Source organism: Crocodylus siamensis, chromosome 3 (assembly GCF_052110815.1).
Source record: "Crocodylus siamensis isolate JL-2025a chromosome 3, ASM5211081v1, whole genome shotgun sequence".
In the NCBI taxonomy this organism is placed as follows: Eukaryota; Metazoa; Chordata; order Crocodylia; family Crocodylidae; genus Crocodylus; species Crocodylus siamensis.
In genome coordinates, this window is record NC_143397.1 from 2,947,486 (window position 1) to 3,015,942 (window position 68,457).

The 68,457-nt window shown below is 59.4% G+C and overlaps 2 protein-coding genes across 3 annotated transcripts; one reads left to right on the plus strand and one right to left on the minus strand.

Moving 5' to 3' along the window:
* Positions 1 to 20,596: 20,596 nt before the first annotated feature.
* On the minus strand, positions 20,597 to 37,013 carry GALT (galactose-1-phosphate uridylyltransferase). Of its 2 annotated transcripts, XM_090037555.1 has the most exons (11): positions 36,722 to 36,834; positions 35,635 to 35,804; positions 30,737 to 30,812; positions 30,386 to 30,434; positions 29,742 to 29,871; positions 25,040 to 25,096; positions 24,115 to 24,237; positions 23,737 to 23,869; positions 23,123 to 23,206; positions 22,510 to 22,664; positions 20,597 to 22,292 (listed from the first exon to the last, which is right to left on the minus strand). In XM_090037555.1, exons 1-11 carry the CDS (start codon positions 36,735 to 36,737, stop codon positions 22,227 to 22,229), a joined length of 1,059 nt encoding a protein of 352 aa, XP_089893681.1. In that variant the 5' UTR covers positions 36,738 to 36,834; the 3' UTR covers positions 20,597 to 22,226. The 2 variants fall into 2 exon arrangements, with proteins under 2 accessions (XP_089893681.1, XP_089893682.1); XM_090037556.1 differs by lacking the exons at positions 20,597 to 22,292; positions 22,510 to 22,664; positions 23,123 to 23,206; ... (1 more) ...; positions 24,115 to 24,237; positions 25,040 to 25,096 and adding an exon at positions 25,109 to 28,330 and having other exon boundaries at positions 36,722 to 37,013.
* On the plus strand, positions 37,012 to 41,455 carry SIGMAR1 (sigma receptor chaperone 1). The gene is made up of 4 exons (XM_090037557.1): positions 37,012 to 37,159; positions 37,461 to 37,661; positions 39,129 to 39,221; positions 39,751 to 41,455. The coding sequence occupies exons 1-4, from the start codon at positions 37,012 to 37,014 to the stop codon at positions 39,975 to 39,977; spliced, it is 669 nt and encodes a 222-aa protein (XP_089893683.1). The 3' UTR covers positions 39,978 to 41,455.
* Positions 41,456 to 68,457: the final 27,002 nt, after the last annotated feature.

Sequence of the window (68,457 nt, forward strand, 5' to 3'; positions counted from 1 at the left end):
AAAGTGCACTGATTTGCTATATCAGATATTATGCATTAAAAAACACAAGAAACTAGGCAAAAAAAAAAAAAGATAAAGGATGTTGTTGCTTTAGCCCTGTGGTTATTAGAATTGAAGGTGCATCTCTTTCAGAGTCATAAAACAAAATCAAGCCCTTGAGCATCTTGACAGTGCACCCAGGGCTTCATGGAAAGTTATTTTTGCATCTGAGTTAATGTTCGCCTCAGTTCTTGTTGCCACACCTGCATTTCCGTTTTCAGGTAGAGTTAAAGGCCATCGGGGACATAGAAACAGGGCTGAACAATGCACGACACACGTTCCACACCGTCTTCTGCTTCTGAACATAAAGCCAGGGATCCAAGGCAGCATTTCCAGGGTCTTGGACCCGCCACGCAGGGCTCCATAGACATGCCATGAGTAGTGGCTGGATGGGTTTGGACGCCTCTACACATGCTGGGCAGAAACTTCAAGCCGAGAGTACCTAGGAGCAAGTGTGACAAGAGACACAGCCCCAGGATGTGTCACTACAAGGAAGATCACCGGGCTGGCACCAGAGGACATTAACCAGGGGGAGAATTTAGGGGGAAGGGGCTTGCTGTGAAGCGAGGCCACCAGGAGAGGACTTGGATGGCAGGTGCAACGTGTTGAGGCTGGAAAAGCACACGGGCCGCTGGGTGAAAGTGCATCTAGACACTCCAGATCAACAGGGATGGGAAGAGGCCACGCCACTGCAAAGAGAGTTCAGCTTGCTGCTTTGGAGTTGGCTTTGCCTTCCCCTTGAAGCATGTTATGCTCAAGGCAGCCCTTGTGAGACTCAGGGCACCCCTCCTTAGACACCTGGCACTCGTCCTTAGACTCACCTCCCTCAGAAAATGCCAGCCTTTCATTTTCACTCATTTTTTGACCATGCAAAAATAATAGAGCAGGGGGTTTTTCTGCTGCAAAGAATCAGAAAGACCACAGCAGAGCAGCATCTTTAACACCATAATAGACTCTTTTTTGAAATCATTGGGTTTATCATGTGGATGGCGTTTGCACACCTAACAACGCTAACATTGCATGGCACCTGCAGCACCTGGAAAGCGTCTCAAAGCACCCCAGGGTGCCAGGGCACTAGGGTTGAGAATCACTGCGCTGAAGGGAGCTCTTGCAAGCAATGGAGGGATGCTGCCTGCTCCGATCTTTCAAACTCAAATCCAGGCTGGGCACAGACGGTCTCACTGGCACAGGTGCTGGGCTGAGATCCCTAGACGGACTATCAGCCTGCTGTTTGTGGCCACCTCTGTTGCAGGACTTGTGGATAGCATGCAACAGAAACAATTAACACTCAGAAAAACACCCAGGCTCTGTGTTACTAATTTCCCTTCCAGTGAGAAACCAGCCTGCAAGGCCCCATTTCTGCTGCTTCTCCTCAGAGGGCAATGACATTTCGTGAGGTTAGGAAAAGAATTATTGCCCATCCTTTACAGGCCCTGGGGCCCAGATGGAGGAGGGATTTGCATTCATCTCTGTGGCAGAGCTGAGAAGGAGTCTCAGCCATGAAGTCCATGTCTCTGCGTAAATGATAAGACCCTGGAGTCAAGTCAAAGCTTTCCACCTCGGCTAGGTAAAGCCGGGCACCCTGGACCCAGCACCCCGGGGTGCTGTGCATGGCAGGGGAATCCCGCTGCTGGTCCCACGGCTGTGTTGGCCATCTGTTGGCAGGGGTCAGTCCTGGGGAGCTGGGAACGAAGCAGAGATCGCTGGAGGAAGGGAGCGTGCAGGAGGGGAAGAACAAGATGGCTGGGGGCTCAGGGAAGAAGTACAAGGGAAGGTTTCCATGGCAATGTTCGTTGTTCAACAGATGTGAGAAATCTGGTGGGGGGGGGCGGCTGCAAAGAGCTATTTCAGTTGCAAAAGCTGCTGCCTCCGGGGAGCTGTGGTTCAGGGGACATCGGCCATGTGAGAGGAACTCACTGCCACGAGATGTCCCCGAGGCTGGCAGCTCCACGCCGCGCCAGGAAGGGGCTGGACGAGCTCCCGGGAGAAAGGTGCATCCCTGGGTATTGGGCAGGGGCAAGAGTGGGGTGGCCTCTGAGTCAGACCCTCCTCAACCGCTAAGGGCTGCAAGCTGCAGTGGGAAAGGGGAGTGCAGGTTGGAGGTTAATGACCGCCGGTCTCTGCCCCTTGAAGGCTTCTGAGCAGCCTGCGGATGCCGTCCAGTGAAACTCTGTCCAGAGATGTGCACAGACAAGGGACAAGGAAACAGTCCTACCATCACCCAGGTCATAGAAACTGAGGTTGGAAGGGAGCTCAGGAGGTCACATCCAGTCCAACCCCTGCTTCAAGCAGGACCAGCCCCAACCACATCATCCCAGCCAGGGCTTTGTCTACCCACGGCTTCAAAACCTCCAAGGATGGAGACTGCACCACTGCTCTGGGGAGCCTGGTCCAGTGCTTCACCACCCTCCTAGTGAGAAAGCTTTTCCTAATATCTAACCTAAATCTCTCTTCCTACCACTTGAGCCCATTGCTCCTTGTTCTGTCATCTGCCCGCACTGAGAACAGTTTAGGTCCCCGCCAGCGCCCAGGTCCTGGGCTGGGAGATAGAGATGGGGTCCCAGGATCTCATGCAGCTATGGCTGGGGTGCACCTAAAATAAAAGATGAGGGGGGAAGAGCAGCTGGACCCTCAAAAAGAGGCTTCTGAGGAGGTGGAAGAGCTGCTGCAGGCTGGCACACTCCAGGTACGCGTGCAGATGCTGAGCATCCTTGTGTACCATGAGCCAGGTTTCTCCTGCAACCCATGGATGAGCAGCTCTAAATTAAAGCACTTGGGGAAGGGGACTTGGTGAAAACCCCATGCTTTTCTGCAACAAGCCGGCACCTTTCATAGACAACTTTGTTCCATCACAAACCCTGTTTTCCACCAAGCAGCAGGTTGGATGGAACGAGTCATGTACCCCGAACTCGGGGCAAGGCAATAAAGGGAGCGGTGAGGAGGAGAGCAGACCGTAGGGTCCTAGGAGGGGGGTTGTGGGGGAAAGAAGAGGGGCAGTGAATGCAAACCCAGTTCAGGAGGGGCTATCGGCAGGGGATGAGAGTGCCAGGGGCAGTGCTTTACAGGCGGGAGAGGGGCAGGAATAGCCCTGACTGGAGCCAGAGACGGGCACTGGGCTCACAGTGATCAGTATAGACCTGGAGGGCCAGGATCAGGGGACCAAAGCCAAGCACCAGGCAAGAGAGCGATGCAGAGTCATCACTGGCCCAGAGCACCGGGCCAGCAGCCAGGAGCCAGGCCCCGCTCAGGGGCAGCGACGCTGAGCACATCGCCTCTGCTTGACTGCCGGGTGGCAGAGCAGAGGGAAGGGGACCCGTTGCTAGCACGCCTCGGCCCATATCCCTCTCCTGAGACGGTGCCTCTCCCAGCTCTGCCCCACGCCAGGGCTGGATGCCAGCCCACACCCTGGCATTTCGCCTCTCCCTGAGGTTTCCACCAGCAAATTGCTTCATGCCGTGCCTTCTCCCCAGCCCTCCCTCTGTGCTTGTGCGCGACCGGATTAGCGCGAAGACACTAAGAAGCTTTAGACAGTCCTAAAATTGATTTATTTCCTTCCTCTCCTCCCGCCCATCCCATTCACATTCCTCATCACCGGGTTTCTCCGGCGCCGGCGAATGCCGCCGGAAGAACACGGCTGCGTCCTCCAGCAGGCGTGGACCCTTGCAAGACGGGACCCGGGGCCCGGCAGCCTGCCAGTGCCGGGGGGCACGAGACAGGTGGCACTGCCGAAGTGGCTTCTCGTGCCAGGGCTGTGGGGAGTGGGAGGGGAGCTGGCGTGCAGCTCACAGAGGCCGCGGGTGCTAATCCCGGCCCAGGCAGTGCATTGGGGGCCAAGCCAGGGGCTCTCGAGCCAGCCCCTGGCTCTTCCCTCACTCTGCTTCCAGCCAGCTGCTTCCTTATCTCCTGCTGGGGCTGGGCAGACCTCTGTCATGCCCTTACTGCCAGCCTTGGGGGCTGCGGCCAGTGCACAAGGGGGCTGGTTTGCAGGGCAGCCTGGAGCGTCGTAATTACGGCACCTCACTGCACCGCTGGGCAGCACCGGGCTACCATGGCTGGGGATGATACGGAGCCCCCTCACGCCCCGAAGCACCGGCGGCTGCAGAAAGCAACATGCCGCAGGCGCAGTAACCGCGGGGCTGGTTTAGCCACGTCTCAGACAGGGGCCGAGCTGCAGTCCCTGGCTCTGGGGCAGGTGGCATGGAGCAGACAGCCCTTGCCCTGCATGCCAGGGAGGGGCTAGGAGTCCAGGGCAGCATCCAGGGCACTGTCCTGTGACCCGGCACAGCACCTGGGGTCTGGCAGGAGCCTGCAGGAGGGTCCTCAGGACAGGGTTTTGGGACACGCACCAGCCGCTGTCCCTCTGAGCTTGCCCCTCTCTCTCCAGACCCCAGCCCAGACTTAATGCTCGTCCAGAAGAGTGGGAGAGGCGGGGGGTTCCCTCACTTCCCTGCCCCCTGTGAGAGCCATAGGGTCTCGTGCCGCCCGGCTGGGTCCATGCAGACCCCGTGCAGCCCCAACCCCGGAGGCCGCAGGACCCAGCCGAGGTGCTGAGCCATCAGCTGTGTGATGGGCACCCTGTGCCGTGGGGACCTCCGTGGGCTGATGATACCCCTCTCTCTAGCCTGAAATCAGGGGGTAAATTGTGCCTGGCTGTGCCCAGCAGGGAAGGCAGGGGAGAAAGGACACAGCCCCCGGGCCTGCAGAGCTGCTGGCGGTAGCACGCCGCAGCCCCCCTTCCCTCGACACAGGCGAGGCACGGACACGTCTTTACGAGCAGCTGGGGGCCAGCTTTGTGTTATTCCCCCGTTCCCCCAGGTGCTTTCCTTTCTTTTCTTCTGTGCACTGCCCCTCTTGATTTACTTCACTTCCAGCCCATTTTAATTGCCATTGTGTGAGCAGGGAATGGGGCCAGGGTGTGCTTGGCTGCAGGGATCGGCGGTGTGGGGGGGGAAGGGGACAGCAAGGCAGGGGTGGGGGGGAGCCATCAACTAAACTAAAACAAAAATACAAGCAAATTTATCCAAATTTAGCCCTTTCCTTCCTGCGCCAAGGGCTTCACTTTATCTGCCGAGATGTCGATTGACGGCGGCGGTGGCTGGCTGTATTCTCAAGCAATTTCTCTCAAGGTCAGAGGGGAAATTACAGCCAGTTTGGGAGCCTGAGAATCGCCGGCCAAATTAAGATTAAAGCCGCCACAGCAGCATTTTAGCCATGATGGACAGGCGCCAGCTGGAGCCGCGTAGAATGAGGTTCAGCTCCAGAGACCCCCTTCAATCAAGGCGTTCATTTATTCTTTGCAAAACAATCAGGGCTCGGCGCTCTTCGCAGCGCCCCCCGGCTCCATCACTGCCATACTGAGTGGCTGCCGGCCATGCTGGGACTTGTAGGTGCCGCCAGAAACTTCAAGGCCCTGTGACCCCGTTGGAAAGCGCCAGGCCCACGGCCAGCCGGGGCCTCCGCCTTGCAGCGGTGCAGGTCCTGGGAGGCACTGAGCAAGGCCCTGGCCAGGACTGGGGAGTTTCCACGTCCGAACTGTTCCCAGGTACGGCGCAGCTGTAGCCTGTGCTTAACCACAAGCGAGCAAACAAGACGGTAAATTGGCCTGAAACGTTGCCGGCATGAAACGCCTGATAACAACTGAGTAACAATCGCTGGGTAATTACGCAGAGGAGGCTGCGGAGGACGGTCGGCTGCCAGCCGCGCCACGCGGAGCCCGCAGGCCGCTGATTCCCAGCCCGGGGGTCCCTGCCTCCGGGGGTGCCTTGAGAGCCTTGCAAGCGTGCCACCGCGTGGGACTCGCAGTGTGGTCACGTGGGCGTGCAAACCTGATTCCCAAGCAGAACTCAGCTATTCCAGGTAGGTGTTAAAAGCATTCAGAACTCTTGCGGGCTGGCCGAGCTTTTTGCCACCGAAGAATTGCTCTAGGTCTAGGATGTTTCCGGAGGGGGAAAAAAACAAGTGGAAACAAAGAGCTGGTGTTTTCCGAGAGGGGCTTGAGTCTAACGAGGGGTCTAACAAAAGGCTGAGAGCCACAGCTGTAGGCACTGCCTGGCACTGGGGTTTTCTCTCTCAGGACACACAAACCTCTGGGATCACAATCCACGAAGCCTTGGTTCCCTGAGCATGTGGGGGTGTGTGCATCTCCACGTGCAAGCTCCTCTGTGGTCGGACGTGTACACAACACCAGCGTGTTCATATAAAGGCCTCGGTTCAGCACTGGTGAGGCCACATCTGGGGCTGGGGCTGGGGCTGGGGCTGGTCCTGCCTGGAGCAGATGTGCTCCCTGCCGCCCTCGCTGTCTGTGAGTCTACGTGAGCAGCTGGGGTTGATGCTGGATGCTGACTCTGGATGAAAGTGTATCAGCGATGAGATGAGGAATAGCTGCGCTACAGATGGAAAAGAGCCTCGGTGCGATCGCTCATCCTTGCTTGACTCCGGCTGGGGTCTGTTGCTGAGCCGTTGCTGTCGTGTCCTTGTGAAGAAGGCTGGTAATGGCAGCAAATTTTGGCAGGCATCCAGAGCTCATCAGGATCTTTCATGGGGCCTCTCTGCTAATTGAATGGAAGGCCCCGGGTCAGAGAAGACCGTGTAAAGATCTCGGTGTTGCTTGCGGCACTTCTCCGGCAGCAACAAAGACGGGAGCTATTGCACCGGAGCGGTCTGAAACCACGTGGGGACTCTCCAGGGCCGGGAATCAGTGGCCTGCAGGCTCAGCATGGCGCGGCTGAGTCTCCCCAGCAAGGAAAGTGAGTCTATGGAGGAGGGTGCAAAAAACCACTGTGCAGCTGGATAAATCCTGCTGTCCGAAGAGAGCATGTTATCAGCCACTCACGCCAACCCCAGATGCAATGCTCTGTGGGCAAACGTGTGGCCCATTTATGCCTAGGACATGCCTGTACACGCTCCAAGATGCAGACCCCCCCTAAATCCTTTGCCCCTTTAAGAGGCACGTGCCCAAAGCGGCATGATCGGATGGCCGTATGATGCCGAGGTGAGCCGGCGTCCAGCACGGTGGCTATTCCGGGGTAAGTGCCCATGTGCACACTCTCACCGGGTGTGTCATGTGAGGTGACCGAGGCCTTTGTTTGGGGATGTGCCTCCCTTTCCCTCCTCAGGAAAAGCATTTGTACGGGCAGTTCCCACCTGAGCTGGCTCCCGGATGAGGCACCGTTGGTTCAAATCCCACTCCCGGGTGGTGATGTCTCTGTGTGGCCCTGGCACCCCTGCCACCGAACACGCGCCGCCTGGAAAGCTCCCATGCCACGCCAATAACCACATTCATGGCTAAACACGCATGCGAGGCACACGGCAGGCATGGCCAGTAGCTACTGGTGGATGCAGCTGCTGGTCACCATATACCGCTAGCAACTAGCCGGCATATAGCTGCTGGTGACCATATAACTGCTCGTGACCACAAATACTGTCAACTATATACTGGTAGCTACGGGAGGCCACGGTTACTGGTAACCATATGCTGGAAGCAAACGGTGGCCATATAGCTACTGGTGGCCATAGCTACTGGTGACCACATACTGGTAGTCACTGGTGGCCATCTAGCTACTGGTGACCACATACTGGTAGCTAATGGTGCCCACAGCTACTGGTGGCCATATAGCTACTGGTGATGATGGCTACCAGTAACCATATACTGGTAGCTACTGTTGGCCACAGCTACTGGTAATCGTATACTGGTGCCCACAGCTACTGGCAGCCTCAGCTACTGATTTCCAGAGCCCAGCGACTACCCAGCCCTGTCCTGTCCCTGCTCTCTCGCCCCCATCCCACCCCGTGACCTCTCCCCTCTCCAGGTGAACCAGGCTCCTCTCCTACCACTGACATTTCAGCACGCGACGCAGAGCTTCGTTTTCCTTTCTCTTTTTTTTTTTTTGTCCCTTTGAACAAAATTAAGTTAAATCCCATTGCAAAGCCCCCGGCACAGTGGAGCGGCGGCACTTCAAGGCAGGCATTCATTAAATAAAAAAAAGATTACCTCGCCGAATTAATCAGGCTTCAGTGTAATGGCCAGCCTCAGATTTTATTTCCTGTAATAAGCCCATTAATACGGCTGTCTATAGCAGGGGGCTTTTAGTGACGGGCACCATTAGTGTAATGGGGGAGGGCTAATAGAGTTTTATTGGGAGTCTTGCTCCGCCATTGCCGCCTTTTAGAGTGGCTGTCTCAATAGGGACGATGGCTCTGATTAACACTGAGACGGCACACATCGTCCTGGCGCCCTCCGCCCCTGAGGATTTCAGCATAATCGTGCCGTGGCCCCGGTACCGTGCCTCTCCCTGCTGTGTGGGGGTGTTTTTTGCTCACTTGCAAGTGTTGCTGCGTGTCAGTTGGGCACGGCGCGAGCAGGGCCCTGCCGTTCGCAGCGCTGCATCGAGACGTTTGTTTAGCTCCGGGTTCGCGCTGCGCACGCCTGCGAGCCTGGGGCGAAGGACTAACCAGGCACAGCACTGGCACAGACGGGCTCTGGCCTGCTAATGAACAGCAAAGGGCGTGCAGGGCCGGTGGGCACAGGATCAGGCCTCCGTGCGCCTGGGTCTACTTGAGGAGCGGGGAAACTGAGGCAGTACCCAGCCCCAGGCGACAGGGAGCCCCGTGGCAAATTCGTGGCCTGGAAGGCATGCCCGAAAAGGCTAACACACCTGCAAGCGTGCTAGGGCCTTTATGTGCCCAGCACCACTGAGTGGCTGGTATTTATGACGCCTTCCTTTGGGGATGGATGGCCAGGCCCGCTGCAGGAAACCCTGGAAAGGAGACAACTGAAAGCAGCCCGGAGCATGCACCCATCCGCCAGTCCGAGGCGGGGACAGACCCCGTGGGCCCTTGCATCCCTCTGATGCTGCAAGCGACTCTTCCCAGGCTGGCAGCTGAGAGCGAGGGGCTCGGCATGGGACACGGCATCCAGGAGCCTGGCACAGAGAGACTCTGTCGCCCGTCTTGGGAGGGTGCATGCCCTGCTGTCCCAGGGCCCAAGTGGCAGGGACCTTTTCTAGCCCCTGGGTGCCATGGCACTGCCAGGCAGGAGGTCCTGAGCTCAGGACATGGGGTCTGGATTCAAGTGACTGGGATGCTTCTCCTCCCATGGGAGGGGAGACCCATGCAGCATCCCTGCCGCTCTTAGGGGTGCCTGCCACCCCCACCCTCCCATGGGTCCCCCAGCTTTGGCTGGGCCCGGCATTCGGACACCGCTGCCTCTTTATTCTCCTGGAAGCCAGTCTCCCGCAGCAGGTCTGAGCCACCTGGGCTCCGGCGTGAGCCTCTTCGATTGTGGACCTGTGGCTGCGGCTGCGGCTGCTTCATTCTCCTGCCACATCTGGAACCGCTGGCTCTGCACTGGTGTCGGACATCGTTAGCATCAATGTGACACTCAGCTGAACAGTCCTGCCCTGAAGCAGCCGGAGCAGGGAGGGGTGTCCCCCACGGGTGGGGCTGCAGCGGGGCCCGGTGGCGGGTATGAAAGAGATGAGGAGGCCCCCAGTTGCCCCTGCCCAGACCCAGCTGCAGGATGTCCCCTTCTGCCGGCAGAGCCACCTGGGCAGAGACTCCCTAGTGTAGACAAGCCCCGCCGCGCGGCCAGATGAGCCCTTCACATGAGGCCTTATAGCGGGACATCAGCAGCGCCTCTGCCTCGGGCTGCTGACAAGCTCAGACCCAACGAGCCTCGAGGGCCCAAGAAGTGCTTGGAAAGAGCCAGGCGCAAGTGGGAAGATGTGGGATTTTGGTGGGATGTCCCCGGGCGCTGGCAGGGATGTGGGGGTCCAGCAGAGAGGAGAGCGCTCCTCGTCCAGGGGATCTCTGGAGCGCGGTGTGTCACAGAAAGCCGTGCCAGCCCCGCGGCCCATCCATCACCCCGGCTGACGGGAGCCGTGCCTGCCTGGCCGAATCAGCGCTGAACATATGGCGCTGGAGCTGGGATTGTTCCCGCCACAGATCATTACCCGCTCCCTTTTCCCCCTCCTCCTTCCCTCTTCTGTGGGAAGGCGGCACAGATGGGGCCTCTGAGCCCATGGGTGTCAGAGTAAATGCCCCCAAATCAGCACCAGACCTTCTTGGCCGCCCAAGGGAAGCCGGCGGATCAAGGAGAATTGGTTTGTTGCCCCTTCCCCCCAGTTCCTGCTTGGGGTCGCCAACCCCATGGGGCTCTGCTATGCCCCCCCTCCCCAGGATTTGAATCCGGGCATCCAAATGAGCTCCAGGGGTCCCAGCAGCGTCATCCCAGCACCGCCTGCAAGAGGCCGGACCCTGGCCTGGTCCATGCGGGTGTAAATGAGGGCACGAAGCAATGCCCTGGAGCGACACTCCCCGCACAAGCACCGTCCCCCCTTCTCCAGGTTGGGCGCCGGGAGCAGGTGCCCCAGCTGCGGTGGGACCTGCCCCGCAGGCTCTGGGGGCCCGTGCACCACTGCCTCCTGCTGGCCGAATTGGGAACTGCCCGGGATGAGTCACGGCCCTGCCAGCTGCTGTGCCAGGACTCCTGCTCCAGATGTGGCTGTGCAGCTGTCAGGCATCGCTCGCCTTTGCTCCAGCCGGCCTCAGTTTCCCCCTCTGCTCCGCGTTCGCGTCCTCACACAGGCCTCCGCTCCCCCCGTTCTCCTGGCTGGAGCCGCCGAGCTGCACGGCAGAGTCCCAGGGGCGCAGCGGCCACCGGGCAGAGGCCCTGAGGGCCGCCCGACCTGCTTCCAGCACCCGCTTCCAACCCGGCTCTGCTATTTCAGGAGCCAGCTGGGGGCCCCTGGGGGCTGCCACAAGATGCCCCGTGCTTAACTTGGCCATCCAGCCGGGCAGGTGGAGCCCATGTGCAGCCCAGAGCCGTGTCCCGTGTTCCTGCCAAGCTCTCAAGCTGTTTTTCTCCTGCTGAAATAACAGACCTGTCATAAGTGCAGCACCCCTGACACGGCGCCGCCGGCTGCAAGGCCCCGCGGCGTGCGGCAGCTGCTTTTCATTCCCAGCTGCTCTTCTTGCTCCGAGCGGGGTGGAAGCAATCCCGGCTGAGACCGAGCCGCTTGGGCAGCTGGAAACGGACTCACGCACATGCACATGCACATACGTGTGCACCCACGTGGGCACTCTCCCTAGTGCCTTCAGCATGCTTTTCTCCGCAGCGCGCCGTGTCACCGAGCACGTGCACCGAGCACCCTCTGCCACGCAGAGACCCATGCGAATGCACGCGCAGACACCCCAGGCGCTTTGGCCTGGCACCGCCGATCGTATGGCATCAGCACCCGCCATCTGCCGACAATCGCTTCCACGCCAGAGACACGCTCCCCCCCTTTGTCCTGCGCCCTAGGTACCATGTACACAAAGTCACCTCTGCCATCATCCCCTTCATCTCTGGGGCTCTTCTGTGCACAGTGCGTGGGCCAATGAAAACCGGGCCGAAATGAGTTTCCTGGGTAACCATCACAAAGGCACCGTTTTAAATGAGGCTGGTGGGGCTGGATGGGGTGAATGAGCGTGCAATTTTCTCCAGACATCAGAGGCTGGAAATTCAGACTGATATGCACGCAGGGAAAGGGGGATCTCTGCTCAAATCAGGATCACAGAGCATGTTGCAGGTGTTGGCCTAGCCGGGTCCTGGGGCAGCTGTTGGCCCACTGGGTTTCCAACCGGGGGTGCTGACAGACCCTTGCTGGAGCATGCCGAGTCTTTCCTGGGTGCAAGGAGCAGCTTCAGCAAGAGGAGGGTTGCACTGGCTTGCAGAGGGCTCTGCTAGGGGAGGCCAAGGCAAGGGGCAGGGCCTGTGCCCTCATTGTAGGGAGACGGAGGAACAGAGAGCCATCACATAGCGAAGTTAGAGACCCTGTGGTTGGAAGGAGTGATGGGCAAAGCCAGGAAACGTGGCAGGGGAAAAAGAGCTGCTTGCTTCTAATCAGGCAAGGTATTAGCATATGCAAAATGTCTGTTTGCATGTGCTGATATATATGCAGGCATGTGAGCTCCTGCCTGTGTCTACGCAAGTGATTTCACCGAGGTGAAAGGTTGCAAAATGCAGAAGACTCAGCTTCCTCCTGCAGATTTACAGACACGTACCCCACGTCCCCCCCAGCCAGGTGTTGAGAGGGGGCTCAGATGGGATGGGGAAAGGTTGTTTCTTTGCATTGCTCTTGCACCCAGAAGCCTGTGTTATTGGTGCCATGGCGCTCGGTGCTGTACATACCCAGAGCAAGCAGACAGCCCCTGCCCTATAGCGCTCCTGGTCTAAACACAAGGCAGGAGAGAAAAGAGGGGTACTGTAACAGCTGGGCTGAGGCTGTGCTTCACCACATGCCTCACAGCCATGCCTTGGAGGAGGATGCTGGGGTGCCTGCATGTGTGTTTGCAAAGGCTGCTGCCATGGGGGCCGAGAAGAGGGCACCCAGGGGCTGGCTCATGAGGATAGCAAGAGGGTGCCAGTGCTGGCACGGGGGGTGCTCAGAGCAGGAGCTTGTGTCTTGGCAGCGACGGAGGGACACTTGTGCAACAAGCCACAAGGCTGAAGGCAAGACCGTGGCTGCTCCGTGGAGGAGGCAGGCAGCCATGAGCCTGGGGCCTAGGAGCATTCACTCGGGGCCCTGGGAGACGAGACTGAGGAGGAACGGCTAAAAGACCTGGGATTAACCAGTCTGCAGAAGAGGAGACTGAGGGGGGGATGTGATCACAGCCTTCAAATCCTTGAAGGGCGATGACAGGGAGGGTGGAGATGTGCCTGCAGGGCACAGGACTAGGAGCAACAACCTCAAGCTGCAGCAGAGGACATGTAGGCTGGAGATGAGAAGACATTTCTGATCCTGAGGCTGAACGAGACGCTGTGCAATCTCCATCCTCAGCAGCTCAAGGCAGGTTGCACAGACCCGGGGCTGGGATGGTTGAGCCAGGGCTGATCCTGCCTCGAGCAGGGGCCGGACCAGGTGGGACTTCCAGCCCGACTTCCGTAGGATCCTAGGGGCTCAGCAGCAGTGTCCTGCCCCCAGGGAGCAGCCTGGGGGGGCATTTGGATGGTGGGGGTCATCAGGGGCTCACATTCGCACCCCAAGGCCCAGGCCTGGCTCGGAGGGCCTGACTGCCCTGTGCCAGGAGAGGGAAACCAGCTTTCAGCACCATGGAAAGCAAGGGCCTCCCCGCTCCTGCTCCTGCTCCTGCTCCCGCTCCCCTCCCTCCTGCTCCCTCCCGCCGGGCTGGGAGACGGGCCGGAAACCGGAGCAGGGATGAGGCACCACGAGAGATGCCCCTCTCCCGCAGGCCCTGCTGCAGGAGCGAGATGCCCCCGTCATTGCAGCTGGGTACTAATGTGCCATGCATCCTGACCTCCGCCTGGCCGGCGCCTCCAAGAGCTTCCTAGAGCTGGGGGAGGCCAGGGAGGCACGCTGCAGGGGGCATGGACCGGGACATCCCAGTCTGCACTGGAAGGGAAACCCCTTTTCATGCCCACGCCCTGCAGCAGGAGCCTTTGCTGTCACCTTCGGACTTCCCTTCTGCCTGCCTTTCACCTGGGTCACGCGACGGACTGGCAGGAGCTGCCGGGGCCTCAACTTACCCCCAGCTCATGTCCTCTGGAGCAGCAATGGATCATCTCTGGCTTAGATTCGGCAGGGATTTGGCCCCCCTCATCCCTCTGGGGAGGGGCATGGGGGCAAAGCAGCTCTAGTACTTTGCTGCATCTTGGTCCTTCACGCTGGAGACCTCGCCCTGGGGTGCTGCTGGCTGCAGAAGCCAGCCTGCTTTAGCTGCGCTGGTCCAGGTGGCTTCTGGGCCTGGCAGGAGCATTGCGCTTGAGCTGGGCTCCTGCTGGGAAGGCTCTTCCTGAAGCCAGCTCCTCTGTACCCACCCTGCCCCTGAGACCCTCGCTGGGCTGGGAGAAAACCAGGCGTGGAAGCAGCCCTAGCTGCCAGGCCAGCCCCAGCTGCAAGCTCTTTCCCATGCTCTATGCTGCATGCAAAGACACAGGCCCTGCCGCAGGCAGCAGCATTGCGCCTGGAAAGCAAAAGCTTCCCACAGTAAGTGATGCCCTGCGGGGTTTCTCTTGCCAGGTCCAGCCCAGCAGGACCTCTGTCACCAGAGCCATCTGGGCCCACACCTGCTGCCAGCTTTCCTTGTTTCTTTACAAGCTGTCGCACCATTTAAGCACGATTCCCAGCCACCAGCCAAGCCCAGAGTCAGGGGGCATGACAGCAATCTTCAGACCAGAGAAATCCTAGTTCAGAGGGGCCGGAGGGGACCAGAGGTCACATCTAGTCCAAGCCCTGCCCGAGGCAGGGTCCGCCCTGTCCAAACCAGCCGACACAATCCACAATCTCTGCAGACGACTGCCATCATCCCGGGCACAACACAGACGTGGCACTTGAAGGGCTGCCATAAAGAAGAGGGAAAGCACCTTTCTCCCTTGCTGCAGAGAGGAGGACGTGGACCGAGGGCTTGAAATTGCAGCAAAGTCAGTTCCGACTGGAGACCAGGAGACCCGTCTTCATTGTCGGGGCAGGGAGGCAGGGGAAGAGCTGCCAGGGTCAGCACGGACGCTCCAGCGCTGGAGGTGTCAAGGAGAGGGTGGGCAGCCACTGGGCAGAGATGGGCTAGGTGTAGCAATGCCCATGCTCCACAATGGGGATCTCCCATGCTTCTGGGCTGTGCTGGACGATGCATGGGAGGGAAGTCTGCACCTCCCCCTTGCTGCTCCACATGTAGGGGGTTAAAGCCTCCCCCAGAGGCGCTGGTCCTGCTGCAGCCCAGGCTGGGGATGGGGCTGGGCTGGGCCAATGCTCCTGCTGCACCGACCCTGCAGGGTCCTGCCTGGAGCGGCTTGCCCCTGCACTTAGGGTCAGACCAATGCTGCACTGGGGCAGGAAGGGATTTTCCCCCTTGCTCGGAGGGATTTTGCTTTCGTCTGTAGCAGCGGGGCACAGCCTCTACCTGGGATCTCTGGAGCGTCTATTAACAACCTTTTACAGGAGCAGGACATTGGCCCCCGCAGCCCCCCTGCAGTAGGGTCCAGTGTGATGTCTGGTGCCACAGTTTTGCTCAGAAGTTGAACACTGGATGTCTGGGCTGGTTTGGACAGGGCTGATCCTGCCTGAACTCCCTGAGCTTCTGGAGCTCCCTTTCAGCCCCGCTGCTCTGCGACCCTCCAGTTCCCTCCAGCACCATTTACACTGAAGCGAAGCAGGTTGAGATCCTGGAATAAACTTCCCGGCAATCGGAGCAGGCAGGGAAGGCGCTCAGCTGCCCAGGGGAGCGGGGGAATCGCCTTCCGGGGAGCGCTCAAGCAAAGGCCGAACCGCAGCTGCCTGGGACGGGGTGGGGACCGCACAGCCTGCGCCAGGGCAGGAGGATGGACTGCCTCGCCCTTGAGATCGCTCCCAGGCCAGGGGGCTTCGGCGTCAACACGACTGGCTAATCGCCGAGGGAAATGCGTCTCATTCAAACAGAGATATCTGTCCTGGGCACCCCTGCCTTTAGGCAGCAAGTCCTGGAAGGGGGTTGCCCGAGCTCGCGGTCCAGGCACTTCTCGTGTGCCGTGGCAAGGGGGGAAAGAGGACCCCGCCGTCCGGTGGGGAGCCATTCAGCCTGGCCCCACTGTAGCTCCTTGCAAGCAAATCTGCAGCGCCCAGGGGAAAGCCTGCTCCTCTCCCATCTCCCCGCTTCCTGCTGCATGCCTCAGTTTTCCCACCTCTAAAATGGCCAGAAGGGTGTACTGATCTGGATAGCAAGATCTCTGCCCCGTGCACAGCAGGGTCTGAGTGGCCCCATGGCAGCAGGGGCTGTGCAGCATTTGAATGGCAGGCCTCGCTCAGGAGGGTTAATGAGGGAGGGGATGCGGTGCCCCCCGGAGCAGGGGGCATAAGCGCCGAGCGCTGTTATTATGAACCCCCTCGGCCCACCTGTCAGGCCCGGGCAGACTGGGGGCGGTGGGAAGGCGTGCTTCCCCGCGCGCTTGTCACTCAGCCGCCGCTCTCGCCAAGGGAGCTAATTGTGCCAATTAGGCCGCCCTCGCGCTGGGCAGGGCTGCTGCTGCTCCGCTGTATAATTTGGGCCTCAGCAAGACAAGCCCCATTTATCCGGGCAGGTGGATGGCGCTGCCTGACAGCTGTGCACGGTGACAGCAGCCCGGGGAGCCGGTCCAAGCTCAGAGCTCCCTGGGGAGATGGGGGTGGCGGAGGGGTGCCCCAGCTGGATGCAGGGATTAGCAGGCGAGGCTCAGACCTCCTCAGCCCCTCGCCGTATCACAGCCCAAGCGGCCGCCGCAGCTGGGCTGCTGTCTCTTCGGCGGGAGCCCACCTCTGGGCCGTAACCTGGAGGAGAGACACTCGGAGCAAGCCCCAGGGCCGGGGTAGACGGCCAGGCAGCAGGAGCCGGGGCTGCCAGCATGCATGCGCAGAGACGTGCACGTCCCCCATTTTGGGGACCTCCAGATCTCCGTGCCACGGGGGAACTCGCGTGGCAGGATGGGGCCCCGGCAGGGCCTCTCAGCCACCCCGTCTCCTCCCCAGGGATGCTGTTGTCCAGACAGCAACCTGCCCGGGTGGTGGTCTACGCAGCCCACGTCTGCAAGAGAGCCAGGCCGGGACCGTGCGAGCTGCCAGCACCACCCGTCCCCTTCAGCGCTGCCCCTGGAGTTCTCCTGGGGTGATGTGCACGGCGCTGTGCATTTGCTCTGCCATGACTCACCGGGCTCTGGTCGCCCGCTCAGAACCGTACAGAGATTTCCCCCACCTTTGTACAGGGACTGGCCGGAGCTTGGCTTGGGTTTGAGCCTGCAGCCAAACAGGGACAGGAGGCAAGGGCAAGTCACCTAGAGCGGGGAGCAGAAAGCAGGGTGGCAGATCAGGCAGGGAGCATAGGGCTGGAAGCGGCAAGCAGAGCAGCAGCTCAGGCAAGAGGAGAGGGTGGCAGTAGCACGGCGGGCGGGCGCGAGGCTCATGAACCGTGGCGGGTCGGGGCTAGCGGAGCAATTGTCAATCCACCCCCTGGAGCAGCTGCGTCGTCCCAGCTGTTAGCATCACCTCCAAGCGCCTTCTGCGCCGCTCTGCCTCTCCCTGCTGCCAGGGGAAGGTGGACCCCCAGCCCCTTTGCACTGACATTGGAGGCCTGGGTGGTGCTTTGCAGGCCAACGTGGGTCTGGCGCTTCATACGAACATAATTACTGCCGCGTACCAGGTCAGACCCCAGGCCTGTCTTGCCCGGTCTCCGGTGTCACACGACGGCAGAGGACGGAGGCTGGAAGGGACAGTGACCTGGGTCTGAGCAGGGCTTTCCCATCCCCCTCTCCCTTGCAGCCTCCAGCATTTAGCAGCCGTGCCCCTCACTCCCTGCTCCGTAGCTACAGATGCCTCTTTCCTTCAAACATGTGTCCAATATCTTGGTGAATCTGGTTGCACTCTCCCCCTCCTTATTGACCTTCTCTGCACCATCTCCAGGTCTCCTCTCTCCTTTCGGAGGCGTGAGGACCAGACCTGGGCACAGCTTTCAAGATGTGGATGCACCGTGGATTTATAAAGGGGCATCATGGTACTTCCCCACCCTCATTTCCATAGTGCCGGGTGCGGTGCCTGGGCCGGTCTGAGGAAGCCCAGGCCTGGCAGCCCACTCCCGGAGCCGTGAGCGCAGAGAAACCAGAGGCAAATGAAAATACGTTGCAGCCCAGCCTCCACGAAACAGCTCTTAATCTCCATGCTCCCTGCCGTGCTCACGGTCGGCTGCTGGCCCGGGACACGGGCAGTGACCCAGCTCAGCCGTGTCCCACGCCACGACCCCTGCATCACGGCTCCGAGCGCCATTAGCGTGCCGGGGCGAGAGCAAACACGCTGACGGGGCTTTAATGCGCTTTTAATGTGTTCGCTTCGTGGCTGAGCGCAGCCGCCAAGACTCAGCTCCCTTCCCCCTCCAGCAGCCTCCCTCTGCCCCTTTGCCCAGCTCAGCCAAACCCGAGGCCACTGCAGCCCTGCGTAGTATCCAGGGCAAGGACAGTTGCTGTGATGGATGGGTGAAGTGCCAAAAGCTTTCTATGCAGAGCCTAGCATGCATCGCACCTGCTGCTAAAATGCAGCCGGCTCCGGGGTGGGATGCGTCTGAGCCTAGCTGCATTGCCCGTGTGCTGTGCCGCGGAGAGCAGTCTCCGGTGAAGGTGCTGTGGGTAATTTCCACCGTGCCCCCGGGTCCCTGAGCTCCCTTCGGGGATGAGGGGTGGGAAGGGGCTATCAGGTCCAGGGCCCTGCAACCATATTCCCAGGAAAGGGGCATGATTGCCCAGGGTCTCCGCACACGCTGGGGCACAAGTCACAGCAGACTGAGAAATCAGGGTGTGTTGTAGGATCACGGGGCAGCTGGGCTGGCAGGGCCCTTGGGAGGGCAAGGCTAGTGCAGCCCCCTCCCCTGAACCCTCCTAGTCGAGCATCCTCCTCACCCACTCTTAAATAGGTCGGGAACAGCCCCTCATATGGCTATCAGGCCCAGGTCCCAAACCACCCCAGACCCGGGCTCCTAGCTCACAAGGCCGCAAACACGCCGTTCATTAGGCACTGTCTAATTAAGCAATATGGAGCCTGCCTGGGCATTTACAAGCCTCCCCGTGCTGATTTACAGGGGAAGACGGCTCGCGGTTCAACCCGGCGACTGTAAAGTTTAATACGCCTTGACTTATGACGTGGCGCGCCCGCAGCACGGAGCCACACGTGCCAGGCTGGGCACCGTGCCGGCGGCCTTGTAAATCAAGGCTAATTGTGCATGCCGGGGACGAGCTGCGCGGCGGCCAGTTTGCCCACTAACCAACTCAGCCAGAGTCCTGGAGCCGGGGAGGGGGAGCCGAGCCTGGGCACGCAACGGCCCCACTTGTTGCAGAGAGAAGCGCAGGTGGGCATCTCCCGGGGTGGGCACCGGGGAGACGAGGCAGCCCCCATAGCTGATGCATGGACTCTTATCCCGGGAAGAGGGAACGGCAGTGCAGGGCCCTGGCTAGGGACCAGCCCCTCTCGGCGAAGCTGTTGAACCTCAGGGCTGGGGAGCAGCTGAGTCTGGGGAGCAGGTGGACCAGAAGCCTCCAGCAAGAGGGAAGAGCAACGCTGGGCTGGTGCCTCGCTGCTTGCCCGGGGTAACTCTGATCACAGACCTGCAGAGCCAGAGACTGGTCCCCTTCCACCTCCACAGACCAGGGCAGCCCCCAGAGTCCTCCTCCAGACTCACAGCACCCCCAGCAACTGGGCACAGAGCGGGTGGGAAATGTCCCAGCCCCCGCCCCAGGTCTTGGCGGCACAGAGCGTGGGGTGTAGCTGCAACCCGGCTGCATCGTTTCAACACACACGACTTGCTGCGGCTCAGGGAGCCCCGGGCTGAGTAGCTTCCCAAACGCCGTGCAACTGCAGGGCTTGCAAACACCAGCCCTGGTGCAGCTCACGACCCATCTGGTGCAGGGACCCCAATCCAGGGAGCCCTTAGGGACACGGCTTGGGGCTCTCCAGGCACATCCAGGTACTTAGTTGCCCCAATGGGTAGGGGGACTAGTCAGGCTGCCCCAGCTGCAAGCCACATCTGCCCAGGGCCCAGCCAGCGGTGGGTAGCAGCTCCCTGCAAGGTCATACAAAGCCTCCCACCTGCTCACCCCCAGTCCCTTCTCACAGCAGCTGCTGTCCCTGCCCTTAGCCCTAGCCCCCTCCTCACCCCCACATCTCACCTACAGCTAAGGACCCCAGAGCCCCCCAGGCCCAGCACGAGCCCAAGGGGAAGGGTGCTCTTAAGGTCAGGCAAGGGCCCAGGCAGCAGATACAGACACGGCTCCGGTGCTGGGTCGCACAGGAGGCGCGCAGGCACTAACGCAGCGGGGGGAACCGCATGCAGCACCTCGCTGCTGCCAGCACCTAGAGCCCAAGAGGACTTAAAAAGCAAATGGGGCCATTTAGATGCAGAGGCAGGAACGAGCTGCGGCTCCCAGCAGGCGCGTGATGGCTTTAAAGGCAGCGAGAGCAGCAGCTCAGCAGTTCAGGGCGAGGTATGGCCTGGGCCAGATGTGCTGGGAGCAGCGTGCCAGGAGGCTCCAGCCTTGTCCTCAGTACCAAGCAGCTCTCCCACAGCACTAGGCCCCAACTGAGCCCTCCCGGGGGCAGGAAAGGCTGGGGTGCAGCCCTGCCCTCTGCCCGGGATCAGGCTACCCTAGCACCCACACTGCCCTGCTCACACCCTGTGCCCCAGTGCAACCCTCCCCAGGCAGCTGTGCCAGGGCTCAACCTCCTGCAACGTGCTCAGGGATCTCCCAGGAGCTAGGGTAGTCGGCCTGGAGCGCCATCTCCCCCTCCTCCCAGCCCCCTAGGCAGCCGGCAATTAGGACCAAGCAGAGGAGACAAGTAGGGGCAGACAACTCGGGGAGCGGGAAGTTGCTGGTTCCTCCCCATCTGCCGTGTGCCAGGCAGGGCAAGGCGCATCCATGGGAGTTGCCTAGTGGCACCACAGCAGCAGTGTGGGCAGGGACCACGTTACTGGGGCACGGGGAAGGCTCACGGCTTCTTGCTAAAAGAGGAGCAAAGGAGTTTAATGCAGAGAGAAAACCCTACAAAAAGAGTGTAAACACTGGACAGGCTTTGGACTATGCCAGGCAGCTTTGGTGGAAGATCCATGCAGACAACCCCCTCCCCCAGGCTTCCCCATGGCCTTGCTCCTGTGCCAGGGAGCGTGCTGCCCTGCACACGTGGCTGTCCCTACAGCGTGGCCGTGACGTAGGCTGTGCCCCCCCGGAGTCCAGGGCTGGAAAGCAGCAGCATCCTGCCCATCCCAGCACATCAGCCCCCATCAGAGTCAAGGTGCCCCCAGTCCAGCCAGGGATCCACGATGGCCAGTCTGTCCCAGCTAAGCCAGAGCCTGCAGCTGGCATGCAGCACAATCTGGCTCAGCCTAAGACGCATCCAGACCCTGGACCCCAAAAGGCACTTGGCTCCCCTCACAAGCCTTCTCCCCCAGCCTGGGCGGTGGGCACCCCTGCTCTGCGCCAGGCTGAAGGGCTGTGCAACCCCCGGGGAGGCCTGTTCCCTCACAGCATCAGCCTTACCTTCAAAAACAGGATGAGATGCTGACTTAAGACCCAACCTTTCCCTACTACAGTCCTTCCCAGGAAAAAAATAAAATAAAAAAGGAATAAATTCATGAACCCAGCATCTGCCAGCCCCAGCTGATAAGAAAGGGGAGCCACTCCCATGCTGAGCTTTGCCAACCCTTTGGCCCAAAACTGGAGCAGTGGAGGGTACTAAGGGGTAGGGAAAAAGCTCAGAGCTCAGGGCCTGGTAGCTGAATTGCTCACCCTGGGCCAGTTTCTCCAGCACAGGAGCTGGTCTTGCCAGCACAGGGGACTGAAGGTGCAAGGGGGGTTGCCCCCCTCACCTGCCGGGGCAGCAGCTGCTGGGATACCCAGCTGCCCAAGCTAGGGGCAGAGGCCTGAGCCCCCGCTGCCTGGCAGAGGAGCAGGGAGCCCAGCTCAGCACCACCCTCAGCCTGGGCAAAGCTGTTCCTGCCCCAAGTCCAGGCCCAGGGGTTGGGGGCAGTACTAGGACACTGGTCGCACTCATGGGGGTCACAGAGAAGTCAGTGCCCAAGCGCAGGCACCCAGGGGCCATCCCGAGCTCCTCATAAACCCCACCACCACAAATCCCAATCCTCTTCTCTGCCTCCTCCACACTCTCCAGGGCATCCTCAGCCTCTGCTGCAGCCAGCAAGCACCTATAACCAGCAGCCCCCAGGTCAGGATGGCAAGGGAACATGCATGCAAGCGACCCCGGACCCCTCAGGGGTACCCCACGGAGCAGGCAGCTGCGACACTCGCACCAGCCACAGGACAGGAGACTGCTTTGGTGTGCATGGTTTATTGGAGGGCAGGGGGAAGGGGACAGAGGCACAGAGCCCTCCATCCCCAGCCCCGCCAGGCAGCTCTTCCCAAAGGTAGGTGAGGTAGAGGGGGAACCGACTGGCAGGAGCCTGAGGGAGAGGTGGGGAGGCTGCAAGCACAGGCACGAGGAGGTTAAAGTAGCAGCAGCAGCAGCAAATATGTTCGGCAGCAGGGCCGGGGAGCCCCAAGCCTCCAGCCACATCAACCAGGGACAGCCCTCAGGCTTGGACCACTCACAAGTGACACGTGTTGGTAGGGCTGAGCCCATCCTCCCCTCATGCTGCGATGTAGTTCCCTTCGATGCAAATGCAAGGCACCTCCGCCCCGAGGCCAGTGGCCCCCATCACTGGGCCGCCTGGGCCCTCGTCCGGTAGTGCTCTTCGGGCAGGCTCCGGAGGCGCTGGGCAGCCTGCGAGGATGAGGACAGTGGGGGTGAAGTGCTGCACCCCAGAATGAAAGCCAAGCTGCACCTGCAGTGTAGGGGTGCCCTGGCCTCGTGCCACCACCATCCCCCCCAATCCCCATGCAGTGAGTGCCCTCTCCCTGCAACCCCTCCCAAAAACACCCAGCCAGGCCCAGACCTCTCCCAGAGGCCCCCCAACCCCAGCCAAGCCCCCCCCACTCACCTGCTCAGGCGTCAGGTCACGCTGGGCCTGAGCCAGCATCTCGTAGCCCACCATGAACTTGCGGACAGAGGCCGAGCGGAGGAGGGGGGGGTAGTAGTGGGCATGGAGCAGCCAGTGCCCACAGTCCTCCCCCAGGTAAGGGCCTGTGGGGGCACCTGCCGAGGACACATACCATGAGCCAGGCTACCAGAGCCCCCCTTCCTTGCCAGCCACAGGAGCAGGCTAGAAAGCCCAAAGCTGGGAGGCACAAGGCCAGACCCACAGCCCCACATCCCTTCTTCCAGCAGGGCTTGAGCCCGCTTATTGGGGGCACCTGGGCTCAAGCCCCTCCACAGCACCACCGTGCCCTGGAGGATGCTGAAATAGGGAGAGCAGGGTCTCAAACCCACGGTGCCTGAAGCGGGGGTTGGATACTGGTCTGGGCACAAGCAAATACATCCCCACAAATGGCTTCAGCTGCTGCAGAAGCAGCCAGCCGGGAGTGGGGGCTCACTGAGCAGGGTCCAGCCCCCTGGAGACCCCACATCCCACCCGCTCCTCCAGGTAGAGGCTGGATTTGGACCAGAAGCCACCACATCTGAACCAGAAGTGCCCCCATCGCCCTAGCCCTTACCGTGCCACCCCATGGAGTAGGGGAAGGAGATCTCGAAGAGGTTGTCATACTTGGTGAGGAGTCTCTTCATGATGGACGCCAGGCCTGCACACAAGGACACAGGGGTCAGCTCAGAGACCCCACCCCACAGGAAAGGAGGGAAAGGGCACCCCAGCATCTATGAGGGGCTCTCCAGGAACACTGCCAGACCCCTTTGTGGGTACAGGACAGCACTCAGCATGGCCCCGCTGCCAGGAGCTGCCTGCACCCCCCTCATCCAGGGGTGTTCACTCCAAAGCCAAATGATAGCAACGATGATTAGCAGTCCGGTGCCCATCACTTACGACTTGGCTGCAGGTCCAACAAGCGAGTGATGGGATAAAGAAAGGAACACCCCCAGAAGTCTCTGGGAGGGGGCACCCTCCTTGCCTCTATGGGCAGGGAAACTGAGGCAGGAAGGCCAAAAATGTTGCTTCCTTATGGCGTCCCTTCTTGCTTGGACGCCAAGAGCCCTGGCCTTCCTGCAAGGCTGGGAGAGCGCTCCTGTGCCCTGGCCAGCAGCCTGGAGCCAAGCCCCAGGCTCCAGCTACTCTCAGGAGCCGCAGTCCCCAGGGCGGAAGGGGACAGGGACTCACTCTCTCGCTCATCGGCGCTGAGGTCCTGGAGCCGGGTGACATGGCGCCGGGGCAGGAGCAGGGTCTGGAAGGGCCACACAGCCCAGTAGGGCACCACCACCAGCCAGTCGGTGTTCTCCACCACCAGCCGCTCCTGTGGGGACAGACCACCATGGGGCAGGGGCTCCAGGAGCCCTTCAAGCAGCAGGCACCAGGGCCAGAAACCCAGGACCCACGGACAAGGCCTCACCCAGCCCTAACACCCCCCCTCCACAGCCCAGTCCCCCTGCCCTCAACCCCCGCCACCCCAGCCAAAGCCAGGGCTCCCCCCACTTCCTCCAGGGCCAAGACCCTGCAGCCCAGCCCAAGCCAGACCCACGCCGCACCCCTCAGCCCTACCTTCCTCTGCGCCTCCAGCCGGCCGTACTCCAGCAGCATGGGCTGGCCGTGTGCCCGCAGGTGCTCCCGCTGCGTCCGGTCTTCCAGCCGTGCCTCGTTGGGCAGGAAGTTGCTGGCCCAGACCTGGCAGGGACAGACGGGCGGATGCTGGAGGGGAGGGGAGCTCGCAGGGCTGGGAGGTGCCCTTCAGGCCACGGGGCTCCGGCTGCCAGCAGGGCCTAGCCCCCCAGCAGCATGCGGGGGTCAGGATCGCCCCACGGGGCGCTGAGGTCCAGCCTAGCACCCAGGACCCAGGCCCGGCAGCGCCCAGGATTGATCCGTGGGGTCGTGCTGACCCCTGGTGGAAGACGTGTGCACTGCAGCTGCCCCGACCCAGCTCCCTGCCCCGGGGTCTGTCACGAAACGCATCACCGCGCTACGTCCGTGGCTTCGCTTGCATCGCCCTGATGTTCAGGGCCACTGGCCTATTTGTGCAGGGCAGCGAGAGGGGTTCCAGGACACGCACCTCATCCTGGCTAGGATCGCTAGGCTGGTACACGCCAGCACGGCCGAGGAGGCCCACGCGGACCCAGGCAGAGCGCAAAGCTGGGGCAGGCGCTAGGCCAGGCCACCACAGGACAGGCAGAGAGGCGGGTGGCAGCATGGACAGTCCCTCTATTGAGGCAAGGAGCCCAGGCGCACGCTGTCAGAGTAGCCGCTTCCCAGCAACTGTCCCATCGCCTTGCTCCGAGCAGGTTGAAGGTAAATGCACTGGTGGGGGGGGCTTATGGTCGGATCAGGGCCCCAACATTAGGCTGAGAAGGGAGAGCAGGGTAGGGGCTGGCAGGGTAAGTAGCAGAGGGTGCACTGGGCAGGCCTTGGCAGGAGGCACAGAAAGGTCAGGGGACATCCCGGGGCCCTGCCTCCTGCGGCACCCTCCCCTTACCTGGCAGTGAGGGTGCGGGTTGGAGCAGCCCATCATGGCCCCCTTGTTCTCAAAGACCTGCGGGGACAGGAAAAAAGAGGTGGCCCTCAGCATCTGGTTCGTCTGCCCCACCACACCTGCCAGCAGCTGCTGCTGGCACACCCAGGGGCAGCCAAAGGGTGCCTGGACCCCTGGGTCCCACTGGGCAGCCAGAGCCAAGTCTGGACTTCGACCGGGCTTTGAACTAAAAGCTGCTGGGGGGTGGACAACCAAAGCAAGCCCACTAGGCAACAACTACAAAACCAACAGGTTAGGGCACTCATGGGAACCCACTCCTACCCCCACCCTGGACGGCAGCCTCCTGGGTGTGCAAGGAAGCCTACGGCGCCCAGTGGGACGCGTATGTGTCTGTACACCAGTGCCAGGAATGAGGAACAAGCAGCAGGAGGAACTGGTCCTCCTGCTAAACAAGAATGGCTACAACTTCATAGGGATAATGGAGACTTGTTGGGACTCCACCTACAACTGGGCCACAGGTATAGATGGCTATACCCTGTACAGGAGAGACTGTGCAGAAAAAGAGGTGGGTGCAGGTGTAACTCTGTCAAGTCAGCTTGCAGGGACATGTAGCTGTTCATTGGCACCCAGGGAGGACAACTGGAGAGCCTCTGGGTTAAAATACATGGGGAATGTGGCACAGGGGACACAATGTTAGGAGGTCTCTCCTACTGAGGATCAAGAGCTGGACCAGGAATTCGCAAGGGAACTGGCTGAGGCTGCAAACTCTCAGTGCATGGTTATCAGGGGAGACTTCGACTACCCGGTCATCTCATGGGAAGAGCACTCTGCCAAATCTGAGCAGTCACAAAGCCTCCCTGCGTGCGTGGATGATCTCTACCCAATTCAAGAGGTCTATGCACCAACAAGAGGTAAAGTGCTGCTGGACCTGTTACTGGCCAAAGGAGATGATCTAGTCAGCAACTTAAGGGGGGGGGGGGAAAAAAAACGAAGGAAAGCTAGGAGACAGCAACCATGAGCCGGTCACTTGCAAAGCTGGAAAGTCATTCAGCAATGCAAAGTACTCGACTTTCATAGTTTCTAGGGTTGGAAGGGACCTGAGCAAATCATCTAGTCCGACCCCCTGCCATGGCAGGAAAGAGTACTGGGGTCAAATGACCCCAGCAAGGTGTTCATCTAACCTCCTCTTAAAGCCCCCCAGGGTAGGAGCCTGTACCACTTCTCTTGGAAGTTGGTCCCAGATCCTAGCCACCCTGACCGTGAAGTCGCGCCTCCCGATATCTAACCTAAACCTACCCTCTGCCAGCTTGTGACCATTATTCCTGGTCACTCCTGGCGGTGCTCGGGGGACCAGGGACTCCCCCAGTGCCTGCTGGTCCCCCCTGACTAGTTTATAACAGGCCACGAGATCCCCCTTGGCCTTCTCTTGTGGAGGCTGAACAGGTTCAGGTCCCATCGCCTCTCCTCGTAGGGCCTGCCCTGCTGCCCCGACCATGCGAGTGGCCTCCTCTGGACCCTCTCCATGCTGTCCACATCCCTCCTGCAGTGCGGTGCCCAGAACTGGATGCAATACTCCAGCTGCGGCCTGACCGGTGCCGCATAGAGGGGGAGGGTCACCTCCCTGGCCCTGCTCGAGATGCATCTGTGGATGCACGACAAGGTGCGGTTGGCCTTCCTGACTGCCTCCCCACACTGCCGGCCCATGTTCATCTTGGAGATAATGATGACTCCCAGATCCCTTTCCGCCTCCGTGCTGACAAGCGGGGAGTTCCCCAGCCTGTAGGTATGGTGCCGGTTGTTCCTCCCCAGGTGCAGCACCTTGCACTTGTCTGTGTTGAAACCCATCCTATTCTCGTCCGCCCACCCTTGTAACCTGTCTAGGTCTGATTGGAGCCTGTTGCATCCTTCCAATGTGCCCACATCCCCCCACATCTTAGTGTCATCAGCAAATTTGAACAGGTGCTTTTTACCCCCTCGTCCAAATCACTGATGAAGATGTTGACTAGTGCAGGCCTGAGGACCGAGCCCTGGGGGACCCCACTGCCCACGTCCTTCCAGGTTGAGAAGGACCCATCCACCACCGCTCTCTGGGTGCGGCCCTCCAGCCAGTTGGCAACCCATCTGACTGTAGGGGTGTTGACACCACAGCCCCCCAGTTTCTTAATGAGAATGGGGTGAGAGACAGTGTCAAAAGCCTTCCGGAAGTCCAGGAAGACGATGTCCACTGCTCCCCCTGCGTCTAATGATCTGATTGTAAAAGGCCACCAGGTTGGTCTGACAGGACCTGCCACTAATGAACTCGTGTTGGTTGCCTTTAGGAAAGCTGGCCTTGATAAAGCTCAGGAAGCTCATTGTAGAGGCCCTAAAGGGACCATGACTTGACAGGGAGAGAAGTCCAAGAGTGGCTGCTCCTTACAAAGGAGACATCCTAAAAGCACAAAGGATGGTCATCCCATCTTGGAGGAAAATGGTAGCAAAAGGGCACAGCAACCCCTTTGTTTCAGCAAGGAACTTATAGACTTCCTACATCTAAAAACAGAGACTTGTAAAGGATGGAAAACAGGAATCACCACTAAGGAGGAGTACTCTACACTGGTCCGGACTTGTAGGGAGCAAACCAGGAAAGCCAAGGCTGCAACTGAACTCCAAACTGGCTACATGTATCAAGGAAAATAAAGAGTCCCTTTTTCAGGTATGGGGGGAGTCAGAAGAAAAAGCAAGGCTAACATTGGACCCCTGCTGTACCAAGTGGGACAACCGCCACAGGAAAAAAAAAAGCCAACCCACTTAATAGGTTTTTTGCACTGTTTTTTTCCCCATCAGCACAAAATGGACTGCTCTGCCTAGCATGATGCAGGATGGCCAGGGTGAGGGTGAGTTTATTCCCAGCATCAGTGTAGACCTTGTAAAGGAACACCTTGAGAGGCTGGACACCAAGTCAGTGGGTCCCGACAGATTGCACCCCAGAGTACTTAAGCAACTGGCAGGAGTCATAGCCCAGCCGCTGGCAAGGATCTTGGGGAGCTCTTGGCACTCAGGCAAAGAACCTGAAGGGCTGGAAGAGAGCCAGTGGTGGTGCCAAATCTTCAAGAAAGGGAGGAAAGTAGATCCGGGGAAATACAGGCCAAATCAGCTTGATCTCAACCCTGGAGAAGATTTCAGAAAAATATCGTAAGAGAGACTATTCTTGACAAGCTGGCTGATGGCAACATCCTGAGGGATAGCCAGCATGGGTTTGCTGTGAGGTCTTGCTTGCCCAATCTCATCTCCTTCTATGACCACGTGACCCATCACCTGGACAAGGAAGAAGAGATTTAAGTTCAGATGTATGACATCAAAAAAGCAGCCTTTGATCTGGTGTCTCATGATCTCCTGGGCTACATCACTCTGATGTCTGGGGAACGCACTCCGAGGCTGGACCCAGAGAGTGGTGGTCAATGGAAGTGAAATCATTACGGCGCCCCGTGACCAGTGGGGTCCCCCAAGGCTCTGTCCTCGGACCAGTTCTTTATTAAAGACCCTGAAGAGATGTTGAACACCGGTGTCAGAAGCGCACTGGCCAAGTTTGCCAACACCAAGCTTCAGGGTACAGCGTCCAACCCAAGGATAGGCTGCTGATCCAGGCTGACCTGGACAGGCTTAAAAAGTGGGCAGATAAAAGCCTGATAACATTCAAATACAAAAAAGTGCAAGTACACCAGGGATGTGCATCAGGATCCGGGGGAATGCCTATTCACCAGAGCACCCCAAGGGATGACAAGGTCCAGTGGTCACAAACTCCAAGAACATTTCAGGCTAGACACAAGGGAAAACTTCTTTACAGTCCAAGCCCTCAAGGCCTAGAATAGACTGCCTCCAAAAAGGTGGTACAAGCACCTACTTTGGACTCGTATCTTACTGGGATCCTTTGACCCTAGCCAACTTCCTGCCCCTGAGGCAGGGCGCTGCACTTGATCTTCCAGCCTTAATGACTAAGTCACACACCCCGATTCGTGCCTGAGTTTCCCCCTATCTCTAGATCAAGCAGGAAGACAAGTGGCCCTTAGAGCTGGGTATTAGGCAGCCCCAGCTTAGGATTTATTTCAGACTCGTCCTGCAGCTCTGGATCTGACAAGGTTGCTGCCTCCCAAGAGACTTGAAATGCCTGTGGCTGGTTGAGAGAGTGCCACAGCGAGCAATCCAAGGTCCTGGGGACACCAGGCCACTCAGACAGCCCGAAGAAGAGACATCCGACTCCCAGGAGGCCCATGGCCCTGCTTCAAGAAGGTGAAAAGATGCCAAGCTGGAGCCCAGCCCAGAAAGGGAGTCTCAGAGCAGGGGTGGGGAAGGCAGGCAGCTCACACCCTGCAAGCCTTGGCCTTCCTGCAGCATCCACGCCTCTCCTGGTGCTGCACACACAAAAAACGAGACAGCCTCTCCCTTACCTGGCCTCGAGACAGTTTCCCCTCTTCCAGAACAGGGGCAGAGCCCCTGAGGCATGGAGGCAGCCAGCAGGGGTGGGACATAGCAGGCCCAACCCCCCAGTGACACCAGACATCTCCCACCTCTGCCTCCCAGGGGACAAGGGCACAAGACAGCTGCTAGTCAACCCCCCGAGAGAGAGTCACTGGATAGGGGGTACCCCTTCTGCCCCCCATGCTCCCAGCCCACCCCAAGGCCATGACTGCAGCAGGGCACCAGGGATGGAGGGAAGCATGGTACTGACCTGTACCCAGGGGTAGGTGGTACCCAGCTCCACCGCAAGCTCTGCCCACTTGTCAATCACTGCCCGGATCTCGGGCAGTGCCATGAGTGGCAGCGTCATGTCGGACCAGGGGTGGAAGCACATCACCTTGCTGGGGGATGGGGGGAGTGTGGTGAGAGCAGACCCAGTGCTCAGGAGCCCTGGGGACACGGACACCCTCCCAGGCCCAGGCTGCATGGGCCGGGTACTGTAGCCAGTGCTCGCCTCCAGCTCCATGCCAGCCAGCAGAGACTAGCAGAGCAGCAAGGCTTTAGTGGGGTAGGGTCCCCACCCCCTCCCACACCTCAGGGTGGCCATGGGGGCTGTGAGGCAAGTCCCTGGGTCTCCAGGGTGCCCCCTCCTTTAGCCAGCTCGATACTCCAGCCTCATGGTACTGCAGGTTTGTGGCCAGACAGGGTCCCACCCAGCATGTGGGGGGTCAGAGCTGAGACATCCCTCCCCAGTGAGCATTTAAGGCATGGGCACTGCCTAGGGGGTGGGGGATGCCAGCAAGTGACCTACAGCAAAGCAGAGACCTAAAGCAGGGTGCTCCCTCCAAGGCCTCACTGCCTCTGTGCTCCCTCCAAGGCCCCCACACGATTAGTGGCAAGTGTTTAAAAACTTACCAAACTCCTTGGGCAGAGGCCGATCGGAACAAGGGGTGGTCACCAACATCTGGGAGACAGCATATTCAGAAAGCAAAGCTGGAGCTTAGCGTGGCATAAGCTATCCAGCCTTAGTGCCCCTCACCCCTGACCCTCAGCCCCAGCCTCCCACCCAGAGTCCTGCTGATGCCCCTCACCCCCAAGCCCAGCCAGCCCAGGCCGGGCCCCTCCAGTGCAGACGCAGCCTGTTGGGCTGGACCGAGCACTGCCCCACGAGAGCCCAGCCCCTCAGCCAGCATCCGCTCAGGGCGAGGGAAGGGGGTGGACAGGCCCCATCCCTTGGAGTCTCAGGGCACTGTGGCATTGCCTCACCAGGCTCCGGGGCATCCGGCTCCAGCGCAGGGAAGTCGTTGTCGAAGACAAAGGTGCTCTCGTACTCTGGATTCACCTGCAGCAGGAAAAAAAAAAAAAAAAAAAAAAAAACAAACAAACAGGCAGGATCAGGGCCCACTCCCCACTTACCCAATGATGCCTCTCCCCTGCCCAGCCCTGGCACCAGCTCACAGCAGTGGCAAAATGCAGGGGCAGGGATGGTTGGAGCTGGTGTCCCAGAGCACACTGTAGCAAGGAGCCCTGCTTTAAAAGAGATGTTAGCAAGAGGCTGCCAGATGGATATACACAAAGGACGCAACCAAATCCTCTAGAAGATGAGGGCCTTGCGGGGGAATGCATGCTCAGGGGCAACCAACATGGGTTCATCAGTGGCAGGTCTTGTCAGACCAACCTGGTGGCCTTTTATGATCAGGTCACCAAATCATTAGACGCAGGGGTTGCTGTGGATGTAGTCTTTCTGGACTTCCGGAAGGCTTTCGACACCGTCTCTCACCCTGTCCTCATCAAAAAGCTGGGAGACTGTGGTGTCGATGCACACACGGTCAAATGGGTCGCCAACTGGTTGGAGGGCCGCACCCAGAGAGTGGTGGTGGATGGGTTCTTCTCGACCTGGAAGGACGTGGGCAGTGGGGTTCAGCAGGGCTCGGTCCTCGGGCCCGCACTGTTCAACATCTTCATCAGTGACTTGGATGAGGGGGTAGAAAGCACCCTGTTCAAGTTTGCTGATGACACTAAGATGTGGGGGGATGTGGGTGCACTAGAAGGGTGCAATAGGCTACAAGCTGACCTTGACAGGTTGCAACGGTGGGCGGATGAGAATAGGATGGGGTTTAACACTGATAAGTGCAAGGTGTTGCACATGGGGAGGAAGAACCGGCACCACACTTACAGGTTGGGGAACTCCCCTCTTGCCAGCACGGAGACGGAAAAGGATCTTGGAGTTGTCATTGACTCCACGATGAACATGGGCCGGCAGTGTGGGGAGGCAGTCAAGAAGGCCAACCGTACCCTGTCATGCATCCACAGATGCATCTCGAGCAGGTCCAGGGAGGTGACCCTCCCCCTCTATGCGGCACTGGTCAGGCCGCAGCTGGAGGACTGCGTCCAGTTCTGGGCGCCACACTTCAAGAGGGACGTGGACGATATGGAAAGAGTCCAGAGGAAGGCCACTCGTATGATCAGGGGTCAACAGGGCAGGCCTTATGAGGAGAGGCTACGGGACCTGAACCTGTTTAGCCTCCACAAGAGAAGGTTAAGGGGGGACCTTGTGGCCTGCTACAAACTGGTCAGGGGGGGATCAGCAGGTATTGGGGGAGTCCCTGTTCCCCCGTGCGCTGCCAGGAGTGACCAGGAATAACGGTCACAAGCTGGCGGAGGGTAGGGTTAAATTAGATATTAGGAGGCGCTACTTCACAGTCAGGGCGGCTAGGGCCTGGAACCGGCTTCCAGGGGAAGTGGTGCAGGCTCCTAGCCTGGGGATTTTTAAAAGGAAGTTAGATGAGCACCTTGCCGGGGTCATCTGACCCCAGTGCTCTTTCCTGCCAAGGCAGGGGGTCGGACTAGATGATCTTCCTAGGTCCCTTCCGACTCTAGCTACTATGAAACTATGAATACAAGGCCATTACGAATACAAGTGTAGCAGCCACATCTCCAGCGTCTCAAAACCAATGCCTGGGGGTTCCTGGTCACACCCCTGTCAGACTCTTTACTGAGAGGGAGTTGTATCACCAGCTTTCTTGCATTCCTGAAGGATTTCAGGAATTTACAGTCATTCTTTTCTTGGTTCTTCTCTCCCTTTTGCTCCTTCAGTCCTTAAAGTCTGGGCTTGTGCTCACAGTGGGGGTGCAGAGGAAAAGAGAGAAGAAGTATGCTTCAGCATTTTCAAAAAGAGATCAGAAAAAGAAAACCCACTGAACTTCATGTGCCCCTGCCCCTATTTTCATAGCAGAGCTGCTGTTGCTGCAGTGGTCCAGGGAATACACCAAAGCATGACTGTGTTTGGGAAGACCTTTCATCAGGTAAACTACACAGATAGAAGAGATCTCCAGACAAAAAGAAATCTTGTTCTCCCAGTTTCTACAAGCAGGCATGGGACTGACGGGCAGACACCACCCAGGGAGGGCAATGCAAGCTCAAGCAGAAAAGTAAGTAAGTGTCAGGCAATAAGACGCAACTCTGCCTTGGCAGGTTAGAAACAACCCATAGCCCCAAAAAGAGTACTTTGATCACATGCAAAGAAATAGAAATAACCCCCCGAGTGGGCAGTTCAGCAAACCAGCAATTTGGGCAGTAAGATGAACAATGAGATGACAGGGTGGGGCTCATACATAGAAGTGGCCGCAAGTCTGGTTTTGGTGGTGGATGGGTCATTTTCGACCTGGAGGGATGTGGGCAGTGGGGTCCCGCAGGGCTCAGTCCTCGGGCCGCACTGCTCAACATCTTCATCAGTGACTTGGACGAGGGGGTAAAAAGCACTTGTTCAAATTTGCTGATGACACTGAGATGTGGGGGGATGTGGGCACGCTAGAAGGGAGGAATAGGCTGCAATCGGACCTAGACAGGTTACAGGGGTGGGCAGATGAGAACAGGATGGGATTCAACACTGACAAGTGCAAGGTGCTGCACCTGGGGAGGAAGACCCAGCACCATACCTACAAGTTGGGGAACTCCCCTCTTGACAGGGCAGAGGCAGAAAAGGATCTTGGAGTCATCACTGATGCCAAGATGAACATGGGCCGGCAGTGTGGGGACGCGGTCAGGAAGGCCAACCGCACCTTGTCCTGCATCCGCAGATGCATCTCGAGCAGGTCCAGGGAGGTGATCCTCCCCCTCTGTGCGGCACTGGTCAGGCCGCAGCTGGAGGACTGTGTCCAGTTCCAGGCACCGCACTGCAGGAGGGATGTGGACAGCATGGAGAGGGTCCAGAGGAGGCCACTCGCATGGTCAGGGGGCAGCAGGGCAGGGCCTATGAGGAGAGGCGACGGGACCTGAACCTGTTCAGCCTCCACAAGAGGAGGCTGAGGGGATCTTGTGGCCTGTTACAAACTAGTCAGGGGGGGGACCAGCAGGCACTGGGGGAGTCCCTGTTCCCCCGGGCATGACCAGGAATACCGGTCACAAGCTGGCAGAGGGGAGATTTAGGCTAGACATCAGGAGGCCCGACTTCACAGTCAGGGCAGCTAGGATCTGGGACCAACTTCCAAGCAAAGTGGTGCTGGCTCCTACCCTGGGGGTGTTTAAGAAGAGGCTAGACAAACACCTTGCCAGGGTCATTTGACCCCAGTACTCTTCCCTGCCGCGGGGGGGGGGGGGGGGGCGGTCGTCGGACTTGATGATCTGCTCAGGTCCCTTCCGACCCTACTAACTATAAGACTTCATAGTTTCATAGCAACAGCTTGCTCTGTAACCCACAGCTTGAGCAGCGATGCTTGGAGCACAGCAGAGTTTGGGGCACAAACAACTGTAAATCCATCTCATGGCCTCTCTACCCCCCAGCTGCTGCTGAAGGAAGTTCAGGGGTGTTTAAAGAACATGCGTCGGCACCACTACAGAGGGGAAGAAAGGGTGCAAGTCTCCATGTGCTTAGGAGGTATCCCCAGCTGAAGGAGAAAGAGAAGCCCCCTACTTAACTAGGGCATGTGGGCAGCTCAAGCATGTGCATCTTCATGGGTTGCATGGGGGCACATGCTGCTTTCTTCATGTGGAAACACCACAACAGCCTCTGTGGGGGGGAAAAACCATCTCGCAAAGCTTTAGCAATAGTCCAAGCAGCAACAGCTGTAACAGGTCCCATGCTGCCAGTGACATCAAATAGGCCCGTCTACACATGCCAAGACACCGTACCCCACCGCAGGGGTGCAAAGGAATCACAGTGCCATTCTGGGAACAGGCGAGGGCAGGTTAGGCATTCCAACTGCACATCCAAACCCCAACCCAGCTTCCAGCAAGGCCTGGGTTAACAAAGCACAAGGGTCAAAGAGCCAATTCCCTTAGGCTGTGGCATGCCAAGTGTTGATATGCTAATGCAGGAGCCAGGGGCCAGACAAGAGCAAGGAGACTGCAGCCCCAGCCTCTGGCTCCAGGGAGTCTGCAGAGGCCCCCCACCCCAGGAAGGGGCTACTTGCCATCACAAAAGGGAGCGGTTCTGCAATACAATGCTGTTCTGCAACACAATGGCCTGCAGGCAAGTTCCTGGAAGAGGGTCTGAGCAGAAATTGAGGTGATGAAGCAGACAAAAAAAGCAGGGGGAAGAGGGGTCTTTGCAGTCAGCAAGATCTGCTCAGACCAGCCGGACCAGGGCAGGGTTCCAGCAGCCAGGTGCCACGTCATGCTCATCATCACAGAACCAGATCTCACAGAAGGGACCTCAAGAGATCACCTGGCCGAACTAGGGGTCAAACCTGTGACCTTGGTGTTATTCGCATCCCACTAGCCAGCTGACCTTGGCACTCGTTCCCTCATGGGGGTGCCCACACATAGCTGGGGCTGTTCCGGGAGAGCAGGACACTGCCTAAGGGTGACCGCAGCATGGCTATGGGTCACTGGATTTGACAGAGGAGGAGTTTAAACCATTACTGGCACACAGCAGAGGGAATCCCAGTGCTGGCCACAGGCTCCGATAGGGCCCCAACATGGCTTAGATCCCCAGTCCCACCAGAGCCCCCATAGAGGCAGCTCAGTCTGTTCAGTCCTGCCACTACCTGGGGACCGTGCCAAAGAGGGGACAGATGGGTGGCTGTCCCAGGGGCAGAGAGGCTGGGTTGGACGAGCACGTGCTCCGCAACGCAGGAATATCAACACTGCTCCCCCGTGCCCAGGACACGCGTCCAGGCGTCTCTGCCCCCAGCGCTCCCCAAGCCCCTGCACCAGTCTCCTACCTTCCCATTAGCTCGCGTTGCCCCAGGGCACAGCGGGTTGGACGGGTCGTGGCGGGGCACATCCTCCTGCACCGGCTTCTCCACCTGCCCCTGCCAAGGGCGCTTCATCCTGTGGGCAGACACCAGGACCCAGTCGTCCCGCAGCGGGTTGTAGCGGATGTGCTGGTGCTCTGGCAGGGGGAGCAGTGCCATGAGTGGGGGAGGGGAGCTGCTTGAACACATCACCCCAGGGTGCTGCTAGAGCTGCTGGACACAGCAGAACCACAGAGACAACCCCCCCCCCGCCACACCCCCAAACCTGCCCAACTGCAGTGGGAACCTGTGGTGAGCTGGGGGTGAAATCTCAGCACAGGCCAAGCAACAGGACTCCTGGGTGGTCCCCCTGGCTCTGCCACCAATTTGCCACAAAACCTGGGGCAAATCACTTAGGCCAAGGCTCAAAATATCAGCCAGAGACATGCAGAGAGGGCGTCTCCAGCAGGGCCCACTGGAGTTCACCTCCCTCCTGCCCCCCTCCTCAAGAGGTGCATAGGGCCGTCTCCCAGGCAAGCTCCGAGCCTCTCCACCTGGCAGCCTGCTCCAGGGCTGCAGCAGCATGACGCTACGCCTGGCACTGCCAGCACAAGTCAGGCCGCTGGGTCACCCCACGCTGCTCTGGAGGCACGCCCGTGCTGCAGAGGCGCACAGGCCATCAGCCAGAGCGCACGCTGCCCCGTCCCCAGAGCAGGTAGTGGAGCTGGGGGCAGGTTCCTGGTGGCAGACAAGGGTCTAGGCCGGAAGGGCAGAGTGAAATCGCTCCCACGCCGCTGGGGTGGAGGCCCAGCTCCCCTGAGAAGGGGAACAAGCCAGAGCAGCAGAGGAGCAATGCGGGGAGCCGTGCGACACAGCAGAGCAGGGCAGGGCAGGGCCGGGCCGGGCACAGCAGGCAGCCGCGCAGGGCTGCTGCTGGGGGCCAGGGCTGGGTAAAGGATGGGGGGGGGGGGAGGCAGAGGTCCCGTCCAGGTCAGCCCCATCACCCCCCGCAGTCCGCACCAGCCCGAGCAGCGGGAACCCCGGGGGCCCTGAGCGCGGCGGCAGCCCCCCGTACCTGCCGCCCGCGCCATGCTGCTGCTGCTGCTGCTGCTTCCGCTTCCGCTCCCGCTCCTGCTTCCGGCGCCCAACGTTCCATCCGCTCCGCCCCGCGCCCGCCTCTTAAAGGGGCCGCCGCGCCCTGCGCGCCAGCTGCTGCGGCCGGGCCGGGCCGGGGCGAGGCGAGGCGGGGCGGGGCGGGGCGGGGCGGGGCTGAGCCCGGCGGGGCGGGGCGGGGCCGCCCCGGGCCTGGCCGGGCCGGGCCGGGCCGGGGCGGCGCGCGCGGGGAGCGGAGCGGAGCGGGCAGCCATGTGGGCGCCGGGGCCGCGGGCGCTCCGGGCCGGGCTGGCGGTGGGCGCGCTGGCGCTGGTGCTGCAGGGGCTGCGGGCCTGGCTCGGCTCCAAGCGCTACGAGTTCCAGCCCGACGAGATCGCGCAGCTCGCCCGGCACCACGCGGGTGCGGCCCGGGCACCGGGGCAGGCGGCGCGGGCCGGTCGGGGGCTGGGGGCTGGGGCCGGGCGCTGGCTGGGAGGGCCGGCAGCTGCGCGGGGGGTCAGCCCCGGGCGCGGCGCCCTCTGCGACGGCCCGGGAGGCCGGCGGGCGGCCGGGGCGGCAGGGGGTCCAGGGCGGCTGCGGAGGCAGCAGGCCCGGCGTCGGAACGCGGCTCAGCGGCTCGGGCTGGCGGGCGGGGAAGGGCTGGAGGTGAAGCGGGCCTCCCGCGGACGCTGGGCCCGGGCCGAGCCCTGCCTGTGCCGTAGGCCTGGACCACGAGCTGGCCTTCTCCAAGATCATCGTGGAGCTGCGGCGGAGGCACCCGGGCCACATCCTGCCGGACGAGGACCTGCAGTGGGTGTTCGTGAACGCGGGCGGCTGGATGGGCTCCATGTGCCTGCTGCACGCCTCGCTCACCGAGTACGTGCTGCTCTTCGGCACCGCCGTCGACACCGGGGGTCACTCGGGTAAGCGGTTGCTTCCCCCCCCCCCCCCCATGGCCGCTCTCCCCTCCCCGGGGCCCTGCACAGCCTGCCTGGCAGGGGGAAGCCCAGGCTGCTTCTCGTTGGACTGTGGCCCCAGCCACTGGAGAGAGGGGGGTGCTCAGGACCCAGCACAGCCCTCTCCACTCGCCCGCAGCTGATCGCTAGAGCCCCCTCGTTCCCAGCGCCCGCAGGGCCCTGTGATCAGTTATCTGAGCCCCATAGCACCCGGGCACGCTCTGATCCTCTGTCCAGCTGGGCTGGCCTCAGTGGGGGCAGACGGCGGGACAAGGAGCAATGGGCTCAGGCTGCAGGAAGGGAAGTTGAGGTTAAATATTAGGAAACGCTTTCTCACCAGGAGGGTAGTAAAACACTAGAACAGGTTACCCAGAGAGGTGGTGGGATCTCCATCCTTGGAGGTGTTCAAGAGCCGGGTAGACAGCCTTGGCTGGGACGATGCAGTTGGGGCTGGTCCTGCTTGGAGCGGGGGGTTGGAGTGGATGTGACCCCCCTGAGCTCCCTTCAGCCCTCATTTTCTACACTGTAAGCCAGGCTGCAGGGCACTGCTTTGCTGCACGGGCCCAGCTCTCTCTTTCGGACAGGTCTGCTTGGCGAGGCAGTTCACTAGGAAGGGAGAAGGGGGGCGAGCCACAGAGCCTGGCAGTGGCCATGCCAGCGAAAGGGGACCTGCTCAGCCGGGTCTGCCCTGGGGCTCTGCACGCTGCCTTGCTCCCCATCTCCTCCACGGTCACCGTGCCTGAGCACCAGCTGGTCCCACCAGTAGCTGGGGCGGCTGCTTATGGAGACAAGTGGGCAGTTGGGCTAGGGAAATACGTAGCTAGACCCCGAGGCGTTGGCCCCACTGGGCAATGACCGCGGTGACCGGCTGGCAGCTGCCCTGGTGCGTAGCGTGCCCAGGCCTGGGGGGCATGGGAGGTGGTGTTAGGGCACACGGGGAACCCCGCGGGCTCTCAGGCTGGTCTCCCCAGAGCAGGGAGGCTGATCTGAGATGGGAACCGGCCGCTGGTGGCACCATGCAGGCAGGGAGACTGGTGCTAGAGGACGTTGCTGGCACCCGAGCCTGGCTCGCTCTGCTCTGCACAGCCAGGGCTCCTGGGTTCCAGCTGGCAGGACACGTTACGCCAGCCTCACCTGCCAAGGACTTGGGGGCAGAGAAGCGTGTTTGGGGGAGGATCGTTTTGGACGGCCTTGCCCTGCCAGAGGCTGATTCAGCACCAGGAAGCCCGCCCGGCCAGTCCCAATCCAGCAGGGCTTGGCACCGGCCCAGGACTGCAATCAACCTGTTGATCCAGCATCTCTGCTCCCCCCCGCCCGGCTGAGCCTCCCATCTCCTCTCCAGCACCTTGATCCCGCGCCCGGATGTACCCCTGGGGCAGAGGGAGCCTGGGGCCGTGCCCCAGGGCGCTGGCATGACCCAAGTCTCTCTTGCAGGTCGCTACTGGGCTGATATATCAGACACGATCATCTCAGGGACCTTCCGGCAGTGGAAGGAGGGGACAACCAAAAGCGAGATCTATTACCCAGGTGAGTGCGGGGGCCCCTCACGCCTGTGCTCTGAGGCTGGGTCACCTCGGGGCTTTGGGGCACTGGGGTAAGCAGGGAGGGGGTACTGGGTCTATGGAGAGCTCTTCCCAGCTGCCCTGCGAGGCAAGTAAATGCAGTGTATGCGGAGGTATATAACTGCAGAGCATGCTGACAGGGGAGGGGTGCTTGAGGAAAGCTGAAGTCCTGATGGGCGTAGGGGCAACCGCAGGAGGGTTTATATGCCTAGCATCAGGGCTCCAGCCAGCCTGATACTGGAAGGGAGGGCGAGGAACAGGACTGTGTAGCAGACAACAGGTTTGTGCTGTCTGGGACCAGGCACAGTCCAGGTCAACCCCTGCCCTAGCTGCCCCCGGCTGGGCTGGCCTCTCCTGTGGGGTGCTGAGCTGCCCCTGCTTCCAAGCCCCCGCGCAGCTGCACCAAGGCAATCCAGGGGCAGTGCTGGCAGGTGGGGGACTCTCCTTGCCCTTCCCCCCCCCACTGAAATGATGGCCGGTGCATCTGCCTGCAGGAGACACCATCGTGCACGGGATGGGCGAGGCAACAGCGGTGCAGTGGAGCGCTGGGACATGGATGGTGGAGTACGGCCGGGGCTTCATCCCCTCCACGCTGACCTTCGCCCTGGCCGACACCATCTTCAGCACTCAGGACTTCCTCACCTTCTTCTACACCCTCCGTGTCTATACCAAGGGGCTGCTCCTCGAAGCCAGCGCCTACTTCGTCGACGCTGCCCACTGAGGTCCGGGTGCTGGGGGCCAGGCCCTGCCCCTGCCGCCTCTGGATGACACCAGGGCATCCCTGCCCCATCCCCTATGCGCCCCTTTCCAGCGGGGGCTAGCCAGACTCTGCTGGAGAAGGAGATCAGCCTTTGGGAACACCCAGCTGCTCCTCCCTGGGGGCGACTGTTGTGCAGACCGGTTGCCCTGCGGGGGTCTCCAGGGGTCCTGCACACTCTTGGGTGGGGGGACTTGGGCCCAGCCAGAGGTGCTTGCAAGAAGGAAGCACAGCCAGGAGATGGGCGTGCCAGCTGGGGGGGGGCACAGGTTGTAACAGCCCTGTGCTGGACACTTCCATCTGCATAGGAGCAGGGTCTAATACAAAGGCCCCCCTGCACCAGCTCCAGGGTTGGCCTCCTGCCCTCTGTGTCGATGACCTGGGCCGCACACTGCGGATCTCCTGGAGCACCACTGCTGCCATCAGCTCTGCCTCTCCTGTCGGTGCAGCCAGTGCCCCTGGGAGCCCTGTGGTGCCAGCCGGGCGTGCACGTGTGCATATGCATCTCAGCTGTCCATGAGCGTGCGCTGTAATGCCTTCTCCTGCCAGCTCAGGGGAGCGGGGAGAGGCGGCAGAGGCCCCCTCCCCTTGCCAGGGCACAACCATCATCCATTGCCTTCACCAAGAGCCTTACTCTGGGTCTGCGCGCATGTCCAGGCTGGGGAAGGGCAGTGCTCGCCCAGGGGCCGTCACCTGGGCAGAGCAGACCCAGCCCGTCTCCGTTGCCCTCCTGCGCCTCCTGTCCCCTACAGCCCGCAGGCCTTGCCCCACAGCTGTAGCATCTCAAACCCCCACAACCTGGGCACCCCCTGACTGACTTATCCTGACCCCCACGTGGGACAGGGCTGAGCGGGGAGGCAGCAGTGAAGTCCCACGGCCACCCACCCAGCGGTGGCAGGCTGCATCCTGCTTCTCCGTGAAGCAAAGACCTCGGAAACTGGGTCCAGCATCCACCTTCGCTGGTAACATCCAGGACGCCGTCCCCCTGGGGTGGAGGGAGGAGGATTGTGGGGGTGTCTGAGGGTGCTCTTGGGGTCACCTGCTGGCCCAAGTGTTCCCATCCCCATGTTACCTGCTGCCCAGGGCCAGTGTGAACAGTAGCCCCCGTGGCTTGGCCCTCTCCCATTCCTCACAGAGGGCGCAGCCCTGCTCCATTTCCCCCTCCCATGTGCTCCGGCCAGGGCTGCAGCTGCTCATCCGCCCAGTCCCAGTGCACCAGTGGGGTTGGGCGCTACGCACCCCCTGCACCCATCTTCCCTCTGGCTGGGATCCAGATGGCCCTGCCCGCCACGTACCCAGCAGCACCAGCCTCTTCTGTTCCCAACCCAGCGTCAGCCCAGCAGCCACCAAATCCCATTGCTTGTGTCAGACTGGGCCTGTCCCAGCCTTTGAGGGGGGCAGGGTTAAGTTTGTCACCAATAAACATACTCCTGCGACCAGTCTATGCGCAGAGTCTGTGCCCCATGCAAGGCCTTGGGGGACCAGGGTGGGTGCAAGCATTGTGCAGCCCCTCGGAGGCCAGCTCCCGCCTGCAGAGAGCCTCTGGGACCTTTCCAGCTCTGCCTCCTAGCTTGGCCCCATTGAGTCCTGCTACGTGCTGTGGAGGGAATAAGAGGGGTTGGTTTGGCTTGTGCATGGCCAGTGCCACTCCCAGGTGAGCCCTTTCATGGCTGGGTGAGTCTTGGTGCCGGGGGGAGCACGGGGGCTTTGCCAGGCGCTCCCTACCTTGGTGCCTGACATTCCCGTGACCTCCACTACCATCTGGGGGGCTTGGGTTTCCCAGGGGCAGGGGCTGTCTGGGCCAAAGCCCCTTGCTGGGAACGTTTCCTCTTCCCTGTAAGGTCCCGTGGGCATGCGGAGCTGGGGGTCCAAGGTAAATGGGCCTGCAAGCCTGGCAGGATCACCCTGTCTCCCCAGACACCACCAGCCAGCGCGTGGCCTCACAGCTGAGTCCCAAACTGTCCAGACATCCTGTGGGCTCTCAGCTGCTGGCGGGACTTCTCCGCCTTGGCCCACTTCCTTCCCAATCCCGGCAGTGAGAGTCCTAACATTGCCCCAGGTCCTGCCACAGCCAGCTGGGAGCTCAACCAGACAGCCCCTTTCCCAGGGGTCTGTTTGCAGATGACACCAAGCTGGGGGGAGTAGGAGATACACCGGGGGTAGGGCTACGATTCAGAGACCTCAACAAATAAGAGGACAAAAAGAAATCTCATGGGGTTCAACAAGGACAAGTGCAAAGTCCTGCATTTAAGAGGGAGCAGTCCCATGCACTGGTGCAGGCTGGGGGGGGCTAGCTGGGCAGAAAAGGACCTGGCGGGCGGCAGTGGTCAATAGGCTGAACAGGAGCCGGCAGTGCGCCCTTGGTGCCAAGCAGGCTCCCGGCATCCTGGGCTGCGTTGGGAGGAGCGCTGCCGGCAGACCGAGGGCAGCGATTCTTCCCCTCTCTTCAGCACTGGGGAGGCCACATCTGGAGTCCTGTGTCCAGCTGTGGACCCCCCACTGCAGAAAGGATGTGGAGAAACTGGAGAGAGTCCGACAAAGGGCAGCAAATGGTTCGGGGCTAGGGGACAGGACTTCTGGGGAGAGACTGAGGGAACTGGGAAGACCGGGAGGGGATTGAACAGCAGCCTTCAACTCCCTGCAGGGGGGCTGCAAAGAGGATGGAGCCGGGCTGCTCTCAGATGACAGGACCAGGAGCAATGGGCTCCAGCTGCAGCAAGGGAGGTTTAGGTTGGATATTAGTGAAAACATTTCTCACTGGGAGGGTAGTAAAACACTGGAGCAGGCTCCCCAGAGCGGCGGTGCAGTCTCCGTCCTGGGAGGTTTTTAACACCCAGCTAGACAAAGCCTTGTCTGGGATGATGTAGCTGGGGCTGGTCCTGCTTGGAGCAGGGGGCTGGACTAGATGTGACCTCCTGAGGTCCCGTGCAGCCCTCATTTTCTGTGGGGTGCAGGGGGTGCTGGCAGCAATTGCTCCATTCCCCCCTGCTGAGCCCGCAGGGAGGTGCCAGCTCCCCTCGGTGCTGCCAGGCTGCCCCTCTCTGCTGGCTGGCCCTCCGGCGGGCACGAGGAGCCTGGCTTGGACACTGTGAAGCCCAGAGCTGGGGCTCTCCGCCCCTGCCATGCTGAGTTAGGAGCTCCCGGCTCCCCCCGGGAGGGTCCTGGCCTGTGCCAGGGGAAGTGGGGCCACATCCAGCGAGGCTGGTTCTGACTCCTCGACTCCCAGGGCCGTCCTCTCCCAGCCTACAAGAGAGGCCCCAGGCTGGCACCAGCACCCACAGCCTCCCTTGCTGCCTGCATGGGGCTCTTCACCACCTGCCTCCCTTCTCTCGCGCCGCTGAGTAGGGAGCAGGATGAGCAGTACGGGGCCGGTCCCGAGAGCCTGGCAACCTCCGGGGGCCAATGGGCTCTGGAGCGGGTAGCCCCCATGGACAGACCCCTTCTTCCTCTCTCATAAGACCCAGCATTGGTGAGGTATGGTGCAGAGAAAGGGCCAAGTCCAACCCTGCAAGGTCCCGTGTGTCTGCCCGGAGCCGGACCCTGAGCAGGATTCGGCCCAGGATCCGGGCCCTGCAGGCTGCATGCTGGGCCGGGAGGTGGCGGCATTGCCTTTCCGCAGGCTGGCAGCTCCTCCAAAGAGGCAGCCGTGCTGGGGGCGGCTGGGACCCGTCCAGCCGTGGGGCCGTGTCCTGACCCGCTCACCCGGAGCCCCAGGCCAGGGCCCGCACAGTGGGCTGGGAGGAGGGGTAGCTGCCTGGGGCTCGGGCGCAGGACACGCGGGCCCGGGTGTGGAAACGGGGCTGGCGTCGGGCAGCCCGGGGGTCGCTCTCGAGTCAGCTCCCGCGGGGGGACTGCGTGCAGAGCCGTACCCCTCTGTAGAGGACTGGCTCCCCACCTCCAGAGCAAAGCAAGAGGCTGCGTCCTGCGGGGTGCAGTCCCCTGGGTCTCTGGGCTGGCCCCCTCCGGCCCTGGCTCAGCCGCAAGCTCTGCAGCTCAACTTTATTCCCCATTACACCCAGCCCAGCCTGTGCTTTGCTTCCTCTTCCTTTCCTGTCTCCCCCACTCCCCCGCGTCACACCAGCCCTCCCATCTCAGCCCCCGAGCGGCACAGTGGATCTCTTTGCACAAGCGGGTCATTCTCACCCCTCCAAAGCCAGCTGGGACACTGTTCCCCCACCACAGGGAAAGCACAGGCTTGCAGCACTGCCAGCTAAGCCAGACCCAACCCTGGGGGCTGCCCTCAATGCCCCCCCGAGACTGGCTTTATGCCGTCCTGGCTTCGCTGACAAAGGAGTGACCCGGGCTGTTGGCCATGTGGGGTGGAGCGGGAGCAAGAGTTTGGGCTGGGAAATAACAGGGCTGATTCTGAGCATGCCAAGCCCTTGGGTTTGCAAAGGCAACGCTTGGATGTCTCATGGCACCCTGGAGCCATCGGGCAGGAGGGCCCTCAGGAGACCACATCTAGTCCAGCCCCTTGCATGAAATGCTTGAGTCCCAGCAGGAGCATTAGCACTGCTCAGTGCCCCCTCACCAGCCTGGGCTGCGACAGCACCGGTGCCTCCGAGGCAGGTGGAAAAGCCCAACATGAAGCAACAGCAGGGGAAAAACAATCCTTCCTGGCTCCATGTGGCAACCAGCAAAGCCCAGAAGCCGGGGTAAGGAAAAGCAGCCTCCACCGCGCCCTGCGGCGCCACACCGGGCTGCCCAGCCCATCCTGGCCTCCTGGCCTCTCTAAGCGGATCCCAGCTCCCTTTGTGCCTCCAAACCAGGCAGTTTTTGGTTCAAAACTAAACAATGTTTAGAAGGAAAAAAAAAATGAGGGGTGGATGAAGGAAAGCAGCCAAAGACGAGCAAAGCGGCGCTTCACGTCGGTCTGCTCTCTCTCCAGCCCCGACCAGGCTGCGGCTCACGCTCGTGTGGGGGACGCACTGCACGTGCCGCCCGTTGCTCTGCTCAGCCTTCTCGTGTGGAGGCTGAACGGGTTCAGGTCCCGTCGCCGCTCCTCGTGATGCACAGTGCCCACGTCTCCCCTGCTGTGGCTTGTGCTAGGGTACAGCGTACTCCTGGTGTTCCTGCTTTGAGGCTTGCAACGGGCCGGGGTTGGCAGTGGTGGTTTGGGGGTGCCCGGGGGTTAGTGGTTGCCAGCAAACCTGGCCCCAGCCCTGTGACTCCTAGGGAGGTCGTGGGCAGGCATGGATTGCTGTGTGATGGTAAAGATGCCAACGCCGTGGCAAGCTGCGTGATGTCAGGTCAGTGATGTGCCAGGTGCCATGGGACCATGGCGGAGCTGCCAGGTCGCTTCGCTTTGGCTGCTCTCTTTCCTACAGTGGCCCCGTGCCTTGTCCACATACCATCCGGCAGTGACACCCGCCATGCAGTCTATCTCCACAGAGCCCACAGACGGGCCCTGAGCAGCTGGGGACCCCTCAACCTGCCCTGCACAGGGGCATGGAGCAAGGGAACTAGAACAGCACCAGCAGCAGGGCTGGCAGGAGCCTCAAGTCCAGGCCCATTAGGCAACCAGTTCTCCAAGGATCCCCCCATAATCACACCTGTAAACGCACACAGCAGCACCGTGCACAGCTGCCACGGACCGACTGCAGGGCCACAGCCGTGCTGCATGTATGGGTGGTGGCTGGGTGTGTGCACTGGGGTAGCATGGTGTGTGAGCAGAAGGGGATGATGCGCCAGATGTGAGAGCATCCATGTGAGCACGTGGCTAGATGGGAGAGGTGCTCGTGGGGTGATGCCGTGTCTGCAGAGGAACAATTGTAGCATGTACTATGCGCACATTAAATCCATTAAGTGCAAAATGCCTCTGCGTGTGTATGGGTAGGGTGGGGGTGGGGATTGGGTGAGTGTGCAGAACAGCCCTCGTGTAGAAGATGCACACAGGATAAGGAGTGTGTGCAGTGTAAGTGTGTGTTGGCCAGATGATTGTGAAGAGGTGTGCATAGGGAGGCTGGCTGTGTGGCAGTGGGTGCCTGGGTGTACAGCTGGGTGACTGCATGTGTGCTGAGAGGGCGGACTTACAGCATCCTTGAGCCAACGAGCTGGCAGGGCCCTCCTATTACATCTGTCCTTGGGATACGTCAAACCAAACCAAACAAAAGTATTTTAAAAAGAAAAGAGAAAGGAGTAAGGGAAGTGTGTGTTTCCAAAGAGCACAGCCAGGAGCTCCGGCTCTATTTGCACAGACCCTCTTTCTGTATCTGTCCGGCCGGACTGACAAATGTTATGTGGTTCTCCACCAGTGCTGCTCCCAGGCCTCCCTCCATGGCATCGCCTTGTAGCCGTAGTTGCTCTGCTGTTGTAATGCTTCCAGACTGGTGCCTTGCTTATGAGTCCCTTTCTCCTCTCAAGTGCCTGCTCCTGGGCGTCTGCCCTGTCCCATGCCATCGCCTTGTGCATCCGCTGTCTCAAAGGTTCACCGGCCTCTGCCAAGTGTGCACATGATCTGGAAAGATAGTTAGGCGTGCTGAGGCATCGCTGGACTCCCTTTTCGTCTTGTGGGCTCTGCATTTCCTTCGTGGTTCTCAGTTTCTTAGGGTCAGGCCAAACACAAGGGATCTCTGTTCTCTCCTTCAGTGTGTCTGAGTCCGACTAACTACCCTGCTCCCTCCAGCTGTTTGGGAGCTGCCCCTGTTTAGCGGTGTGGTTCTTGGCAGCCTCTTCCTCGCTGCCTCCATGCCCCCCAGTTGTGGTGTCTGCTACAGTCCTGCAAAGGTTTTCAGATGGCTGTAGGACTTATCCAGCTTGATATGCCAGAACTCATGTTTTACATCACAAACCATGGACACTTTTGTCCTCCATATTTCAGGCAATAGGTCCTCAGGAGTGGGCAATGGGTAAGTGCCCTCTTCAGTGGTTTGGGATCTATGCAGATCCTCAGTTTGCCAGATGGTTTCCTTATCCTTGGACGAGATGACCTCCTCTTGGACTAGGTGATCTCCTGAGGTCCCTTCCAATAATTTTCTATGATTTATATCACTGCTGACCTGCTGATCCAGTTTGCATTAATTGCCACTGATTTAATAATGTCTCTTGTCAGGCCTGGTAGTTCTTGGTAGGATCCGGGGCCACCCACCCCACACAGAAACTTGTGTCCAAGTTGCAGCAGACTCTGTCAATCCTGGATAGGCCTTGTCAGCCTCTTTAGACCCACAGATAAGACAATCATCCTTGACTGTGAGGGATTGCTGAAGAAGGAGAAGTTCCTCTTTGAGCATCTCCATCAGGGATAGTGGTACTCCGCGCTTTGGCAAGCATACAGGCTGGACTTGTGGGTCTGCCTCTTATATGGGCTTTCCCCCTCCCTTCAGCACATCTCTGTACTCCTGTAAAACATCTGCCACAGGCCACACTGCGCTTCCTCCCTCCCGTCTCACATGCAGGTTATTCTGGCGTCACACTCAGATCAGACGGCAATCTTCAGAGCTGCATTACAGCAGCTATCATTTTCTGTTCTTGGGAGTTTGTATCAAGAGCCTGCATTTACCACTGTCTGCAGCATTGTTTTGTTGCACATTGCTAGTATCTGCTCACGTCTCTCCAATCTGATATCACCACTGAGTAGCTCTGCAGGCACCGCACTGCAGCTTCATAAAATCATAGACAAGGAGGGTTGGAAGGGACCTCGGGAGATCACAGCTAGTCCATCCCCCTGCTCCAAGCAGGACCGGCCCCAGCTACATCATCCCAGATGAGGCTTTGTCTAGCCAGGTGTTAAAAATCTTCAAGGATGGAGACTGCACCACCTCTCTGGGTAACCTGCTCCAGTGCTTTGCTACCCTTCTCATGAGAAAGTTTTTCCTAATATCTAACCTCAACTTCCCTTGATGCATCTTGAGCCCATTGCTCCTTGTTTGTCTTCCTCCACAATCAAGGTTGCTGCCCTACTCATCATCACTGGCAGCCATCGGTCTTTGGAGACCATACAGATGGTTGTACCACCAGTTTCTAGTGTGGCCAGCTCCAAAGTGCAACAAGCAGACCCTCCGGCAAATTGCACATGCAGACTTGGTTGAGGTTGCACCAGCGTGCCGAATGCCATCTTGTCTTGCCCGCCTCTGACACCTCTTCCCTATCTCATCATTGACCCGCTCCAGCTCAAAGTGACATAGGCCTTACTTTATAGGGGCTTTCCACTCCCAATGGTCTGAAGTAATTGATTCCCAGTATTGACCATCAATGCACAGCTTGTGAAGGTTTTTCTTGCAGACTGGGCTGGCCAAGTTGACGCTAGCCAGTGACCAGCTCACCACAGAGGAGGTCCTTGGGAATTCAGCCATTGCTCACACGATTCACATGTCCTAACCAACGGAGGCATCTCTGTCTCAGGAGCATGAACATACCCGGTATCTGGGCCCATTCCAGACCCGCGAAGTTAGAGATTTTGTCATGTTATTTTATGCCCAGAATATGGAATTTCATAGATTTCATAGACATCAGGGCTGGAAGGGGCCTCGGGAGATCATCGAGTCCAGCCCCCTGCCCAAAGGGCAGGAAGTCAGCTGGGGTCATAGGATCCCAGCAAGATAAGCATCCAATTTGCTCTTGAAGGTGTTCAATGTAGGCGCTTGAACCACCTCCGCTGGCAGGCTGCTCCAGACCTTGGGGGCTCGGACAGGAAAGAAATTCTTCCTTATGTCCAGCCTGAAACGGTCTTGCAGGAGTATGTGACCGTTCGACCTCGTCATCCCTTGGGGCGCTCTGGTGAACAGACGTTCCCCCAGATCCTGGTGGTCACCCCGATAAACTTATAGGTGGCCATCAGATCACCCCTGAGCCTGCGCTTTTCCAGGCTAAAGAGTCCCATGGCTCTCAGTCTGTCATCGTAAGATCTGTTTTCCTGACCTCTGATCATGCGCGTGGCTCTCCTCTGCACTCTCTCAAGCTTCTCCACATCCTTTTTGAATTGTGGAGCCCAAAACTGGACGCAGTACTCCAGCTGCGGCCTCACCAAGGCCGAGTACAAGGGGAGAATGACGTCCCGGGATTTGCTCGAGAAGCATCTATGGATGCACGCCAGCGTTTTGGTCGCTTTACTAGCCGCAGCATCGCACTGGAGGCTCATGTTCATCTTGTGGTCAATGATGACCCCCAAGTCTCTTTCTTCTGTAGTGCTATCCAATGTAGCACTGCCGAGCCTATAAGGGTGCTGCAGGTTTTTCCTCCCAAGGTGGAGGACCTTGCATCTTTCGGTGTTAAACACCATCAGGTTCTCGTCTGCCCATTTGCTGAGCTTGTCCAGGTCAGCCTGGATCACCCGCCTATCTTCTGGCGTGGATGCTTTGCCCCAAAGTTTGGTGTCATCGGCGAACTTGGCCAGTCCACTTCTGACACCAATGTCCACATCGTTAATGAAGATGTTGAACAGGATGGGTCCCAGGACAGAGCCTTGAGGGACCCCACTGGTCACAGGGCACCACGATGAGTGACTGCCATCAATCACAACCCTCTGGGTCCGACCACGAAGCCAAATTCCCAGCCAGCGGATCGTGGTGGAGCCAAGGCCACAACTGGCCAGTTTGGCCAAGAGGTGATCATGGGATACCAGATCAAAAGCTTTTTTGAAGTCAAGATATATGACATCAATCTCTTCTCCCTTGTCCAGGTGATAGGTCACCTGGTCATAGAAGGAAATGAGATTGGTCAAGCAAGACCTACCCGCAACAAACCCGTGCTGGCTATCCCTTAGGATGTTAGCCTGGGCCAGTCCCTCAAGGATGGCCTCCTTAATAAACTTTTCTAAGATCTTCCCCAGGATAGAAGTCAGGCTAATGGAAGAGACATCAAAGTTGGAAACTTCTCAGTTTTCTGTTTTTCGTGGCATAAGGAGTCCACATTTCGCTGCCGTACAATAGACAGATCTAAGTACGCAAGCGCTGTCAACAGCCATCTTTGTCCATAGAGCGAGCACCCTGTTTTTCCAAACTCTCTTGAAGTTTAGTTTTGCTGTTCCACTAACATAGCTGCAAATATAGCACATGGCTCTTTGTCAGCTTTCTTCTATAGTGCAGGGACGTTCAGAGTATTTGGATCTGCTGAAGTCAAGGAAATCAGTGTCTTCCCCCACTGCATGTATTGTAGCTTTGTTTCTTTTGGGGTTGCTGTGGCACCGGGACACAAAATGATTTTGTTTCCTACAGCCCAGGCATCTTTGCCCATAAGCTGGGTATTTCTCTTCCTGTCTTTCATGCTGCTTCCCAAGGCTGGAGCCTCTTTGTTCTGCCTCCTGGGCTCCTTCCATTTGGCTCCGTGTATTTCTTCTGCAGCATCAATTGTTTTTGTTCTTTTTACAGATAATTCAGCTGCCCTTGAACTTTGAAGGCACTTGTCCAGAGGCCGGACAACCTCTTTCAACAACTTCTCTATTAGCTTAGAGCCAGGTGTCCCATGAATAATTCTGTCTCCAGTAAGGGAATCTGTTGTCTTTCCAAAATTACACATGGACACCAGTGATTTCAGCTCTATAACATAATCAGCTATTCATTGAATCACAGACAAGGAGGGCTGGAAGGGAGCTCAGGTGGTCATCTCTAGTCTAACCGCCTGCTCAGAGCAGGACCAGCCCCAACTACATCATCCCAGCCAGGGCTTTGTCTACTCGGGTCTTAAACACCTCCAAGGATGCAGATGCCACCACCTCCCTTGGGAGCCTGTTCCAGTGCTTCACTTCCCACTTCATGAGAAAGTTTTTCCTACTATCCAACCTCAACTTCCCTTGCTGCAGCCTGAGCCCATTGCTCCTTGTCCTGTCATCTGCCCCCACAGAGACCAGTCCAGCTCCATCCTCTTTGCAGCCCCCCGGCAGGGAGGTGAAGGCTGCTGTTCAATCCCCCTCGGTCTTCTCTTCTGCAGACTTAGTCTACCCAGTTCCCTCCTCCTCTCCTCACCAGTCCTGTCCCCCAGCCCCACAACCATTTTCATCACCCTCCGCTGGACTCTCTCCAATGTGTCCACGTCCTTTCTGTAGCGGGGGGCCCACAGCTGGCCACAGGACTCACGACAGGAGACATGCTGGGTTGGGACGGGCTCCACCATTCCCCAGAGGTAAGCGTGTGTTTTCTTCTAGGCTGGCGGATCTCCTCCGGCGGGCTTTAAACTAGGCTTGTCGGGGGAAAGGGAAGATGAGGACGGAGGAAACGTCGGACTGCCAGACCAAGCAGCACCCACAAGTCCAGCCCAGCCCAGCCCGACGAGCGGACGTATACGCAGGTAAGCGACAGGGGCCCGGGCAATGCTGAGATTAGGAGGCCAGTGCACACACCCACAGGAGGCCTCAAATGCCTCCACACAAACGCTCATAGTATGGGAAACTAGCAGGAGGAACTCACCCTTCTGCTAGCTGACACCAGCCCGGACACAGTGGGGCTCACTGACACGTGGTGGGACCCAATGCATGACCGGGCGGTGAATATCGAGGGCTATGGGCTGTGCAGGAGGGACAGGACGGGGAGGAAAGGGAGGGGTGGGCTCTGCACTGAGGAGGAATACACATCCCCACCAGGTAGCACAGGGTCAGAGGGGGCACACGGAAGTGCTCTGGGTCCGAATGCAAGCGGGTCGCAGGGAAAGAGACTTAACGGTGGGGGTCTACTACAGACCCCCCAACCACGGGGAAGAGCTCGACCAGGAGTTCTCACGTCAGCTCACGGAGGTCGTTAGGTCCAAGGACGTGGTCATCGTGGGGGACCTGAACTTCCCGGACATCTGCTGGGAAGGGCAGTCAGCCAGGTCTGACCGCTCACGTAGGTCCCTAGCCCAAGTGCAGGACCTCCGTCTAACCCAGGAGGTGCACAGCCCCACCGGGGGGGGACGCCTTGTTGGACCTGGTGCTGGCCACGGGTGCTGACCTGGTGCGGGGGCTGCGGGTGCTCGACCACCCGGGCGACAGCGATCATCGCCTGCTGGGATTCACCATCCAGCGCAAGGGGGCAGAGGCCGGCAGCAAGGCAGCGGCCCTAGATTTCAGGAAGGCGGACTCAACGAGCTAAGGAGGATAGTTGGAGAAGCGCTGAGGTCCCGGGGGGGAGGGGAGTCGGGTGTCCAAGGAGAGCGGTCGCTCCTCAAGGAGACGATCCTCCAAGCCCAAAGGGAGGTAATCCTGACAGGGATCAAAGGGGGCAGGAAGGCGCACAAGCCCCCGTGGCTCACCAGAAGCATCTGGGAATGTCCCCTAGCTAAAAGGGGGGCGCACCCCCGATGGCAGGGAGGGGCCACCCCCAGGGAGGACTACACTGCGGTCGCTCGGGGCTGCGGGGGGGGGCAGGGAGGCCCAGGCGGAGATCACAGAATCACAGAAGTCGGGTCGGGGGGGACCTTGTAGATCTGCAAGTCCGACCCCCCGCCTGGCCGGGAGAAAAACTGGGCTCAAATGATCCCAGCCAGGTAGGCATCAGGCCTCCTCTTAAAGCCCCCCAGGGCAGCAGCCAGCACCACTTCCCTGGGAAGTTGGCTCCAGCTCCTAGCCGCCCTGACCGTGAAGTCGTTCTTGCAGATGTCTGATCTAAACCTCCTCTCCAACAACCTGTGGCCGTTATTCCTTGTCATGCCGGGGGCGCTCGGGGAAACGAGGTCTCTCCCAAACCCTTCTGGTCCTCAAGTTCTGGCTGCACGTCTCCCCGCACCTTCTGGTTTACGCACACCCCATCCGTCGCCCCACCAAGGCCCGGGCCCTCCTGGTCAACCTCCTCCTGGCACTGGCCAAGCTCGTCATCTGGCGGTCCAGGCGGGAGGCGCTGGCCGGGAAGGCTCCCGGTGCCCTTGGGGCGTTTTTCCCCGTGTCCTCGGTGTGCGTCTCCGGGCGGAGCGCCGCTGGGCAGTGGCCGCCGGCGAGCTCCCCCAGTCTGCGAGCCGCTGGGCGCTGTCCGGGGTCTCTGCTCGGTGTCCCCCGGGGAGCACTCGTTTTGAACCTGTGACCCGCACCAGCACACCCTGTTTTCTCTTTTCTTGTCCCCCGCAACTTATTGGTGTTTTTAAGGCGCTGGTCGCCCGACCCAGTGGCGGTTTTAGGCTTTTAGTTTTTTTACACTTTTATGCTTTTAGCTTTTAGCCTTTTAACTGCCAGAAGACAGCGAGCACCGGACGCCTAGAAGGATCCCCGTCCCAAACTGTTTTAATTGATGTCTTCTGGCGCTGGTCGCCCCTCGCTGCAGCGACATCGACAACCAGCGGGCCTCACCCCTTTGGGGGTGGTTTTGACTGCAGGTCTCTGCCCGCACCCCATCAGGGTGCGGGCACTACGTTCACCGCCAGCCGCCATCCTCAGGCGGCCCAAAGGGACTGGCACCATTGCCGTGCTACAGTCAAGGACATCAGACGGTCACCAGGTCCCCCTCAGCCTTCGCTTGTGGAGGCTGAACAGGTTCAGGTCCTGTCGCCTGTCCTTGTTGGGTCTGCCTGCTGCCCCCGACCATGCGAGTGGCCTCCTCTGGACCCTCTCCATGCTGTCCACATCCCTCCTGAAGTGCGGCACCCAGAACTGGACGCAGTCCTCCAGCTGCGGCCTGACCAGTGCCGCATAGAGGGGGAGGATCCCCTCCCTGGCCCTGCTCGAGATGCATCTGTGGATGCACACCAAGGTGCGGTTAGCCCTGCCAACCGTGACCTCGCGTTGTCGGCCCATGTTCATCTTGGAGTCAATAATGACTCCCAGATCCCTTTCTGCCTCTGTGCTCTCAAGAAGGGAGTTTCCCATCTTATAAGTGTGCTGCTGGTTACTACTGCCCACGTGCAGCACCCTGCACTTGTCAGGATTGAAACGCATCCTGTTTATGTCAGCCCACTCCTGTAACCTATCTAGGTCTTGCTGCAGTCTTTCCCTCCCTACTAGCGTGCTCACCTCACCCCAAATTTTGGTATCATCAGCGAATTTAAACAGGTTGCTTTTCACCCCGTCATCCAAATTGCTGATGAAGAGATTGAACAGTGCGGCCCCAAGGACCGAGCCCTGGGGGACTCCGCTGCCCACTTCCCCCCAGGTCAAATATGACCCGTCCACCACCACCCTCTGAGTACAACCCTTGAGCCAATCTGCAATCCATGTGACTGTGGAGGCATCAGTGCCGCAGTCGCCTAGTTTTTCAATGAGGATGGGGTGGGAGACGGTGTCAAAGGTCTTGCTGAAGTCCAGAAGGACTACGTCCACGGCAACACCTGCATCCATTGCCTTTGTGACCTGATCATAAAAGGCAATCAGGTTGGTCTGACATGACCTGCCCCTCATGAAACCGTGCTGGTTGCCCCTGAGCATCATCCCTGAAGCCGGCCCATCGCAGATGTGCTCCTTGAGGATCTTCTCAAAGAGTTTCCCTAGGATTGAGGTAAGACTGATGGACCTATAGTTGCCCGGGTCCTCCCTCCTCCCTCTTTGAAAGATGGGGACCACGTTAGCTATCTTCCAACCATCCGGCACCTGGCCCGAGCACCACGAGTGCTCGTAGAGCCATGCCAAGGGCCCTGCAATAACCCCAGCTAGCTCCCTCAACACCCTGGGGTGGAGAGCATCTGGACCCGCTGACTTCAACACATGCAGCCCCTCCAGAAGCTCTCTACCCAAGGAGGTGACCCTCCCCCTCTATGCGGCACTGGTCAGGCTGCAGCTGGAGTACTGCGTCCAGTTCTGGGCCCCGCACTTCAGGAGGGATGTGGACAGCATGGAGAGGGTCCAGAGGAGGCCACTCGCATGGTCAGGGGCAGCAGGGCAGGCCCTACGAGGAGAGGCTGTGGGACCTGAACCTGTTCAGCCTCCACAAGAGAAGGCTGAGGGGGATCTTGTGGCCTGCTACAAACTAGTCAGGGGGGACCAGCAGGCACTGGGGGGGTCCCTGTTTCCCCGAGCACCGCCAGGAGTGACCAGGAATAACGGTCACAAGCTAGCAGAGGGTAGGTTTAGGTTAGATATCAGGAGGCGCGACTTCCCGGTTGGGGCATGTAGGATCTGGAACCAACTTCCAAGAGAAGTGGTGCTGGCTCCTACCCTGGGGGGCTTTAAGAGAGGCTAAACAAACACCTTGCTGGGGTCGTTTGACCCCAGTACTCTTTCCTGCCATGGCAGGGGGTCGGACTTGATGATCTGCTCAGGTGCCTTCGGACCCTGCTGACTATGAAACTATGAAACTATGACTCCAGATGTGACTCCAGATGTGGCCTCCCCATTGCTGAACAAAGGGGAAGAATCACTGCCCTCGCTCTGCTGGCAACACTCCTACCAATGCAGCCCAGGATGCCTGGCTGGAAGGGCACACTGCTGATTCATATTCCTTCTCCTGGATCCTGGTTCTTGGTTTAAACCCGCCCCCCCAAAAAACAGCATTCTCCATGGTCTCATTTTTGGAGGGATCACAGCACTCATCAAAAGCCTTCCTCAGCTGCTGTCACGTATTGGGCCCCTCAGGCAAAAGCCACTGCCACCAGGTTTCATACCCAGAGCTCTGCGCCAGGACTGAAGGATCATGTGGACTGCAAGAACTTGGATCTTTATTTGAAGTCCCTGTGCTCGCTGTGGCTACTTGCAGCTGTGAAGTGCAGTGTCCTCAGGGCTATTGTGAAATTCCCTGAGCACATGGAGCTTCCTCGTGTCATTCTCCAAATCATCCCCACAACAACACTTGTTCTGACCTACACCAGCCCAGCCAAGCATCTGTCTGACCTGCTCTTAGGCACCTTCAGTGCTGGAGATCTCACAGCCTCTCTAGGGACTGCACTCCAGAATACCTCGAGATGGCCGTGTACATGTATCTGTGGCTAGCATGGTTGTGCGTGCATGTGTGTTTATGCAGATGCAATGCTTGTATGTGTGCACGGCCGGGAAAGCTCTGCATACCTGCCTGCATATGTGGACATAATGATTTTGTGAGTGTATGCATGGCTAGGACACATAAAGGATATCCACATAGGATAGCTACATGTATATATATGCATGTTGTGTGTGTGTGCATGGCTGGGGTACCTGTTCATACTTGCATGTATGCATAGGCCCAGTGATTGTGTGTTTGTCTATGTGTGTGTGTGCATGCCCTCATGCATGGCTAGGATATATATTGGATATACATGTAGGATAGCTACATGTGTATATAAGCACAATGCTTGTGTGTGCACATGCCTGGCATAGCTATGCATACCTACATGTATACGTAGGCACAACATTTGTGTGTGTGTGCGCGTGCACTCAAGCACATGGATAGCATATATATAGAATAGTCACGTGTGTATATATAGGCACGATGCTTGTGTGTGTATGTGGCTAGGATAGCCACACATAGCTCTGTGTATATGTAGGCACAATGCTTGTGTGTGTGTGCATGGCTGGGATAGATACGCACACCTGTGTGTCTGTGCAGGTGCAAAGCTTGTGCACGCGCGTATGCAGGCAGGAAGGCCAGGTACCTTGCAAGCTCCCCTCCCTCGCAGACCCTTGCCCGCCCGTCCTCGCCATGTCCCGTCATTTAGCACAAGATACTGTCGAGGAATATGAGTAATTTTTAATTGGTGTCTGCAGGCAGGCAGCTGAAGTCAGCAGCTCGTATCAATACCGCTCCACTTACGGCGAAGGCCAGCGTAATGAAAATCCGATGGGCCCGCCGCCGCAGTAAATAAGTATGCCATTAGAATGAGAAAATCAAAGGCCCGGACAGGTCCTTTCTCTTGCCCATCGATTCCGGCGATTACGGAAATATTGCTGCTAAATAACATTAGTGTGAACAATCTCAACAGGGCTTTCCGCAGACGCCGTGTCGATAACTCCATCCCGGGGGCGGGGAACCCATCGCTGCCGGGGCTGGGGCAGGGGCCACGAGACTTGAGGAAGGCTGGTGCCTGGGGTGCCCAGCGTTGCACGCTCCATGTCCCCCACAACAAAGCACTCGGGCATCCGTGGGACCACGTGCCGTCCGGACAGCGGAGGAGAGCTGTGAGCCCCTCCCTGGCTGTCCCCCTCCCCAGACTCTCTGGAGGTAGGCAGGGTTCATGGGCCCTGTGGTACCCCAGGAAGGGATATGGGGGCAGGGAGAGGCTGCGACTGTGAGTACCCCCTCACCAGCAGGCGTGCACACAGCAGCACGGTACATGGTGTGCACACATCCTTGGTGTCTGAGTCCAGCATCCCGGTGTCCCGATGGCACTGGCTTCTCCCCTGCATTGCTACGGGACAGGCTCTAGTCACTCGACCCGCAGGCACTGTACAGCTCTGCCCTGCCCTGCCCCTCTACTTACTGCCTGCTCAAGGCAGGGCAGGCCGATAGTCTCACTGGACTAAGCTCTGCCATTATTCCTACTTTACAGGCAGGGGAAACTGAGGCAAGAGGTCAAGGGGCCATGACCAGGGTCACTCAGGGGGTCAGTGGCAGAGTGCAGCTACCCCCAGAACTCCCTGCTCCCCTGCCACTCACAGAGGCCGGAGTGGGTGCTGACCCAGGAGCCAGCCACGGGGAAGGATGACCATCCTGCCCTGTGCCCCAGATCACCCCAGGCATGAAACAGCCCAGGGGCTGGGGACCCCGGCAAGTCTGACGGCAGGTCTGGGGGTGCAATGCACTCAGGGCTCTCTCCGGTCTCTGGCCAGGCCGCAGCACCCTGCAGCACGGCGCCCAAGCCCTGGTACTGGCAGCTGGGTCTGGCTAGGAGGTGCACTGTACACACACTGGCAGGCCCCAGCTGGCTCTGATGGCCTGGGAGCCCTTGGCTCCTGGCTGGTGCCCCGGCATCCCGACCTTGCCCGTTGCTAGCTCCCATGCCCAGTACCCCCAGCACCGAGCCCTGACTGCCCCAGCAGAGCCCCCGACAGGCCCCCATATGGACTGCCTTAGGGGGGTTGTGCAGATATATCCGTGCAGGATGATGCAGACGTTGCCCTGGCCCCTAGCGAGTATGTCCCAGGTGAACCACAGCCCACAGAGAGTGTCACACATCCCCCTCCCCAATGGCTGATGGGGGCCTTCACCTTCCCCAGCGTGGGACTCCAGGAGCCAGCGTACCTGCTCCTGGAGGGCTGGAGCTGGCACGGCAGGGAGATTTGAGGCTTGGGCTCTGGAGAGGTGCAGTCACCACCTCCCACAGCTCCCCACTGCTTCCCTAGCTGAGCAAGGCTGGGCCAGGGCAAGATCAGTGCTGGGACAGGGGGCTGAGGCCACCCCTGGCATGGCTGGACCTGGAGCTGATGAATCAGGAGAGGGAGCAAACCCTGAGGGATGAAGATGCTCCTGGCTTGAGCAGGGAGCTGGACTAGACTTTTCCTAAGATCCTGCAAAAAGCATGCCCCAGCAACTCGCCGTTCGCACCTGGAGAAGCACAAACCACCCCCCCGGCCTTGCAAGACACGGTGGCTTCCCGAGAGGCCACGCACCAGTAATCCCCACTGCCAGCCCCAGAAACACCAGCCAGCCTGGACCCAAGGCTTGGGGCTGAGCCCTTCTTGGACCCAAGCTGCACTTTCCAAGCCGGTGGCTCAAAGCAATGCCAGCCGCTGTCCATCAAAACACATTCTCCCCGTGCCGTGCTCTGTCTTGCTGCCTCTCTGTGCGCAGCGACTATTGATTTGCTCACAGGATCTATCTATCTGGAGGATCTATCTATCTACAGATTCCTCCTGCAGTATCTATACGTTCAGTGTATCTCTCCATCTCGGCGGGCTGTCTATAGTATCTGTATATCCACAGCGTCTATCCATCTGCCGGCAGTAGCTATCTGCGAGCTCCCTGCAGCATCTATCAACGCCTGGCATTTATCTATAACCGTTACCTACGTGGCCCGCTTCTGTCGACACCGGAGAGAGCCAACCTGTGGCTTCCTGCCTCCCCAGGACAGCAGCACGCAGCTCCCTGGCACCGGAGACTGCATCCCAGAGCTCAGGGCACAGGGCGAAGGGCAATGGAAAGGGCTCATGGGGTTTTGTCCACACAAGAGCTCAGCTCAGCCGTGACGTTCCCTTGGGTATAATCTTTCTGGAGCCTTGTGAGGCCACCTCGTGCTGATACCCAAGGGGAGAATGGGGTGAGATCGGCCCCGAGGCACCTGCTTCCACCCAGGCATGACGGGATGACCGTCTCCTTTGCAGCCCTCTCAGAGCCCAGGAGAAACCCTGGGCAGGAAGGGCATGGGGGGAAGCTGAGAAGTTTAATTGCAAGGTGTCCTGTAGAGCAGCTGGACACCTGGACACGTCCTTGCCCCTTAATTGACAGGCCCCTGGGACGGGCTCTGCCATTCTCAGGGGAGCCAGGGAGACCGATGTGAGACCCTCTGCCATGCCGGGGTCCCTTGTCAGCGCCCCGATGCTGCTCCTACCCCCAGCAGGACGCGGCTGGCAGGGGCCGTGAGCCCGGGCTATCACTAGATGTCACTAGACCCCATCCTTGCTCATCCGTGCCAGACCCAGGAGTGCGCCTGAGCCAGGAACAGCTGCCATGGGGCAGGGGTCAGCCCAGGGCTGTGCTCTGCACGGCCTTGTGCTGGATTTACCCCTCCCTGCCCTTGACTCTGAAGTCTTTGGGGTGTGGGAGCTTGGCTGGACCCGCCATGGGGCAGAGCCCACCTGCTTGGTCTGGGTTTGTGCAGCGCCTGGCACCACGGGGGCCCAGGGCTCCTCAGGGCTGCTGCCAGACGCATGCAGCCGGCTCAGCGGTGGCACCACCTCCACCCAGCACCTGCAGATGCAACACAAGAGCTTGGGTGCGAGGCACTCATTTTTCCCTCCACCTGGGCCATTCCCCAGCTTTCCCAGGCAGTGAGGAAGCCTGGATGGGGGGTAAGCAATGGGTTTAAAAGTGGGATAAAAGTGGGAAGAGCTCAACCCCGTGAGGAAAAGGAAGGACCAGTTGGGAACAGGTTGGTCCCATCTCAGCTTTGTCCACTGGAAAATAAAACCAAGAAAACCCTGGTTCTTAAGGCAACGAAAAGGTTTCTGTGCCCCTCGGTGTCTGTGCAGACCTGGCCATGCAAAACACTGAGCTGCCCCCGGGCTAAGCCACAGTTAGTGCCAGGCAGGTGAAAGCATCGGTGCCTCTGGAGAGCCTCGCAGGGCATATCGGTCCCCTCCCGCCCGCCATCGTGGACTAGACAGGGGGAGTTTGCATGCACAGGGAGCTCCGGGCAAAGGGGCAGCGATTCAGGTCCCACCCCACCAACCCGGCCCATCGCGCCACGGCTGCTCCGGACGCGGGTCCTGCAGTATTACGACCCCACGCCTCTCTATAAGTGCCCCAGAGCAAGGGCCACCTGCTCCCTGCCCTTGGGGACAACGTACACCTGCCCACACTCATGCCCCCTCCCGCATACACGCGACGTGCTGCACGCACACTCACAGTGCCACCCTGACTCACACCTCACATGACAAGCGCACACAGCACGCTGACAGCCCGGCTTGCACGTCATCGTGCAGGCACCTGCTCGTGCCCACAGCATCCCACCGCCCGCCATCCCTCGCGGTCGAGGGTGACTGCCTTCCCCAGTGGTCTTATCTGTGGGTCTGGACGCGGCCGACGGGGCCAACCCGGGACAGACGGACGCTGCTGCAGCTCGGGCACGTGTTCCTGCGCGGGGTGGGTGGCTCCGGGTTCTGGTCGGGTCCACGAGACGCTGTTTCTGCCGCTCTCGCTTCTCCATCTCCTGTTGTCACCGTGAGCTTTCAAAGGACCGAGATCCCTGCAACGGACTCTTCCTCCATTCGGGGCGGTCCCGGGCAAAAATCTCCCACGAGTTGATGCTGATGTTGCATTTTTTTCAAGCTGGCTTTGAAGGCGGCCTTGAAGTGCTTTCTCTGCCCTCCTCTGGGTTGTGCGCCTTGGCTGAGCTGGGAGAATAAGACTTGCTTTGGGAGTCTGGAGTCGGACACCCAGATGATATCGTCTCAGTCATAATCGCATACACAAACCCCACACGCCTCTTCTTTCACATGCTTGATCCTATATATACAAAGGGTTGGTCACACATCCGTAGGCATTTTCACTGGGACATACACAGTTAACTGCACACTCACACACACACGCACAAATCTTCTGAAACCCCACTTCCACAGGATGTGTCAATTAACACAGCCCCTCCTTGCTGCAGCCACTCTCCCAACCCCAGGGCAGACATCACAGGGTGGCCTCTGCCTTCCTGAGAGCCCCGGGCCCGTGACCCGACCCCCATGCATTTGAGGCATGTGGTAATAGCCCTGCACTACACGCCCTGTCATGTCTGATTGCCTAATTGAGCTCCCTCCCGGCCTTATTTATGGAGCAGGTTCCCCGCAGAGATGGCCGAGCTCGGGAGCTCTCGTCCTCCGTCGGCTCCCGGCGCTCCTTGGAAAGTGCCAGCTCTTTGCTTTCGCTTGGTTTTTTTGACGACAGAAAAATCCCAGAGCCATTCTTCTGTAGCTGTGTTGAGAGTCACCGGCCTAGATGCAACCCAGGCTTGGAGCTCTTGTTTCCAATGGCAAAAATCCACCTTGCCGTTGGCTGAGGCTGAGCTGGCGTTGGTCCCCTGCTCCTGCAGCCTTTCCCCAGGCCCTGCCTGGTTTGGTGGTTCTTCTTGGGCACATCTTGCCATAGTTTCATAATTGTTAGGGGCTGGAAGGGACCTTACAGGTCATCGGGTCCAACCCCCCTGCACTTGGGCGGGAAAGGCTGCTGGGAGGGACCTCCCACTGTGCCAGGCTTTGAAGAGAGCCTTGCTCCCTGCTTCAGGGACTCTCCTTTGGCATTGCCCAGAGCTTCACAACCACCCCAGGCCTGTTACCCAGCTTTGCAGGGAGGGAAAAACATGCTCCGAGCCACGGGCCAGGCCCCTGCGCTGTTTGAGACAGGGCTCAGCCATGCCAGGTCTAGTCCAGACGCTAGCAGGGGCAGGTACTGTGGGTATTAACCCTTTCTGCTTCCTCCCTCCTTACTGTCCTGTCTTGCTCTTTCCAGGGCACAGGCAGCACTGCTAGCATCCAGTGACAGGGCAGCTCCTTGCAAAGGAGAGAAGTGACTGCATGGGGGGATCCTGCACACACCGTGCCCAGAGCACATGCAAGCTCCGGAGGAGAATCCATAGGGCTGGGAGGACGCTCGGGACCTCACAGCTCGTCCAAGCCCCCTGCTCTGCGCAGGACCAGCCCTGTGTAAACCAGCCCAGCCCGACCTGCTCTTATACACTCCCAAGGATGGAGACTCCACCCCAGCTCTGGCTCAGGGCGCATTCTTCCTCGCATCCAACCTGCCTGCCTTGCGTTGCAAAGCAAGGCTGCAATCCTGTCCCCTTCAGCCACACACACAGCTGAATCACCTTCTCCAGACCCGCCCCAGAATAATTCAGCCGGACGCAGGGACTGGACCAATTCTTGGAGGAAAGGGGCATCGGCCACTAGTGAGCATGGGAGCCAGGCATACAGCCTCGCATCAGAGCTTCCTCAAACACTGGAGGCTGCAAGGGAGAGAGGAGCAGGGGAAAAGCCCTGGTCAGACCCAGCTCGCTCCTGCTTCCAGCCTCCACTCTCTGCCACTGCGTGACACAAGGCTTCATAGGGTCTGACCCAGTCAGTGGCAGTTCTTATTGATATGTGCCCAGCAAGGGAAACTTCAGCCCTCAAAAGCCCAGTTTCTAATGGGAGGAAGAAAGGCCTCATTAACCCTCCCGGGTGTTACTAGGACATCCGTCGCATTTTGCAAGCTCCTAGTACAAAGCAGCCTTGGGTAGAAATCAAGGATTGCTGCTCTTTATTTCTCCTGGTCACGAGAAAAAGAAAGAACAATTCGCATCATCATCAATATCATTCTCTTCCATGGGTCTGACGCCTCCCAAGAGCACAGAGACCTGCAGCAAGCGAGATGATCTCAAGCTCGTTGGCAGGACACGTGTAGCGGGGCGCGTGCCAGGGGAAAGACAGAGACGAACCCCTCCGGCTAGGCAGGAGCCTGCCCCAGGCCAGTGCTGGAAGCCCTGTTGCTTGAGACACTTGAAATCAGTCCCAGCCCTGGAGGTTGGGTGTGGGGGGCCAGCACGCCTCGTACCCCCAGGCCCCGGAGCTCTCCCATTTGCTGCCCCTCGTGTTCATGGTAATCATAGAAAATGAGGGTTGACGGGACCTCAGGAGGTCACATCTAGTCCAACCCCCTGCTCCAAGCAGGACCAGCCCCAACTACATCATCCAGCCAAGGCTTTGTCTACCCGGGGCTTCAAAACCTCCGAGGATGGAGACTGCACCACCGCTCCGGGAAGCCTGGTCCAGTGCTTCGCCATCCTCCTCGTGAGAAAGTTTTCTTCATATCTGACCTCAGCTTCCCTTGCTGCAACTTGTTCTGCTAGGGCTGTCTCTTCCAGAGCAAAATGGGGCTTTGGCAGTTGCTAAATACACCCTGCTAAAATATACCAGGCAGGGAAGGGCACAGCCTGGCATGGCACGGGAATGGGAGACAGGACTCCTGGGTCCTCTCCCCAGCCCTGCTGCCTTTCCCTGGGATGTGAGGAGAAGGAAAGTGCCTTGCAAGCTCTTACGGGAAGGGGCTTTATTAACTGAAGTGGTGAAGGGGTCGTGCCAACGCCCCCCAGGCCACCCGTGCTTTCCTTCAGCAGTGGGGCTCCAGGCCAGGGCTCATCATTCCCTCGGAGAAAGGGGGATCCATACCCGAGGCAGATGCCTGCATCTCATGGCGAGGGGTGCTAGCAGCTATCCCATCTTGCAACCAATGCTTTCCTTCGCGACGGTCTCTGCCAGGCCCCCAAGAGCTATGCACAGACATTATGGGCCGGACTCTGGTGTCAAAACAGACTGAAGTGCCTTAGTGCAGTTCCCAAGTCCCAGGCATTTCCTTTATAGCATGCCTCATCTGTCTCTTAGGATGGGGCCGCATGAAGGAGGAGACGATGACCCACCTGCCTCCTCCATTATCAACCTTTCAAGGCCTTGAGCAGGCTGCAGTATCCCAGGCTGGACTAGGTGATCTCTCAAGGTCCCTTCCAGCCTTACCCCTGTATGATGATTTCTATGAATAGCATCGCATTTAGACACCTAAATCCACTTAGCTGCCTCATGGGGGTTGCAGCACCTTGTCCTTGCTCTCCAAGCCATCGCTGCGTTGATCTGAAGTACCAGCAGATCAGACAAAAAAGACTTGATGGGCACAGAGCAGCAGAGCGGCCCAGACAGCATCACGGGCGGAGGGGCTCCCTGAGCCAAGCCACCATCTCCAGGACCCCCACCGCGCTGCCGGGAAGGGTGGGTGGTGGCTGCAGCAGTCCCAGCTCAGCCAGGAGCAGGACGCACGGTGCAACCAGTGGGACGCTGGGGGCTTGGGTCTGCCCCATCAGACTGCAACATGGGACCACAGCTCAGCACGGGGCCCAAGAGCTCATTAGCAACTCAGGCCCAAGCTGCCTCACGCCAACCTGGGGAACCATAACACCACGAAAAAGTGGCTATTGGAAGGGGGCTGAGCCACTGGCAGCACTGCGGGAGAGCACCCAGCTCAAGGGGCATGTTATAGGGAATCAGCAGGGTGCAAACTCAGGGTCCCAAGCAGCTGGGAACCAACCAGTGCTTCATGGCATGTGGCCTGTATCAAATGCACGGCGGAGCTTACCTGCCTATGATCATCCAAGGATCCAGTGTCAAGAGGCAGCGCTCTGGGGTGATGAGGAGCACCAGCAAAGCAGAGAGGCTGCTAAAGCCATCAGGATCACAGCCTGTATTAATAGGAGCGGTGCCAGCAGATGGAGGGCAGTGAGTCCTCCCCTCTATTCGGCACTGGGGAGGCCACACCTGGAGTCCTGTGTCCAGCTGTGGGCCCCCCACTGCAGAAAGGATGTGGACACACTGGAGAGAGTCCAGTGGAGGGCAACAGAAGTGATTCAGGGGCTGGGGGACACGACTAATGAGGAGAGGCTGAGGGAACTGGGCTTATTTATTTTACAGGAAAGAAGGCCAAGGGGGGGTTGAACAGCAGCCGTCACCTCCCCGCAGGGGGGCTGCAAAGAGGACGGAGCTGGGCTGTTCCCAGTGGGGGCAGACAACAGGACAAGGAGCAAGGGGCTCCAGTTGCAGCAAGGAAAGCTGAGGTTGGATATTAGGAAAAACTTTCCCACTGGGAGGTTAGCAAAGCACTGGAACAGGTTACCCAAAGAGGTGGTGGAGTCTCCATCCTTGGAGGTTTTGAAAACCCAGCTCGACAAAGCCTTGTCATTCCCAGGTGCTATTAGACTGTGTCCATGGGCCACCCCAGAAGCAGCTGCAGTCACCGAGAAGGGAGCATGAGTCACAGCAGGTGCAGGATGCAAGGGGCTGGGTCTGAAAGGCACCCTTGGAAATACAAGACAGTTGCTTATAACCTACGTGATTCCCACCATCAGCTACAATCAATCTTTCATCTCAGGGTCCCATTCAGGAATGCCCCGTGGGGTCTCCAAGCTCTCAGGGTTTTCTGGTCCTGGATAGGGGTGGGGGAGTGTCAGAAACAGGCACTTGCTGAAAGCTGGAAGCCGCTGGCAGGAGGGGCAGCTGCCTGCAAAGAGGAACTGGGAGCTCGGAGCCTACTTTGCAGCTGGCAGCGGAGCGGGACGAGGAAGAGGATGGTCTGGCACCCACATGTTGTGGTGCTCGGTACCAATGTGGCCATGCAGGCTGGGGTCTCACACTGCTGCCAGGGACCTCCCCTGCGCCCTGCCATGCACCAGCTCTGATCTGATTAAGGCTGGCGTCATCAGGCCAGGTCCAGCATGGTCCCTTCAGCTCCATGCTCCAGGGTTAGCAGCCTGCATCTCGGGCATCCTCCTGCAGCACGGGCAAGACCCCAGGGTCTCAGCCTGCAGGGACTGCCACTCCAGCACCAGGACTTGATATTCACAGGATCATAAACCCGGAGGATCCAGGAACAGGCTTGAAGGCAAGAAGGCGCTTTGCCCCTCATCTGCTCCTTGTGCACATGTGTGGGTGCATGTGTGTGTGAATGAAACATGCCGGGCACACGGGCAGAGGAGGACGGGGAACAGCAGGCCTCACACCAGGGAGGCAAGGGACTGCTGTGGCCTGTGCGCTTGGCCCGGCAGAGGCTCCATGCGAGGCGGCGGGGCCTGGGCACTGCCAGCTCACAGTCACCGCGACGGGAGAAGTGCCCAGCCCAAGCGTCCAGCCCCCTTGCAGGTTCAGCCCCTCTGCTCCAAGTCTCCGGTCCAGACTCACTGGACTGCAAAGGGAGCCTGCGTCTCTGGGATCAGTGTAAATGCCGCAGCCGCCCGGGCGGGAATGTTTAGATAGCAGAGCGATAACCGGGCTGGACGTGCCGGGGAGAGGGGAGAGCGCGCCCGACCTTCCTAAGCCGCCCAGGACAAGGATGGGAACACCAGGAATCCTAGAAATGTGCAAGTGTGCATGGGCGTGCATGTTTGTGTATGTGTGTGCACATGGGCATGTGTGTGTAACTGTATGTGTGTGCATGGCTTTGTGCTCATGGGTGGGTATGGGTGTGCATGTGCAGGGTGTGCAACTGTGGGAGTGTGCATGGGTATGTGCTCATGAATGAGTGTGCATGTGCAGGTGTGTGCATGGTTGTGTGTGTGCGTGCATTATGTATGTGTATGCGTGCAGGTGTGTGTGTATCTGTGTATGTGTATGTGTGGGCTTGTTTGCATGGGTGTGTCTGTGTATGTCCATGTATGTGCACAGGCATGTGCGCGCGCGTGGGCGAGTGTGTATCTGTCTGTGTATGTGTGCCCATGGGTGTGTGTGCATGTGCATCCATGTGTGTATGCGTGTGCGCGGGTGTATACAGGGCTAGGCTTGTCCCGGGACAAAAGCTGCGCAGATCAAGGCCTTCAGCTCAGGGCAGGGCCAAGAATTCGGTCTTAATGGTGAATTCCTCGGCAGTAGGGGCCAGGGCGTGGGCGTCACGCACGTTCACACAGGGGCTGGTGGGGCACAGCGCACGTATGTTGTGCGTGCCCCCCTCACGCTCTCAGGGGTGTTGACTTGCTGCCCCGCTGCCCCTCACACTGGAGGGGCTCGTCTCCTGCCTCTGTCCCCGGCTGATGGGGGGGACCGGGGGGCTGGGAGGCAGGTGGGGTCTTCCATCCAGTGCGCCTGCCCCGATGCTCCGTCTCAGCAAACCTCGCACATAGGTGAGCGCACACATGCACACACAAGGAACCATCACACGCTCGTGTCAGGTATGACAGGCACGCTAGAGAAGGTCACCGACCCGTCTCTGCGGACTTGGGGCCCTTTGCAGCTACGGCACGACCCAGAGCTCAGCCTCCAGCACCAACGCAGCCTGCAGCACTGAGCACCCTTGGATCTACGCGCACACACGTCTAATCACACCCCCCCCCCCCGCCTCTGCTTCCAGTTACCGAACACACATGCAGGGGGCTGCTCACACTTCCACCCGGCTCCCATTCACACCCCCGTGGCCAGGATCCGGCCTGGGATTGTGGGCAGGGGCTGTGCCAAGCCCGCACTCCCACTTGCACACACCACCCAACCCAGTGTGGGGCTGCAGAGCCATGTGGGGCAGGTGCTTGGAGCCCCCAGTGCAAACACACGCAGACATGCATGGGGGTCAGCGGCTGCCCCTCCCCTGGGCTCCCATACTCGCGTGCAAACACACACCTACAGACATACACACGCGTGGGGGGCAGAACTCTACCAGCCCCCAGACCTGTGGGGTAAGAACACACGCGGAGACACGTGGGAGGGGACAGAAGTCCCCCCCTCCCGGCCTCAGACCTCCGGGCTGTGAACGTACGTGGACACAGACATGCGTGGGAGGTCAGAGCTCCCAAATCCAGCCTCACAGCTCCAGGCTCCGAACCAGCACACACACACACACACACACACACACACACACAAACGTGTGGAAGGGCCAGAGCCACCCTGCCCCGGGCTCTGAACACACATGGACACATGCCCAAACACAGAAATGTGTGGGGCCTCACACACACACTCACACACACACACACACACACACACACACACACGGTAGGGCAGAGTTTATAACATAACACCCGTGGGGGAACTCCCCTCCCAGTCTCAGAGCCCTGGGCTCCAAACACACACGCGCACGCGTGCACGCGGCGGGGGCAGTTTGCCCTGCCCCAGCTCTGAACATACACAAACACGTGTGAAAGGGCCAGAGCTCCTCCCACCCCAGCTCTGAACACGCACACACCCAGACACAGACGCCTGTGGAAGGGGCAGAGCCCCCACCTTGCCCCCAGCTCCACACACACGCAGACCCACACCCAGACACAGACATGCGCAGAGGGGACTCCTCCCCCCCCCGAGCACTGGGTTGCGAGTGCGCGCGCACACACACACACACACACACGTGTGGAGGGCACTCCCCGCCACCACTGAGCTCTGCGCTGCGCATGCACGCGCACACACGTAAACACGCGTGGAGGGCACCACCCCACCCACCGAACTCTGTGCTGCGGGCGCGTGGACACACGCACACACACGTAGACATCCGTGGAGGGCACTCCCCCCACC

Bases quoted from the DNA above. Each gene is read 5' to 3' on its own strand.
- SIGMAR1 (XM_090037557.1), top strand. From the start codon at position 37,012: ATGTGGGCGCCGGGGCCGCGGGCGCTCCGGGCCGGGCTGGCGGTGGGC. The intron at 37,160-37,460 runs GTGCGGCCCGGG...CCTGTGCCGTAG, and splicing joins GCTCGCCCGGCACCACGCGG to GCCTGGACCACGAGCTGGCC. The intron at 39,222-39,750 runs GTGAGTGCGGGG...ATCTGCCTGCAG, and splicing joins AAGCGAGATCTATTACCCAG to GAGACACCATCGTGCACGGG.
- GALT (XM_090037555.1), bottom strand. The intron at 30,813-35,634 runs GTAGGAGACTGG...TTCCTGCTGCAG, and splicing joins CAACGCGAGCTAATGGGAAG to GTGAATCCAGAGTACGAGAG. The intron at 23,207-23,736 runs GTGAGTCCCTGT...CCTTGTGTGCAG, and splicing joins CAGCGCCGATGAGCGAGAGA to GCCTGGCGTCCATCATGAAG.